This window comes from Rhinoderma darwinii, chromosome 4 (assembly GCF_050947455.1).
Source record: "Rhinoderma darwinii isolate aRhiDar2 chromosome 4, aRhiDar2.hap1, whole genome shotgun sequence".
NCBI classification, from domain to species: Eukaryota; Metazoa; Chordata; class Amphibia; order Anura; family Rhinodermatidae; genus Rhinoderma; species Rhinoderma darwinii.
In genome coordinates, this window is record NC_134690.1 from 404,290,940 (window position 1) to 404,363,028 (window position 72,089).

Consider the following 72,089-nt stretch of genomic DNA (forward strand, 5'->3'; position numbering starts at 1 on the left):
GTCTCAGCCCCAGTGTATAAGGTCTGTAGCCAATTGACAAACCCCCCCGGTAGGCCGTACCTCAGAAGGACCGACCAGAGGTACTCGTGGTCCACCCGGTCAAAAGCCTTGGCCTGGTCCAAGGACAGGATGTACCCCTCCCACCGACCAGAATTTCCCTGCTCCACTGCCTCTCTGACACTGAGGACAGCACTAAATGTGCTGCGGCCTGGAACAGAGCAATGCTGGACCGGCGAAAGGAGCCGGGATGCAAACTTCACCAGCCGATTAAACAGCACCTTTGCGAGAACCTTTCTGTCCGTATTGAGCAGCGCTATGGGACGCCAATTCTCAATACGGGTCGAGTCTTTACCCTTCGATAAAACGATCAAGGCCGACCTCCTCATTGACATTGGCAAAGTACCCGAGGAAAGGCACTCATTAAACACCTCAGTCAAGAGGGGAACTAGGGTTCCTTTAAAAGTCTTATAAAACTCGGATGTTAAGTCATCCGGCCCTGGCGATTTTTTGAGGGCAAGCCCATCAATCGCCAATCCCACTTCCTCTTCCTTGATCGAATCTATCAAAACACCGAGAGAGGGGTCTACCCCTGGCTCAGGGATGGTTTCAGCCAGGAAAGCCGACATCTCGTCTCGGTTTGGATCTTGCTTCCCCAAGAGGTGCGAGTAGAAGGATCTGACGACCTCCAAGATCCCTGATTTGGATCTCTTCAGAGATCCTGTACTATCAATCAGTCCTGTCACAACCTTACGACTCACTGACATCTTACAGTTCCTGTAGGGGTCGGGCGAGCGGTACCTCCCGAAATCCCTCTCAAGAACTAAAGATGTGTGCCTATCATACTGACACCTCCTGAGCAAAGCTTTCACCACGGAGATCTCCTCCCCACTACCCCCGGTTGAGACCAGATGTTCGAGTTTCCTCCTCAGTTCCTGATATAGGCGGTACCTACTCATGGACCTGAGGCTCGAGAGCCTGCGGAAAAATCCTGCCACCCGGACTTTAAACAACTCCCACCACTCAGACTTAGTACCACTGAGATCCAACAAAGGTACCTGGCTCTGAAGAAAATCCTCAAAGGCCTGTCTTATCTCCGCTTCTTCCAAGAGAGTAGAATTCAGCCTCCATATACCTCTTCCCATCTGGAGGGACTCTGCAATGTTCAAAGAGAAAATAATCATACAGTGATCGGAGAACTCCACCTCAACAACGGACACTGGTGAAGAGATGGCTTCCTCCTTCAAAAAAAACCTGTCTATCCTAGACCTACAACTACCTCTACGATAGGTGAAACCCGAGTGGCCTGGGGTATGCCTGATGTGGATATCCACCAGGCGAGCATCGCTAACTATATTTTTTAATGCTACACTATCGTAGGTCAATTTTTTATCTCCGGAACCTCCTCTAACTCGGGGCCTCACGACAGTATTGAAGTCCCCTCCAAAGATAACTTGTCGACCTGAAAAAAGGAAAGGCTTAATCCTCATGAAGAGACTTTTACGGTCCCATTTGCTCTGGGGTCCGTATATATTGATTAGTCTTAATTCCTGTCCCCTCATGAGGACATCTAAGATCAAGCACCTCCCCATTTCTAACTCAATCATCCGTCGGCATGTTACCGGTGCGGTGAAAAGGACCGCCACTCCGCTATAGGGCTCAGCCGCAAGAGACCAGTAGGAGGGCCCGCGTCGCCACTCCCTCCTAGATTTAACGACGTCTGCCAAAAGTGACAGCCTGGTCTCCTGCAAAAACAAAATGTCGGCTTCAACTCGGCCAAGAAAATCAAAGGCTGCAAATCTCGCCCTATCTGACTTAATGCTGGCAACGTTAATTGATGCCAGCGTCAACGGAGTGGGTGCCGCCATCATGGATGTTTGAGTTAGACGGCTTTCTTCTTCCCACCCCCCCCCTCTATCTGATGAGGACCCCCCTTCTTTGCCTCGCTTCTTGCAAACTGAGGAGTCCATATTCACCACCCTATTCCCATCTTCATCCCCAAGTACCGGGTCAACCTCCCCCTCTGGGGGCAACGGCCCCTGCAGCAGGGGAGGCTCAACGACTCTAGGGTGCCCTACCATGCCCTCCCTCTTAGTATGAGAGGCTGGAATGTCCACGAGAGCATGGTATCGATCAGTAGAGCGCACCAGGGGGGTACAGGATTTACCTTCCTGGGCCAGGGCGGGGCCAGATGTATTTGGCCCTTGGGTTTTGCCCGGTGTCCCTTTTGCTGTAGGCTGAGTCCTCTCTTCCTCTCCCACACTTTCATAGTGGGAGGACTGAGAGTCCTCAGCCCTCTGCTCCCTTTGGATCCTCCTCATCTCCCCATTCAATTCGGCCTCCCCAGGGGCATCAGATTCAGGGGGGGCATCCAGATCCGAATCAGAGGTTGTCCCAGTTTCCTGGAGCGCCCTCCAAATCCTCTCCTTCCTTCGCTTCTCCGCCCTTCTCTGGCGAGAAGGGGGACCCTTCTTTGCATTCTTCCCTTGCCCCTGTGCCCCATCGTCCCTGCCCGCACCCTCACCCACGGAGGCCTCCCTCCTTTCATCCTCCGCAGGTTTGGAACAAGCATTGACAACAGAGCGAGGACACCGACTGAACGGGTGACCTAAGTCACCACACAGGTTGCACCGAATACGGTCACACGATGCGGCTAGATGACCAATCCCCCCACAATGAGCACACTTCTGCACCTTGCAGCCTGCACTCAAATGTGAGGGGTCGCCACACCGGTGACACAACTTCGGCTGCCCCTGGTAGAAGACAAGGATCCGATCTCTTCCCAGGAAAGCAGACGATGGTATGTGGGACACCGTCTGTCCCAGACGCTTTAATTTAACCATGAACGTCCAGGCCCCTGACCAGATGCCAAACTCATCCATGTTCTTCCGTGGCATCTCTACTACCTCTCCGTACCTTCCCAACCAGGTCATGATATCAATACAAGAGAGTGACTCATTACGGGTAAGAACGGTCACTCTCTTGGGACCACTTTGGCGAGAAATTGCTTGTGCAGCAAAGTCTCGCCAGCCAGGCTCGTCCTTCATCAGCTCGTAGTTCCCCCAGAAGACCTCAAGGCCCCCTAGGTGAACAAAGCTGATGTCAAACTCGACCGAGCCATGAGGATGTATCAAGGCAAAGATGTCACTCGCCTTGAAGCCCATCCCCAGCAGCAGCTCCACCACCCTCTTTCTGGGAGGGCACGCATCATTGCCACGCCACCGGAGACGGACCACATTCCTCCTGGCTACAGCCTGCCCGGCTGTTGGGAGCGACCACTGATCTCCTCGTTGCTCTCGGAAGGCATTTAGACCATATCTGTCTATCCAGAAAGACAGGTCCTTCTGCACTCCCCCTATGGTTAGGGTTTGCTTTCCCTCTCTTAAAGCGTCCAAGAGACGTTGTTGCAAGTTACCGTCCCCGGACCTTGAGGATGAAGATGGGTGGGCCCGCTGTCCCCCCGCTGCCACACCAGCATAAGACCTGCCGGATGTCACAGCAAGAGGAGCGCCAGGCCCATTGCCCCTGGTTGATACCCCATCCCCACCACCCACCACCTCACCACCTACAGACACAGCACTCAACACCCCATTACCAGCAGACACTCCAGCAACTTTATTTACAGACACCTGCATACCCCCAGCAGTTCCCACATCCACAGCCGCAACTTTTTTATTTAACCCACCAGGTCCCCCTGCAGTCATCCTTCTGGCCAGGCCTGGTCCTATGTTATGTATTTTTCCTGTACATTTTGTGTGGGTAGACACTGCTTCAGTCTCCGCATCATCAGGCACCTTTGCAGGGACGCCACCAGATGTTATAAGCGGTGTCCCCGCTGTGCCCTCCGCCTCATTAACCTCCATCTTTTCTATGTGCGGAACATTTTTGGGAAAGGTGCCACCGCCGCCCCCGACGCCAGCAGCCCCCTTCTCGCCTACACCACTTTTCAGTGATGCGGACGAAGGAGCCACTGATGTCACTGGAGCCGCCTCCGGCGCCGGACCACTCCCCCCTCCCACAGAGGAGTGGCCAACAGAGCCGGAGCCCCCTCTGTGACCGCCCTTGTCCGGAACGTCTGACGGCTTGACACCGACAGACTTCCGGCTTTCAGACACCACATCCGGTTTCTGGTTTACCCGTTCTCCAGACCGCTGACTCGCATCAGAGACCAGTTTCCCGGGCTCGCCATTAACCGGACACGGGGACACACCCCCTGGCGTCACCAGGCCACCAGTACCGCCCCCTTTGCAGGGGTTGGCGTCCGGCGCCATTTTGACCACCACGTGTTCTAATGCCGGACCCGTAACACTCTCCCCGCATTCCCGCTCCAGCCCCACTGCAGAGGCTTGAGCTGGGGGTCTTGCGGGACCTGCGCCCTGATCCTGACTTGCATCTGGCTCAGAGCACAGGAAGGATCTTGCTGTATACACCATTTTAAATGAACCTTCAGCAGATTTTTTTTCCTTTGTCTTTTTTTTCTTCTTAAATTTTTTTTTCTTTTGCTTTTCCTCCTCTGCGGGTAACTCTGCACCGAAACAAAATCCCTGGAAGGATACCGGCGACTCCACGTTACGGATCTGTGTAAGTAATCCTGGAGGCCGCTCACTGTCAGTATCAAAACTCTCCTGATTTCTCCCAGCTGTGAGTCCACCCTCCTCCTCCTCACTGCTCCTGGGTGCCTCAGAATCTGAGCCTTCTCTGGACTTTGCATTCTCATGCTCCATTGTCTCCACCACATTTTCCTTTGCTGTGTCTGGGGCTCTGCTGTCTTCCTCCACACTTTCTATTTTTATAGGTGCTGCCATCTCGGCAAACCTCTCTTCATTTTTTAATTTTTCACCAAACACCCCTCCGCCTGCCAAAATCTCATCACGTCTCTCTTCCACTTCTTTTATTTCCTCCAACAAGGATTTCACATTTAAAAGGTATCGGGACCTCTTACCTCCTGTGGCTTTTGCAGCTCTTCCTCTGGCGACCGCCAAGTCCGCACGGAGCCGTTGCAGCGACTTCCTGAGGTCCCGATACTCCTCCAACCGCATAGCCAGACGGGAGCTGAAGTTCTCCACCGTCTCTCCGGTCCTCAGCTGTCCCCATTCCTCCACACGACCGTCATGCAAATGTCCGGACGGCGCTGGTCCTTCTCCAGATGACAACACCTCGATCACCCTGCCGGACCGCGTCTCCATACCCTTATCCAGGGTTCCAGCGTCAGGGGGAGCCAGGACAGCCTTGCCCCGAGATGATCTCCTCACCCCCGCGACTGTTTGCATATTCCCAGCCAGCTGGGATGACCCTCTACCCCCCGCTGGCATGCTCCGGGAGGTAGAGGTCTGAGGCTCCATCCTAGGATGGAACCCCCCTCAGGGTACTTTCCAAGCCCAGGCAGATGGTATGAGGCCTGGGCAGATAGAATAAGGAAAGTCCCTGGATCCAAGGCCTGCACGGTAGTCTCAGCAGCTCTCTCCACACCTCCTACTCCACCCACTCCAGAGCTGCACTGACTATTCTGCTGGTGGAGTCACTGTGTAAATACATTACATTATCCTGTACTGATCCTGAGTTACATCCTGTATTATACTCCAGAGCTGCACTCACTATTCTGCTGGTGGAGTCACTGTGTACATACATTACATTACTTATCCAGTACTGATCCTGAGTTACATCCTGTATTATACTCCAGAGCTGCACTCACTATTCTGCTGGTGGAGTCACTGTGTACATACATTACTTATCCTGTACTGATCCTGAGTTACATCCTGTATTATACTCCAGAGCTGCACTCACTATTCTGCTGGTGGAGTCACTGTGTACATACATTACATTACTTATGCTGTACTGATCCTGAGTTATATCCTGTATTATACTCCAGAGATGCACTCACTATTCTGCTGGTGGAGTCACTGTGTACATACATTACATTACTTATCCTGTACTGATCCTGAGTTACATCCTGTATTATACTCCAGAGCTGCACTCACTATTCTGCTGGTGGAGTCACTGTGTACATACATTACATTACTTATCCTGTACTGATCCTGAGTTACATCCTGTATTATACTCCAGAGCTGCACTCTCTATTCTGCTGGTGGAGTCACTGTGTACATACATTACATTACTTATCCTGTACTGATCCTGAGTTACATCCTGCATTATACTCCAGAGCTGCACTCTCTATTCTGCTGGTGGAGTCACTGTGTACATACATTACATTACTTATCCTGTACTGATCCTGAGTTATATCCTGTATTATACTCCAGAGCTGCACTCACTATTCTGCTGGTGGAGTCACTGTGTACATACATTACATTACTTATCCTGTACTGATCCTGAGTTACATCCTGTATTATACTCCAGAGCTGCACTCACTATTCTGCTGGTGGAGTCACTGTGTACATACATTACATTACTTATCCTGTACTGATCCTGAGTTACATCCTGTATTATACTCCAGAGCTGCACTCACTATTCTGCTGGTGGAGTCGCTGTGTATATACATTACATTACTTATCCTATACTGATCCTGAGTTATATCCTGTATTATACTCCAGAGCTGCACTCACTATTCTGCTGGTGTAGTCACTGTGTACATACATTACATTACTTATCCTGTACTGATCCTGAGTTACATCCTGCATTATACTCCAGAGCTGCACTCACTATTCTGCTGGTGGAGTCACTGTGTACATACATTACATTACTTATCCTGTACTGATCCTGAGTTACATCCTGTATTATACTCCAGAGCTGCACTCACTATTCTGCTGGTGGAGTCACTGTGTACATACATTACATTACTTATCCTGTACTGATCCTGAGTTACATCCTGTATTATACTCCAGAGCTGCACTCACTATTCTGCTGGTGGAGTCGCTGTGTATATACATTACATTACTTATCCTATACTGATCCTGAGTTATATCCTGTATTATACTCCAGAGCTGCACTCTCTATTCTGCTGGTGGAGTCACTGTGTACATACATTACATTACTTATCCTGTACTGATCCTGAGTTATATCCTGTATTATACTCCAGAGCTGCACTCACTATTCTGCAGGTGGAGTCACTGTGTACATACATTACATTACTTATCCTGTACTGATCCTGAGTTACATCCTGTATTATACTCCAGAGCTGCACTCACTATTCTGCTGGTGGAGTCGCTGTGTATATACATTACATTACTTATCCTATACTGATCCTGAGTTATATCCTGTATTATACTCCAGAGCTGCACTCACTATTCTGCTGGTGTAGTCACTGTGTACATACATGACATTACTTATCCTGTACTGATCCTGAGTTATACTCCAGAGCTGCAATCACTATTCTGATGGTGTAGTCACTGTGTATATACATTACATTACTTATCCTGTACTGATCCTGAGTTATATCCTGTGTTATACTCCAGAGCTGCACTCTCTATTCTGCTGGTGGAGTCACTGCGTACATACATTACATTACTTATCCTGTACTGATCCTGAGTTACATCTTGTATCATACTCCAGAGCTGCACTCACTATTCTGCTGGTGGAGTCACTATGTACATACATTACTTATCCTGTACTGATCCTGAGTTACATCCTGTATTATACTCCAGAGCTGCACTCACTATTCTGCTGGTGGAGTCCCTGTGTACATACATTACATTACTTATCCTGTACTGACCCTGAGTTACATCCTGTATTATACTCCAGAGCTGCACTCACTATTCTACTGGTGGAGTCACTGTGTACATACATTACATTACTTATCCTGTACTGATCCTGAGTTATATCCTGTATTATACTCCAGAGCAGCACTCACTATTCTGCTGGTGGAGTCACTGTGTACATACATTACATTATTTATCCTGTACTGATCCTGAGTTACATCCTGTATTATACTCCAGATCTGCAGTCACTATTCTGCTGGGGGAGTCACTGTGTACATACATTACATTACTGATCCTGTAGTGATCCTGAGTTACATCCTGTATTATACTCCAGAGCTGCACTCACTATTCTACTGGTGGAGTCACTGTGTACATACATTACATTACTTATCCTGTACTGATCCTGAGTTATATCCTGTATTATACTCCAGAGCTGCACTCACTATTCTGCTGGTGGAGTCACTGTGTACATACATTACATTACTTATCCTGTACTGATCCTGAGTTACATCGGAATCCACCAGCCTCCTGCTGACAGACACTACACTCAGAGCTTTGTTAAAGTCTCATAATGTTCTGTATTCCTTTGCATAGCAGTGTCAGATGTGTAGTTTTGGCCTGTAGCATTCCCTAGTGCCTGGTGTAAACTCCATCTCCCACAATGCAGCAAACCAGAGCATACTCTATTCAGACACTGAACCAGTAGAAATAGCAATAAGATGTGAAGTCTTGAAGACTCTAAACTGTAAATGTAAAGCAGCACCACCATGAATGCAGCTTTGGATGTGACTGGAGTATAACATATTATAAGATCTATAGATAAACTATGATAGTGAAAAGACTGAATTGAGATGTAGATGACATGGAGACTTGGAAATGGTTGTGAATCAGGACCCTACATGTCATACGCTGCCCACGCCAAATACAGTGAATACAGAAGGCATTAGAAACCTGGACGACCTTTACACCCTACAAATGGCTGCACAGGGAATATTGAATTGTTTGGTGCAAGAACATGGGATTATTCGTAACTATTCCGTGTTCAGCCCCAGCCTTCCGTTATTCCATAGATACTAAAGTAAAATGCGGAGGATTATTTAGAATAAGATACTCGCCGGCCTTCCGTCTCTACATTAATCCACTTTCTAGATCTCATAAATATTGGGCTTTGGAGGCTGCTGTTTCTGCTGAGGAAAAAAATAAAATGTATAGAAGTGAAATGTCATTTATTAGAACGATGAAAAATCCTACATTTTTGTAGGTAGAGCAAGATCGCCACCTGGTGGAAAAGGACTAGAAATTACATTCTGTCTTATTTTCTGAAGCTCATAGTCAGGTCCTATAAATCTGAAATAAGATAATATCAGGGGGGTTATAATACAATATGGCCAAAAGTATGTGCACATTCCTCCTAATTATCAGTTCTGGTATTATAGCCACAAACAATGCAAACAGCTGCATAAAATAAAGTTCACAGTCATGACATTTCCATAGACAAACATTACTAGTAGTATGGGTCATACAGAAGAATTCAGTGACTTAGGATACCACCATTACCACAAATCAGTTTATGAAATTTCTGATCTGATAGATCTGCCCCAGTCACCTATAAGTGTTATTATCTGCTAGATCTTCCCTGGTCACCTGTAAGTGTTGTTATTATTATCTGATAGATCTGCACTGGTCACCTGTAAGTGTTATTATTATCCTCTAGATCTGCCCTGGTCACCTGTAAGTGTTGTTATTATTATCTGCTAGATCTGCTCCGGTCACCTCTAAGTATTATTATTATCTGCTAGATCTGCCTTGGTCACCTATAAGTGTTATTATTATCTGCTAGATCTGCCCTGGTCACCTATAAGTGTTATTATTATCTGCTAGATCTGCCCCGTCACCTATTAATGTTATTATTATCTGCTAGATCTGCCCTCGTCAACTATAGGTGTTATTATTGTCTGCTAGATCTGCCCTGGTCACCTGTAAGTGTTATTTATTATTATTATCTGCTAGATCTTCCCCGGTCAAGTGTTATTATTATCTACTAGATCTGCCCTGGTCACCTGTAAGTGTTGTTATTATTATATGCTAGATCTTCCCCGGTCATCTGTAAGTGTTAATATTATCTACTAGATCTGCGCTGGTCAACTGTAAATGTTATTATTATCTGCTAGATCTGTCCCCGTCACCTGTAAGTGTTATTACCATCTGCTAGATCTGCCCTGGTCACCTGTAAGTGTTCTTATCTGCTAGACCTGCCCCGGTCTCCTGTAAGTGCTATTATTATCTGCTATATCTGCCCGTTCACCTGTAAGTGTTATTATTATCTGCTAGATCTGCTCCGGTTACATGTATATGTTATTAGTATCTGCTATACCTGCCCCGGTCACCTGTAAGTGTTATCATTATCTTCTAGATTTTCCCTGGTCATCTGTAAGTGTTATTATTATCTGCTAGATCTGCCCCGGTCACCTGTAAGTGTTATTATTATCTTCTAGATCTTCCCTGGTCACCTGTAAGTGTTATTATTATCTGCTAGATCTGCCCCGGTCACCTGTTCTATTATTATCTGCTAGATCTGCCCCGTCATCGGTGTTATTATTATATTCTAGATCTGCCCCAGTCACCTGTAAGTGTTATTATTATCAGCTAGATCTGCCCCGGTTATCTGTAAGTGTTAGGCTGGGTTCACACGTCCTATTTTCAGGCGTAAACTAGGCGTATTACGCCTCGATTTACGCCTGAAAATACAGCTACAATACGTCGGCAAACATCTGCCCATTCATTTCAATGGGTTTGCCGACGTACTGTGCAGACGACCTGTCATTTTACACGTTGCTGTCAAAAGATGACGCGTAAAATTACTGCCTCGTCAAAGAAGTGCAGGACACTTCTTTGGACGTAATTGGAGCCGTTTTTCATTGAATCCAATGAAGAACAGCTCCAAATTACGGCCGTCAAACACGCCTCGCAAAATGCGAGTACGAGCAATTACGTCTGAAATTACGGAGCTGTTTTCTCCTGAAAACAGCTCCATCATTTCAGACGTAATGGTCGTTATCGTGTGCACATACCCTAATTATTATCTTCTAGATCTTCCCTGGTCACCTGTAAGTGTTATTATTATCTGCTAGAACTGCCACGGTCACCTGTGTTATTATCTGCTAGATCTGCCCCATCATCTGTGTTATTATTATATTCTAGATCTGCCCCAGTCACCTATAAGTGTTTTTATTATTTTCTAGATCTGTCCCAGTCACCTATGAGTGCTATTATTATCTTCTAGATCTGCTCCGGTCACCTGTAAGTGTCATAATTAGTTTGGATGGTTAAGGAATAAAGCATCTTTATTGAGTGAGTTGTTTTTGTGTTTATTGTTTTCTCAATGTTCTCAAAACATTTCAGTCCCACTAGGGTACTAGACTTTGTGATCGGCTGATCGCTCATATAATACATTTTTAATACTTCTGTGCGTAAGGCTGACAGGGATCCTCTTGGGCTCTGCCTCCGATGCCTCTGGTGCCCCTGGCATAACATAATAGCTGTAGTGAAACGGACAACACAGCTCTTCATGTGTCAATTGTTCAATATTACAATTAAGTTGAAATCATAGTCACATGGTAAAGAGAAAAAAATGGCGCATGTTACTCAGAGGCGTAGCTAGGTTCTCCTGCACCCGGGGCAAAGATTCAGATTGGCGCCCCCCCCCCCCCCAACTTATTTCCCGACATCTCCTTCCCCCTCGCCATGTTTTCTTTCCCTACCAATCAATGAGATGTAATTTTTTGTTCACAATTTTTTTAATGTAACTTGAGTATAAAAGCATTTCTACATTTTACAAGCGATGTAGTTCTATAATGTAATTAACATAAAAATAAATGAAAATAAATTAAAGAGGCCACACACAGCCCCCTCTAGATAGTGCCACACAGCCCCTCTCTTGTAGATAGTGCCACACACAGCCCCCTCTAGATAGTGCCACACAGCCCCTCTCTTGTAGATAGTGCCACACACAGCCCCCTCTAGATAGTGCCACACAGCCCCTCTCTTGTAGATAGTGCCACACACAGCCCCCTGTAGATAGTGCCACACAGCCCCCTGTAGATAGTGCCACACAGCCCCCCTTGTAAATAGTGCCACACAGCCCCCCTTGTAGATAGTGCCACACACAGCCCGCTGCCCCTTTGTAAATAGCGCCACACTGTGAACAGACCGGTGAGCTGTAGCCTACCGCTACCACTCTCCGCTCTGCCTGGTGTGACTTACCGGAGGAGCCGAGGAGGTCATTCGGCGGAGGCAGCGGCGGAGTTTCTTCTGACTAGGGTCGGTGACAGCCAGGGCCGGCCTTAGGTTAGATGGCGCCCTGTGAGGGACTCTATTGCCGCCCCCTACACAAACCAAAAATGAACCACATATATGGACACGCTGGAACATATATACTGTACACACATAAAGATAGATATTTAGACATACAGGCAAATATACATACACACATCTGGAATATATACATACAGGTAAATATATAGACGTACAGACACATATATATACACACCGGCAGATAAATACACAGACAGGAACATATGCAAATACATAAAAGGCACATATATACAAGCACAAAGACACAATCACAAACAGACCCATATACACCCACACAGGCACATATGTACACAGCACAGATAATGTAGTAGATGTTACCTGCAGTCCTATGTAACACCACAGATAACACAGTGATAACGCTCTGAGTAGAGATAATGTAGTAGATGTTACCTGCAGTCCTATGTAACACCACAGATAACACAGTGATAACTCTCTGAGTACAGATAATGTAGTAGATGTCACCTGCAGTCCTATGTAACACCACAGATAGCACAGTGATAACTCTCTGAGTACAGATAATGTAGTAGATGTTACCCGCAGTCCTATGTAACACCACAGATAACACACAGTGATTACTCTCTGAGTACAGATAATGTAGTAGTGTTACCTGCAGTCCTATATAACACCACAGATAACACAGTGATAACTCTCTGAGTACAGATAATGTAGTAGATGTTACCTGCAGTCCTATGTAACACCACAGATAACATAGTGATTACTCTCTGAGTACAGATAATGTAGTAGTGTTACCTGCAGTCCTATGTAACACCACAGATAACACACAGTGATAACTCTCTGATTACAGATAATGTAGTAGATGTTACCTGCAGTCCTATGTAACACCACAGATAACAGTGATAACTCTCTGAGTACAGATAATGTAGTAGTGTTACCTGCAGTCCTATGTAACACCACAGTGATAACTCTCTGAGTACAGATAATGTAGTAGATGTTACCTGCAGTCCTATGTAACAACACGGATAACACCGTGATATCTCTCTGAGTACAGATAATGTAGTAGATGTTACCTGCAGTCCTATGTAACACCACAGATAACACAGTGATAACTCTCTGAGTACAGATAATGTAGTAGATGTTACCTGCAGTCCTATGTAACACCACAGATAACACAGTGATAGCGCTCTGAGTACAGATAATGTAGTAGATGTTATCTGCAGTCCTATGTAACACCACAGATAACACAGTGATAACTCTCTGATTACAGATAATGTAGTAGATGTTACCTGCAGTCCTATGTAACACCACAGATAACACAGTGATAACTCTCTGAGTACAGATAATGTAGTAGCTGTTGCCTGCAGTCCTATGTAACACCACAGATAACTCATTGTAGCAAAGCTGAGATTGTAATTTAGCACAATGTGTTATCTGTGGTGTTACATAGGACTGCAGGCAACAGCTACTACATTATCTGTAATCAGAGTTAGCACTGTGTAATCTGTGGTGTTACATAGGACTGCAGGTAACACTACTATCTATATTTAGAGAGTTATCACTGTGTTATCTGTGGTGTTACATAGGACTGCCGGTAACACTGTACTCAGAGAGTTATCACTGTGTTATCAGTGGTGTTACATAGGACTGCAGGTAACACTACTACATTATCTGTACTCAGAGAGTTATCACTGTGTTATCTGTGGTGTTACATAGGACTGCAGGTAACATCTACTACATTATCTGTACTCAGAGAGTTATCACTGTGTTATCTGTGGTGTTACACAGGACTGCAGGTAACACTACTACATTATCTGTACTCAGAGAGTTATCACTGTGTAATCTGTGGTGTTACATAGGACTGCAGGTAACATCTACTACATTATCTGTAATCAGGGAGTTATCACTGTATTATCTGTGGTGTTACATAGGACCGCGTGTAACATCTACTACATTATCTGTACTCAGAGAGTTATCACTGTGTTATCTGTGGTGTTACATAGGACTGCAGGTAACACTACTACATTATCTGTAATCAGAGAGTTATCACTGTTATCTGTGGTGTTACATGGGACTGCAGGTAACATCTACTATAACATCTGTTACACGCAGTCCTATGGAACACCACAGATAACACAGTGATATCTCTCTGAGTACAGATAATGTAGTAGATGTAACCTGCAGTCCTATGTAACACCACAGATAACACAGTGATAACTCTCTGAGTACAGATAATGTAGTAGATGTTACCTGCAGTCCTATGTAACACCACAGATAACACAGTGATAACTCTCTGAGTACAGATAATGTAGTAGATGTAAGAGACAAACACATGCAGAGACATACACACATACACACACACACACACACACACACACACACTGTAACATATACACATACAAACACAGAGACACACACTACACACAAAAACACTCACCATGTCTCCTTGCTGACAGGTCAGGACGGGCTTTGTGTGGGCGGAGCTTCCTCTCTGCTTCTTGGCAGAGCACAGAGCACAGGCAGATGCAGGGAGGCTGCAGCACGGGAGTGGACCTGTCCCCTTACCTGAGTCATCTGACCTCATGTCACTGACGTGAAGTCAGGTGACTGGACTGGTCCACTCCCTGGCCGTCACAGACCCCAGTCAGAACGCCGTAATGTCCCGGCTCTTCCTAAGCTGCTGCAGGTGTCCCACATACGGGCGCCTATCAGCAGCGATCATTCATTTCCCCCAAAAACGTATAAAAGTGAAATCATTTATAAGTGCTCTAAAATGGTTTGTTTAAAAAATATGACTCATCCCGCAATACAAAGAGCTGACATACGGCTACAATGACGTAAAAATAAAAAAATGAGGGATCCTGGGCTGCGGCGCTGAAAATACTTTCCATGTAAAACATAAAAAAAACGATAGATATTTTGAATCGCCATAATTGTGCCAATCCGTAGAAAACAGACAACTCGTCATTTATGCTGCAGGGTGAATGGCGTAAAAAAAAAAAAACATGACAAAAAAACAATGGTGGAATTGCTGTTTCTTTCTATCCCCCCCCCCCCCCCCCCCAAAAAAGCTAATAAACGTTCATCAATAATCTAACGATCGCTGTTTCAAGTCCCTAGAGGGACTAATAGAATGTGTAAAAAGAAGTGAAATAAAGTTTTTAGTAGTGAAAAAAAATTAAAAAAATGTAAAAGTTCAAAAAAAAAAACTTTTCCCGTTTTTTTCTCTAAAGTAATGTAAAAATAAAAAAGTAAGCAAAATTGGTATCGCTGCGTCCGTAAAAGTCTGAACTATTACAATATAGCGTTATTTAACGCGCACGGTGAACGCCGTAAAAAAGAAAACATGTAAAACGCCAAAATCGCTGTTTTTTGGTCAACTTAGATCTCCAAAAAATGTAATAAAATGTGATCAAAAAGTTGCATGTACCAAAAAATGGTACCGATAAAACCTACAGCTCGTCCCGCAAAAGATAAGCCCTCCCACCGCTCAATCCACGGAAAAATCTGAACGTTCTTCCTCTCAGAATGCGGTGAAGCAAAACAATTTTTTTTAACAAAATGTCGTTTTTTTTTAAAAGTTGTAAAATATAAAAAAAACTATATAAATTGGATATCACCGTAATCGTATTGGGCCGCAGAATAAAGTTAAGTTACCATTTTTACCACACGGGTAAAAATATAGGAGCTATGACTCTGGGAATGCGGGGAGTGAAAAACGAAAATCAAAAAATGGCTTGGACCATAAGGGGTTAAAAAAATAGGACTCGTTCAGCAAGAAACGAGCCCTCGTAGAGTCACGGCAACGGGAAAAAAAAAAGTTGCGGCTCTCGGAATGCGACGATGAAAAAGTAAAATGGTTGGAACGGCAGCCTGGGGGCCCAGCGAAGACCCCCAGTTCTGCAATCGTTACCTCGGGCAGCGCATCATAGGACACTGCCTGTATAATGATATATAGTGTAGACGATCCGACGATCGCTGGTTCAATTCCCCTAGGGGGACTTCTAAAAAGAGTAAAACAACAACAAAAATTATCAAAATAAAAAAGCTATTTTGTCCATAAAGCAATGAAAAAAAAATATTACAATACTAAATTATTTAAAGCGCACGGAGAACGTCATAAAAGAAAATAAATTAGAACGCCAGAATCTCCGTTTTTTGACACCTTATCACCCACAAATAAAATGGAATAAAAAGTGATCAAAGACTCGCATGTGCCCTAAAATTGTACCAATAAAAGCCACAGCTCGTCCATAAGTCCTCACATCGCTCAATCCACGGAAAAATAAACAAGTTACGTCCCTCAGAATGCGGTGAAACAAAATATATTGGAATTTTTATATATTTGTTAGTAGTAAAATCTAAAAAAAAAAAAATCGTTTCTTCCGGAATCGTATTGACCCGCAGAATAAAGTTAACATGTCATTTTAAATGCACGGTGAACCTTGTAAAACGAAGCGCTAAAAACAATGGCGGAATCGCTGTTTATTTCATATTCAGCCCCACAAATATTTTTTTCCTGTTTCCTGGTGCTCGTCCTTCTCAGTGAATTAGAAGATCATCAAAAAGTTAATTTATTTCAGTAATTCAATTCAGAAAGTGTCTCCTATATATTCTATAGATTCATCACACACAGGGGGATCTATTTCCAGCAGTTTTTTCTGTTAATGTTGATGATTATGGGAACAGTTACTGAAAACCCAAAATTTAGTCTCTCAGAAAATGAGAATATTATAGAAGCCAAATATCAAAAATGATTTTCAATACGGAAATGTCGTCCTACTGAAAAGTCTGTCCAGTATCTGCCCTCAATACTTAGTCGCGGCTCCGACTCTGCATGAATTACTGCATCAATGCGGCGTGGCATGGAGGTGATCAGCCTGTGGCACTGCTGAGGTGTTATCAATGCAGCGTGGCATGGAGGAGATCAGCCTGTGGCACTGCTGAGGTGTTATCAATGCGGCGTGGCATGGAGACTATCAGCTTGTGGCACTGCTGAGGTGTTATGGAGGCCCAGGTTGCTTTGATATTGGCCTTCAGCTCGTCTGCATTGTTGGGTCTGGGGTCTCTCATCTGCCTCTTGACAATACCCTATAGATTCTCTATGGGGTTTAGGTCGGCGAGTTTTCTGGCCAATCAGGCGCAGTGATCCTGTGATTATTACACCAGGTGTTGGTACTTTTGGCAGTGCGGGCAGGTGCCGAGTCCTGCTAGACAATGAAATCAGCGTCTCCATAAAGCTGTCAGCAGAGGAAGCATGAAGTGCCGGGAAATGTCCTGCTAGACGCTGCGCTGACTCTGGACCTGATATAACACAGTGACCGGCACCAGCAGATGACACGGCCCCCAAACCATCACTGACTGCGGACACTTCACACTGGACCGCAGGACACTTGGATTGACGCCTCTCCACTCTTCCTCCAGACTCTGGGACCGAGATTTCCAAATAAAATGCAAAATTTACTTTCCTCTGGACACAGGACTGTGGACACTGAGCAGCAGACCCGTCATTGTAAAGACTTAGGAAACCTTTGCGGGTGTTTTGTGTTGATTCGCTGATTAGAGCGTCACCAGGAGGCGACAATCTGCAACTAACACCCAATATTCTCATTTTCTGAGAGTCTAAATTTTGGGTTTTCAGTAACTGTTCCAATAATCATCAACATTAAAAGAAAAATAATGCTGGAAATAGACCCGTCTGTGTGTAATGAACCTATAGAATATATAGGAGACACGTTTTGATGATATTCTAATTCATTGAGAAGGACCAATATATAATATAATTAAAAAAAATGGTGCCATGAAAAACTACAACTCGTCCCGCATAAATCAGGCCCTTATACAAATGGCTGCAGCGGGAAGGGGTTAAAGCAGCTCCGTCCACTCCCCGCGCCTCTGACTTGCTTTCCTTTGTTTACGCAGCGTTATTTGTCTAGAGAAAAAAAATCTGCTTCCAAATTTCCCTCAGGATTTTGGGGGCATTTATAAAATGCAGGCGATTGTTGAAACGGTTTTGAAACAATTTTCAAGACTTTTTTTTATGGCAGTATTATATGAGCCCTCCATGGCAGTATTATATGAACACTCTTTGGCAGTATTATATGAGCACTCTATGGCAGTGTTATATGAGCACTCTATGGCAGTATTATATGAGCACTCTATGGCAGTATTATATGAGCACTCTATGGCAGTATTATATGAACGCTCTATGGCAGTATTATATGAGCACTCTATGGCAGCATTATATGAGCACTCTATGGCAGTATTATATGAACACTCTATGGCAGCATTATATGAGCACTCTATGGCAGTATTATATGAGCACTCTATGGCAGTATTATATGAGCGCTCTGTGGCAGTATTATATGAGCTCTCTGTGGCAGTATTATATGAGCACTCTATGGCAGTATTATATGAGCACTCTGTGGCAGTATTATGTGAACACTCTATGGCAGTATTATATGAGCACTCTATGGCAGCATTATATGAGCACTCTATGGCAGTATTATATGAACACTCTATGGCAGCATTATATGAGCACTCTATGGCAGTATTATATGAGCACTCTATGGCAGTATTATATGAGCGCTCTGTGGCAGTATTATATGAGCTCTCTGTGGCAGTATTATATGAGCACTCTATGGCAGTATTATATGAGCACTCTGTGGCAGTATTATATGAACACTCTATGGCAGTATTATATGAGCACTCTATGGCAGCATTATTTGAGCACTCTATGGCAGTATTATATGAGCACTCTATGGCAGTATTATATGAACGCTCTATGGCAGTATTATATGAGCACTCTATGCCAGCATTATATGAGCACTCTATGGCAGTATTATATGAACACTCTATGGCAGCATTATATGAGCACTCTATGGCAGTATTATATGAGCACTCTATGGCAGTATTATATGAGCGCTCTGTGGCAGTATTATATGAGCTCTCTGTGGCAGTATTATATGAGCACTCTATGGCAGTATTATATGAGCACTCTGTGGCAGTATTATATGAGCTCTCTGTGGCAGTATTATATGAGCACTCTATGGCAGTATTATATGAGCACTCTATGGCAGCATTATATGAGCACTCTATGGCAGTATTATATGAGCACTCTATGGCAGTATTATATGAGCGCTCTGTGGCAGTATTATATGAGCTCTCTGTGGCAGTATTATATGAGAACTCTATGGCAGTATTATATGAGCACTCTGTGGCAGTATTATATGACCACTCTATGGCAGTATTATATGAGCTATGGCAGTATTATATGAGCACTCTATGGCAGTATTATATGAGCACTCTATGGCAGTATTATATGAGCGCTCTGTGGCAGTATTATATGAGCAATCTATGGCAGTATTATATGAGCACTCTATGGCAGTATTATATGAGCACTCTATGGCAGTATTATATGAGCACTCTATGGCAGTATTATATGAGCACTCTATGGCAGTATTATATGAGCACTCTATGGCAGTATTATATGAGCACTGTATGGCAGTATTATATGAACACTGTATGGCAGTATTATATGAACACTCTATGACAGTATTATATGAGCACTCTATGGCAGTATTATATGAGCACTCTATGGCAGTATTATATGAGCACTCTATGGCAGTATTATAGGAGCACTCTATGGCAGTATTATATGAGCACTCTATGGCAGTATTATATGAGCACTCTATGGCAGTATTATATGAACAATCTATGGCTGTATTATATGAACACTCTATGACAGTATTATATGAGCACTCTATGGCAGTATTATATGAGCACTCTGTGGCAGTATTATATGAGCACTCTATGGCAGTATTATATGAACACTCTATGGCAGTATTATATGAACACTCTGGCAGTATTATATGAGCACTCTGTGGCAGTATTATATGAGCACTCTATGACAGTATTATATCAACACTCTGTGGCAGTATTACATGAGCACTCTATGGCAGTATTATAGGAGCACTCTATGGCAGTATTATATGAGCACTCTATGGCAGTATTATATGAGCACTCTATGGCAGTATTATATGAACACTCTATGGCTGTATTATATGAACACTCTATGACAGTATTATATGAGCACTCTATGGCAGTATTAGATGAGCACTCTGTGGCAGTATTATATGAGCACTCTATGGCAGTATTATATGAACACTCTATGGCAGTATTATATGAACACTCTATGACAGTATTATATGAGCCCTCTATGGCAGTATTATATGAGCACTCTATGACAGTATTATATGAACTCTCTGTGGCAGTATTATATGAGCACTTTATGGTAGTATTATATGAGACCTTTATGGCAGTATTATATGAGCACTCTATGGCAGTGTTATATGAGCACTCTATGGCAGTATTATATGAACACTCTATGGCAGTATTATATGAGCACTCTATGGCAGTATTATATGAACACTCTATGGCAGTATTATATGACACCTTTATGGCAGTATTATATGAGCACTCTATGGCAGTATTATATGAGCCCTCTATGGCAGTATTATATGAACACTCTTTGGCAGTATTATATGAACACTCTACGCAGTATTATATGAACACTCTATGGCAGTATTATATGACACCTTTATGGCAGTATTATATGAGCACTCTATGGCAGTATTATATGAACCCTCTATGGCAGTATTATATGAACACTCTATGGCAGTATTATATGAGCACTCTATGGCAGTATTATATGAGCACTCTATGGCAGTATTATATGAGCACTCTATGAGAGTATTATATGAACACTCTATGGCAGTATTATATGAGCACTCTATGGCAGTATTATGTGAGCACTCTATGGCAATATTATATGAACACTCTTTGGCAGTATTATATGAGCACCCTATGCAGTATTATGTGAACACTCTATGGCAGTATTATATGAGCACTCTATCGCAGTATTATGTGAACACACTATGGCAGTATTATATGAGCACACTATGGCAGTATTATATGAGCAATATATTGCAGTATTATATGAACGCTCTGTGGCAGTATTATATGAGCACTCTATGACAGTATTATATCAACACTCTGTGGCAGTATTACATGAGCACTCTATGGCAGTATTATATGAGCACTCTATGGCAGTATTATATGAACGCTCTATGGCAGTATTATATGAGCACTCTATGACAGTATTATATTAACACTCTATGGCAATATTATATGAACACTCTATGGCAGTATTATGTGAACACTCTATAGCAGTATTAAATGGACACTCTATGGTAGTATTATATGAACACTCTATGGCAGTATTATATAAACACTTTATGGCAGTATTATATGAGCACTCTGTGGCAGTATTATATGAACGCTCTATGGCAGTATTATATGAGCACTCTATGGCAGTATTATATGAGCACTCTATGGCAGTATTATATGAGCACTCTATGGCAGTATTATATGAGCACTCTGTGGCAATATTATATGAACGCTCTATGGCAGTATTATATGAGCACTCTATGGCAGTATTATATCAGCACTCTATGGCAGTATTATATGAGCACTCTATGGCAGTATTATATGAGCTATGTCAGTATTATATGAGCACTCTATGGCATTATTATATGAGCCCTCTATGGCAGTATTATATGAGCCCCTATGGCAGTATTATATGAGCACTCTATGGCAGTATTATATGACCACTCTATGGCAGTATTATATGACCACTCTATGGCAGCATGATATGAACACTATGGCAGTATTATATGAGCACTCTATGGCAGTATTATATGACCACTCTATGGCAGCATGATATGAACACTATGGCAGTATTATATGAACACTTTATGGCAGTATTATATGAGCACTCTGTGGCAGTATTATATGAACGCTCTATGGCAGTATTATATGAGCACTCTATGGCAGTATTATATGAGCACTCTATGGCAGTATTATATCAGCACTCTATGGCATTATTATATGAACGCTCTATGGCAGTATTATATGAGCACTCTATGGCAGTATTATATGAGCTATCGCAGTATTATATGAGCACTCTATGGCATTATTATATGAGCCCTCCATGGCAGTATTATATGAGCCCCTATGGCAGTATTATATGAGCACTCTATGGCAGTATTATATGACCACTCTATGGCAGCATGATATGAACACTATGGCAGTATTATATGAGCACTCTATGGCAGTATTATATGAGCTCTCGTGGCAGTATTATATGAACACTCTACGCAGTATTATGTGAACACTCTATGGCAGTATTATATGAGCACTCTATGACAGTATTATATGAGCACTCTATGGCAGTATTATATGAGAACTCTATGGCAGTATTATATTAGCCCTCTATGGCAGTATTATATGAGCTCTCTGTGGCAGTATTATATGACCACTCTATGGCAGTATTATATGACCACTCTATGGCAGTATTTTATGAGCTATGGCAGTATTATATGAGCACTCTATGGCATTATTATATGAGCCCTCCATGGCAGTATTATATGAGCCCCTATGGCAGTATTATATGAGCACTTTATGGCAGTATTATATGAGCACTCTATGGCAGTATTATATGACCACTCTATGGCAGCATGATATGAACACTATGGCAGTATTATATGAGCACTCTATGGCAGTATTATATGAGCTCTCTGTGGCAGTATTATATGAACACTCTACGCTGTATTATGTGAACACTCTATGGCAGTATTATATGAGCACTCTATGACAGTATTATATGAGCACTCTATGGCAGTATTATATGAGCACTCTATGGCAGTATTATATTAGCCCTCTATGGCAGTAATATATGAGCTCTCTGTGGCAGTATTATATGACCACTCTATGGCAGTATTATATGAACACTATATGGTAGTATTATATGAGCCCTCTATGGCAGTATTATTTGAACACTCTTTGGCAGTATTATATGTGCACTCTTTGGCAGTATTATATGAACACTCTATGGCAGTATTTTATGAACACTCTATGGCAGTGTTATATGAGCACTCTATGGCAGTATTATATGAACACTCTATGAAAGTTTTATATGCGCACTCTATGGCAGCATTATATTAGCACTCTATGGCAGTATTATATGAACCCTCTATGGCAGTATTATTTGAACACTTGTGGGTATTGTATAGCAGAGTAATGTGGGTATTGTATGGCAGAGTAAATGTGGGTATTGTATGGCAGAGTAATGTGGGTATTGTATAGCAGAGTAACGTGGGTATTGTACAGCAGAGTGATGTGGGTATTGTAAGGCAGAGTAATGTGGGTCCTGTGCGGCAGAGTAATGTGGGTACTGTGCGGCAGAGTAATGTGGGTATTGTATGGCAGAGTAATGTGGGTATTGTATAGCAGAGTAACGTGGGTATTGTACGGCAGAGTAATGTGGGTATTGTAAGGCAGAGTAATGTGGGTACTGTGCGACAAAGTAATGTGGGTATTGTATGGCAGACTAATGTGGGTATTGTATGGCAGAGTAAGGTGGGTATTGTATAGCAGAGTAAGGTGGGTATTATATGAGAGAGTAATGTGGGTATTGTATGGCAGAGAAATGAGGGTATTGTATAGCAGAGTAATGTGGGTATTGTATAGCAGAGTAATGTGATTATTGTATAGCAGAGTAATGTGGGTATTGTACGGCAGAGTAATGTTGGTATTGTGTAGCAGAGTAAAGTGGGTATTGTATGGCAGAGTAATGTGGGTATTGTATAGCAGAGTAATGTGGGTATTGTATAGCAGAGTAATGTGGGTATTGTGTAGCAGAGTAATGTGGGTATTGTATAGCAGAGTAATGTGGGTATTGTATGGAAGAGTAATGTGGGTATTGTGTAGCAGAGTAATGTGGGTATTGTGTAGCAGAGTAATGTGGGTATAGTATGGCAGAGTAATGTGGGTATTGTATAGAAGAATAATGTGGGTATTGTGTAGCAGAGTAATGTGGGTATTGTATAGCAGAGTAATGTGGGTATTGTATGGCAGAGTAATGTGGTTATTGTATAGCAGAGTAATGTGGGTATGTGGGTATTGTGTAGCAGAGTATTGTGGGTATTCTACGGCAGAGTAATGTGGGTATTGTGTAGCAGAGTAATGTGGGTATTGTGTAGCAGAGTAATGTGGGTATTGTGTAGCAGAGTAATGTGGGTATTGTGTAGCACTTCTCCTGAGGCATTTTCATCTAAATACTAAAAAGGAATACTGATGATAATAGTAATAATAATAATAATTATAATAATAATAATGATGATAGTAACAATATAATGCATACAGGAGGAGAGGTGGGGTGTCATCCTTATTTTGAGCTAATAATTAGGATTGCTGAGTTGCCCCTAGTTTCATGCTATAAGGGGCAAATTAACTAAATTCGTTTTTCTTAGCTCCGCTGCCTCATTGCAACACAGCTGTCTAGTGCAGTGAGTCCAGCAGCCAACAGGGGGAGCCCACCCTCACTTTCCAAGCAAAACCAAACATGCGTCCGAAGATAATCTCGACACAGGGTAAACTACAACTCCCAAAAAGCACCGCAACCCGGAAGTGCATGCTGCCGCTCATTGGCTGTTGGTGTGACAGGCGAGACTTTCATTGGGTGTTGATGTGACAGGTGAGACTTGCATTGGCTGTTAGAGTGACAGGCGGAAATTTGCGATTAGGTTATGGTTTGACGGGAGGGAAAGTGATTGGCTGTTGGTGTGACAGAACGGACGATGATTGGTTGTAAGTAACAGTGTGGACTGTGATTGGCTGTCTTTAGGAGTTGGTAGTGGAGAGTGAGGGCTGAAGATCGGCCGCTCAGCTCCAGCACAGCCCGGGACATGGCAGCGAGCGGAGGACGGGTGTGCGGGCTGCTGCGGGGCAAGTATCTCCAGATCAGACCCTGGGGAGTCTGCAGGAGAAGCTGCGTGTCCGGAGCGCCAGCGGTGGAGGTGCCCAACAATGTGCAGGTGAGATCCCCGCGATCCTCTGCTCCTGCGGCTTCTCTCTTCTCTGCTCCTGCGGCTTCTCTCTTCTCTGCTCCTGCGGCTTCTCTCTTCTCTGCTCCTGCGGCTTCTCTGTCTCCTCTTCTCTGCGGGTTCTCTCTTCACTGCTCCTGCGGCTTCTCTCTCTTTTCTCTTCACTGCTCCTGCGGCTTCTCTCTCTCTCTCTCCTTCACTGCTCCTGCGGCTTCTCTCTCTCTCCTCTCCACTGCTCCTGCGGCTTCTCTCTCTCTCCTCTCCACTGCTCCTGCGGCTTCTCTCTCTCTCCTCTCCACTGCTCCTGCGGCTTCTCTCTCTCTCTCTCTCCTCTCCACTGCTCCTGCGGCTTCTCTCTCTCTCTCTCCTCTCCACTGCTCCTGCGGCTTCTCTCTCTCTCTCTCTCTCCTCTCCACTGCTCCTGCGTCTTCTCTCTCTCTCTCTCTCTCCTCTCCACTGCTCCTGCGTCTTCTCTCTCTCTCTCTCCTCTCCACTGCTCCTGCGGCTTCTCTCTCTCTCTCTCCTCTCCACTGCTCCTGCGGCTTCTCTCTCTCTCTCTCCTCTCCACTGCTCCTGCGGCTTCTCTCTCTCTCTCTCCTCTCCACTGCTCCTGCGGCTTCTCTCTCTCTCTCCTCTCCACTGCTCCTGCGGCTTCTCTCTCTCTCTCTCTCCTCTCCACTGCTCCTGCGGCTTCTCTCTCTCTCTCTCCTCTCCACTGCTCCTGCGGCTTCTCTCTCTCTCTTTCCTCTCCACTGCTTCTGCGGCTTCTCTCTCTCCTCTCCACTGCTCCTGCGGCTTCTCTCTCTCTCTCTCCTCTCCACTGCTCCTGCGGCTTCTCTCTCTCTCTCTCTCTCTCCTCTCCACTTTTCCTGCGGCTTCTCTCTCTCTCTCTCTCTCCTCTCCACTGCTCCTGCGGCTTCTCTCTCTCTCTCTCTCTCTCTCCTCTCCACTGCTCCTGCGGCTTCTCTCTCTCTCTCTCTCTCTCCTCTCCACTGCTCCTGCGGCTTCTCTCTCTCTCTCTCTCCTCTCCACTGCTCCTGCGGCTTCTCTCTCTCTCTCTCTCTCCTCTCCACTGCTCCTGCGGCTTCTCTCTCTCTCTCCTCTCCTCGTGCGGCTTCTCTCTCTCTCCTCTCCACTGCTCGTGCGGCTTCTCTCTCTCTCTCCTCTCCACTGCTCGTGCGGCTTCTCTCTCTCTCTCCTTCACTGCTCCTGCGGCTTCTCTCTTCTCTGCTCCTCTCTCTTCTCTGGTCCTGCAGCTGATTTTTTTAATCATGGAGTGTCACAGACTTGTATCATTGCAGTTTTCCATTTGCGATCGTCACATTTTCACTGGGAAGGTAAAGCTTCTGTGGCTGAGATGAGACTGTGGATACAAGTGTCGCCGCAGCTTTACATTTGACAGTGTCGTTCAGTTAAACTTATAAAAATACAGAGACCCCCCCCCCCCCCCCCCCCCCCCGGCACTGAAGTTTGTATTGAAAGCGACAGTCGTGCGCCAACAGAAGTGAATGGAAATCGTTTAACTTGAATTCTGCGACTGCGGGGGGTAAATCCGCTCTGTAGACCTGTGACACTTCTATCTGTGAGGCGCAGCTAATCCCGCCCTCGTACATTATATAATTACTCTGGTTTTGCTGCTTTATTTGCCAATTGCGAGAGCTTTGTTTATTTCGTTCTTGTATGTGGGTCATGTGACCGTTGTGTAATCCGACCAGGGGCAAAACCCGCCTGGAGTTTATATGTTCTCTGGTTTCTGCCTACAGTGCAAATAAATATTAATAGACCCGTTCTAAATCAGAGTGTCAGTTCCACAGCGCAGGGAGTGAATAGCATTTATCTGTTTTAAGGGTAGGACCCCAGGTGACCCTGAGGCATCAACACTTCCTATGGGTGAGACATGTACCAGTAATATCACCCTAATGGAGGTGATTACTGTGAACTCCGCCTAATCTCAATTATAATACTTCAACGCCAACGCCCGATCCCCATTATATATAACTTTATATCATTAATCTCCAAAAAAAGTTGAGTCACTGTGTACATACATTACATTACTTATCCTGTACTGATCCTGAGTTATATCCTGTATTATACTCCAGAGCTGCACTCACTATTCTGCTGGTGGAGTCACTGTGTACATACATTACATTACTTATCCTGTACTGATCCTGAGTTATATCCTGTATTATACTCCAGAGCTGCACTCACTATTCTGCTGGTGGAGTCACTGTGTACATACATTACATTACTTATCCTGTACTGATCCTGAGTTACATCCTGTATTATACTCCAGAGCTGCACTCACTATTCTGCTGGTGGAGTCACTGTGTACATACATTACATTACTTATCCTGTACTGATCCTGAGTTACATCCTGTATTATACTCCAGAGCTGCACTCACTATTCTGCTGGTGGAGTCACTGTGTACATACATGACATTACTTATCCTGTACTGATCCTGAGTTACATCCTGTATTATACTCCAGAACTGCACTCACTATTCTGCTGGTGGAGTCACTGTGTACATACATGACATTACTTATCCTGTACTGATCCTGAGTTACATCCTGTATTATACTCCAGAGCTGCACTCACTATTCTGCTGTGGAGTCACTGTGTACATACATTACATTACTTATCCTGTACTGATCCTGAGTTATATCCTGTATTATACTCCAGAGCTGCACTCACTATTCTGCTGGTGGAGTCATTGTGTACATACATTACTTATCCTGTACTGATCCTGAGTTACATCCTGTGTTATACTCCAGAGCTGCACTCACTATTCTGCTGGTGGAGTCACTGTGTACATACATTACTTATCCTGTACTGATCCTGAGTTACATCCTGTGTTATACTCCAGAGCTGCACTCACTATTCTGCTGGTGGAGTCACTATGTACATACATTACATTACTTATCCTGTACTGATCCTGAGTTATATCCTGTGTTATACTCCAGAGCTGCACTCACTATTCTGCTGTGGAGTCACTGTGTACATACATTACATTACTTATCCTGTACTGATCCTGAGTTATATCCTGTATTATACTCCAGAGCTGCACTCACTATTCTGCTGGTGGAGTCATTGTGTACATACATTACTTATCCTGTACTGATCCTGAGTTACATCCTGTGTTATACTCCAGAGCTGCACTCACTATTCTGCTGGTGGAGTCACTGTGTACATACATTACTTATCCTGTACTGATCCTGAGTTACATCCTGTGTTATACTCCAGAGCTGCACTCACTATTCTGCTGGTGGAGTCACTATGTACATACATTACATTACTTATCCTGTACTGATCCTGAGTTATATCCTGTGTTATACTCCAGAGCTGCACTCACTATTCTGCTGGTAGAGTCACTGTGTACATACATTACATTACTTATCCTGTACTGATCCTGAGTTATATCCTGTGTTATACTCCAGAGCTGCACTCACTATTCTGCTGGTGGAGTCACTGTGTACATACATTACTTATCCTGTACTGATCCTGAGTTACATCCTGTATTATACTCCAGAGCTGCACTCACTATTCTGCTGGTGGAGTCATTGTGTACATACATTACTTATCCTGTACTGATCCTGAGTTATATCCAGTATTATACTCCAGAGCTGCACTCACTGTTCTGTAACCTATTAATCCATAACTAGAAATTAGCATTCAGGAGTCTAGGGAAGATGTGTCTATCCCCCCGCAGGAGCTTCTTATTGGTGGTCACACAACTTTCCCAGAAACAGATATAACTAGGCGACAGTGGAATCTCGTTCTTACATCTTGTCAGTTCTTCTCTTCTGCGTTTCTCCGGTTGGATCTGGATATTTCCTCGTAGATTATTTTCCCGCGTGACCGTCAGGGGTCTCCCCTAATGCGATGATTGAACCCCAGGAGTTCTGTGACGTCTCCTGTTCATGGTCCCCAGGTCAAAGTGTAAAATAATAATCATCCTGTAGACCAGTGACTTAAAGGGCCGGTGACCCCACAGACAGCAGCGTCCGTCACAAATACTGCACTGTCACTCATCTAATGGAAGAACTCTGCTGTCAGCCGCTCTCCAGCCTGAAATGGCTGATAACAGGGAGCAACAGAGTAAAATTGACAGTAATGCACCCTGCTTCTTCCATTTAACTCTCTGTGACCTGCACCCTACTCTCCTGATATGCTCTGTGCTGCTGTGGACATCTTTCACACTGAGAAATATTAGTAGCCGCTTTTCCCCATTACTCTGTGTGACCAGTAAAAGTTACAGACGAGACCTTTGGATTACAGATCTGGTAACTTTTACTTGCGGCTGTTAAATATTATCTCTCCGCAGCCGCACTTCTTATTGGCGGTTCTTTCTCCACCTGTGGACACATGATAAGGGGCCGTGCAGCCAGAGATAAGCGTGAACTGCCAGCCCTGTCCCCATTCATAACCCAAACTATGACCGTGGACTCCAACCTGTGGCTCTCCAGCTGTTGCTGTCAGTACATGCTGGGAGTTGTAGTTATGCGACAGGTTGGGGACCAGTGATCAGTTTATCCCCTCTAATCCGGCAGAAAAATCCCAAAATACGGAAGCTCTCCAGTAAATAAAAGCCCTAGAGTCATTATCTTGGGTTCAGTTGTTTCTTTGTTACATTTGTTTCTGGGAAAGCTGGGTGATCGCCCATACGGCCGCCATTGCAGCTCCAACTGGGATGATCACCCAACTTTCCCAGACTCCTGAATGGCAGATATATTCAGTGACATTAGAGTGCTGAGGGATTGACAGGGCATTACTAGCCTGGAATCTGACACCCAGCTTTCTCAAAGACTTAATTGACAAATCTGCCTAGGTGACGCACCCCCTTCAGATTTGCCATTCAGAAGTCTAGGAAAGCTGGGTGACAACCACTGATGAGTTACAGCTGCGCCCATATTAGTTGTCACCCAGCTTTTCTAGAAAATGATATAATTCTGAGTTTTGCACTGCTACTGTAACAGGTTTGGGGTTGATCATTTGATACAATGTAACAATCCGCCGTCGTCTGTCACTCGTAATCCGCTGTAATCCCGCCGCGGTATAACCTGAAGCGTCACATGTGGCGTCTATACAAGTGACTGGATTATCTCCGGATTTGTCGTGAATTTATCAGAAGATTCCGGCTGAGAACTGATTACAACAAGTGACTAGTAGCCTCGTTCACACAGCGCAGATTTGCTGCAGATTTCACCAGTTTGTTTTTTTTAAACCAAAACCAGGAACGGAACCTGAACAGAAGAAATCTATAAAGGAAGGTTTTCCAGCTCTGCTCTACTTGATCCAACTCTGTTATGGCCTAAAAAATGCAGCAAATCGGCAGCGTGTGAACGAGGCCGCAGAATGGAAGAATCCTCTGATCTCCTGTGTGGAGGACTGCTCCATTGGCCGCAACATTTAAAGGGGTTTTCCAATCCCTATGAATTGATGGCCTAACCTCCGACTGCCGGGACCCCCCTACCAATCAGCTGTTTTGAAGGGGCTGCAGCGCTCCAATGGGAGAAGGTTGTAACACTGAATCGCTGCTACATCTTTGTCGGCCATTCACAATACGACCAATGACCGGATTAAAGGGGAAGCGTTGATCGTACGAGCGCTGCGGCCCCGATCAAAACCGCTAATCAGGGGCGGTCCTGGCAGTCGGACCCCAACTGATCAGATATTGAAGGCCTATCCTGAGGATGGGGACTGGAAAACCCCTTTAAGGATTTGACCAAATAAATTTAGATTAATCCCTGTTCTGTTTTATTATTTTCGACTATTTGTTTTTGTTACTTTTTTTATTTTTATTACTTTACCTGCATCTTTTTCTTTTTTTTTTTTTCTGCCATGTTCTAATCTTCCCTGTGAGAATTGTGTTCCGTCACTTTAAAAAATATATATTTATTCTACCTTTTTTGTTTTTTTTTGTATGTAATTCTTTTAATTTTCTATTTATTATTATTATTATTATTATTATTATTATTCCTGAGTTTTTTTGTTTTTTTTTTTGTTTGTTTTTTTTAAATGTATTACGACCTTCCCGGTTGGTTGTGTTTCTGGTGCGGTAATTCTCAGTAGATTCTGATGACTGTTACGTTTCCTGGTGACGGCGCTTCTTTTCTCGTATGGATGATAAAGCGCAATAGTTTGTATTCATTTCTACAGCTTGTCATATTTGTCATTATTCCAATCACCTGGAAACCCGGCTAATCCATCCAAAATATTCCCCTGCTGGATTATGGGAGAAATGACCTGGTAATCCAGCGCTGGCATCTCCGGCCTGATTTATGGGGGGTGCACGCCTCCGGAACCCGATCACGGTCCCCAAATGTTCCAATATATGTCCAAGAACAGGCAGCGCTCCAATCAAAGTGAAAAAATGGATTTTTGTTTGCCCTCGTGCAACGTTTCGGCTCCACCGCAGGAGCCGTTATCAAGCACGTGATTCGTGTACAAAACAGTGGTATAAATGGGGACTGCGCAAATAGTCCAAAAACAGTGGTGTGTATATGGGGACTGCACAAATAGTCCCAAAACAGTGGTGTAAATGGGGACTGCGCAAATAGTCCCAAAACAGTGGTGTATATGGGGACTGCGCAAATAGTCCCAAAACAGTGGTGTATATATGGGGACTGCACAAATAGTCCCAAAACAGTGGTGTATATATGGGGACTGCACAAATAGTCCCAAAACAGTGGTGTGTATATGGGGACTGCACAAATAGTCCCAAAACAGTGGTGTGTATATGGGGACTGCACAAATAGTCCCAAAACAGTGGTGTGTATATGGGGACTGCACAAATAGTCCCAAAACAGTGGTGTATATGGGGACTGCACAAATAGTCCCAAAACAGTGGTGTGTATATGGGGACTGCACAAATAGTCCCAAAACAGTGGTGTAAATGGGGACTGCACAAATAGTCCAAAAACAGTGGTGTGTATATGGGGACTGCACAAATAGTCCCAAAACAGTGGTGTGTATATGGGGACTGCACAAATAGTCCCAAAACAGTGGTGTGTATATGGGGACTGCACAAATAGTCCCAAAACAGTGGTGTATATGGGGACTGCACAAATAGTCCCAAAACAGTGGTGTGTATATGGGGACTGCACAAATAGTCCCAAAACAGTGGTGTAAATGGGGACTGCACAAATAGTCCAAAAACAGTGGTGTATATGGGGACTGCACAAATAGTCCAAAAACAGTGGTGTAAATGGGGACTGCGCAAATAGTCCCAAAACAGTGGTGTATATGGGGACTGCGCAAATAGTCCCAAAACAGTGGTGTATATGGGGACTGCACAAATAGTCCCAAAACAGTGGTGTGTATATGGGGACTGCACAAATAGTCCCAAAACAGTGGTGTGTATATGGGGACTGCACAAATAGTCCCAAAACAGTGGTGTATATGGGGACTGCACAAATAGTCCCATTAATACGTGATTAATACAAAAGAGTAAAAACTGCAACCGTATCATCAAATGACAATGTATATAAAAAATACTTCCAGTATCTTCACCTCACGCTCAAACTTCATATATTTGTAAACCTTTCCAATAATCCGGCTCATCAGAAGTACCAAGGCTGCCGAATTATCCGAATTTTTCAGAGGTGTTTTTTTTTTTTTCCCTTTAATGTTTAGTAAAGTAAATACCATGAATTTCCTATAATCCGGGGCCCGATAGCCTGGAAATTGTAATCTGGCGCGGTCCGGCGTGGTCTGATGATGGATTATGTGTCTTCCTGTTGTGGATGACATGTGACGATGGCTGTAACATTGCTCGGGATGTCCGGTCATGTGACTGTCTGGTGGTCCGGACGCAGCGTCTTCATGGTCGGTGACCGTTACAATGTACTAACCGCGGTCGTTACGCTGTTTATTACGCAGTCATGTGACCTCCTTATCTATGGGGCCATTATTTTACAGGAATATGACAAATTTTATATTTATTTTTTTTTAAATCTAATTTAGAGAATTTCCCATAATCCCGCTTGATTTCACATTTTCAGACTCTTGGTTGTACATTAATAATCCAATACCGTGCAGTGCCGGACTCGTCTCCATCTCTCAAAGAAGAATTCCAATAATCTGGAAATGCAGCTAATCCTACAATCCATCAGGAGGTTCCACTTTTTCAGGACTTTTTTTTAATATCTTGAAAATGGTGAGGAGTTGAAATGCCAAATATATCTGCTTGCTGTCAGTGAATGAGAACACTTGTTTACATTCAGAAGCCGGTAGACACCTAGCCCTGCTCTCCGCTGAGAAGTAAATCCAATCATTCCCAGTCTAGACAATGCTCTGTGAGCTAAACAACCTGAACTCCAGACTGATACATTGTAGCAAACTACCAGAGCAATGTGTGCAGCAGCTGTGTCCAGACTGATACATTGTATCCACTTCTCAGCTGAGAGCAGAACTAGGTATGTACGGGGAATGCGGTCTCTGTATGTAAACAAGTGTTCTCGTTCACTGACAGCAATCGAATATCTTGAAAATGGTGAAGAATTGAAACACAAAGTATATTAGAAAGTTCTAGAACTTTTCCTTTATACAGAGATTATAATTTATCTACAATGAACCGTAAGATCCCTTTAAATAAAGTTGTGTTACCGTTCATGGTCGTCCGGTATTCCTGACGTTATTTCTATATATTTGGGACTTTGTTTCAAAACTCTTAAAGGGGACCTCACGTTATTATTTTCTTTTTAAAGGGAATCTTCAGGGTTTCCCGATACACTTGATAAGACATTGGCGCGCTGTGTTTCTTTAGTACAGGGAACTGATTTTCCATGAAACCAATCACATAACTGCAGGATATCTTCAGACGCTTAGCAAAAAAATCGGAAAATACAGAGCTTTTTTCAAGGGAAAACCTCTCCCAATTTTCAGACGTTTCTTTAAGGCACTCACAATTTTCGTGGCGTTTTTTTATGGCCGTTTTTGGAGCTGTTTTACTATAGTCTATGAAAAACTGCTCCCAAAACGTCTCCAGAAGTGACATGCACTTCTATTTCACAGACTTTTTTTTTTACGCGGCTGATTTTCAAAACGGCCGCGTAAAAAAACGGCCCGTCGGAACAGAACGCTGTTTTTACCATTGAAATCAATGGGCAGATGTTTGGAGGCGTTCTGCTTCTGATTTTTCAGCCGTTTACAGCCCAAAAATAAGCCGTGTGCACATACCCTGTCTCCGCTGCTCCCACTAGGGGGCGATCTGTGTACACTCAGGTGAATAGCAGCTGTGCACAGTTGTATATGGATTAAGCCCTCTAGTGGTGACATCAGGCAGTTTTTGCCACATTTTTGCAGTGATCAGTGACGGTTTTTGTTTTATTTGAAGACCGAGTTGCAGTGTAAAGCATGGGGGAGCAGAGTTGCAGCCTGCGTCGTTATTATTTATCGCATGAAGTTGTGTTGTTGCCATTTAGAATAAGGAAAAAAAAAGTTCTAAAATATAATTTATTTTCCAGAATTAGTAACTCTTTCATAACCTGAATGACAACTTGATTACCCGATCTTTTATGTCGCAGTGACAAAAAAAAAATAGAATAGTTGAAACGCTTGTTCCCCTTAACTTACCTGCCCTCCCCTCCCCCGACAGGTGCTCGCTGTTCTGCAACAAACATGTAAAACATTGCACAATACATACAAGTAAAGTTGTTCTCATTTGAAGCTGCTCCCCAGGCTCCTCCCCTTTGTTGAGGCTCCTCCCCTTGGTCTATTTGCCGCAGTTTCCTGATCACCTTCTCTTCCTTACTGGAGATTTATTTGCTTGTAGTTTATAATGATTCTGTCTGGACTGTAATATAAATCATCTCTTCATTTACGGACTTCCTGCTGAGCAATCCGAACAAGCAGAGCTGCAGTGTAAAACATGGGGAATAGGGTAACCGGCCTGAGCCTCTGATTAAACAGCAGGTTAATTTCAGACTCTCAGATGCAAATAGACAATGTGGCTAAACTGGAGGCATTTATCATAACTGGAGCAAACCTGTAGTGTAAAGCATGGTGAGGGGATAAAGCAGTGGTTTGTGCCTCTATTGAGATAGTGTTTGGTTTTCTGACCACCTCAGTTACACAGATTGATCTATTTTCTCCAAACAGGGTGAGGCCTATAAGACGACGTGTTTATCCACAATATTTTGATCTGCATTTTTTTTAATTTTATTTTTTAGGGCCTGTCCCCAAGCGCAGACAGAAAAAGCTTCATCCGAGATCACGCGCTGCCCTTCTCCGCCTTCCTCACAGACGGCTTTGGCCGCCAGCACAGTTACCTGAGGATCTCGCTGACTGAGAAGTGTAACCTGCGATGTGAGTACAGTCGTGCTGGACCGGCGGGATTCATGGGCCCCCTAATAAGTCATTGTGACTGTTCTGTTATCTCCCAACTCACAAACAGCAGAGCAAAACTGAACTTTGAGAGCACTCAGGGCAAGGTGTCCCCGCAGTGGTGGTGGTGGTGCTGCGCCGGTGTCCCCGCAGTGGTGGTGCTGCGCCGGTGCCCCCGTAGTGGTGCTGGTGCCCCCACAGTGGTGCCCTTTTCTGAGTGTCTATTTTGCAGGTCATTATTGGGTTGAGCATCTTGACGCTTTTGCTGGTGATATTGGCGCTAATGTTTGGGCGTGAATACTTTTGCAGGTCAGTATTGTATGCCAGAAGACGGCGTGAAGCTGACGCCAAAGAGTGAACTTCTCACCGCTCAGGAGATCCTCACCGTGGCCAGACTGTTTGTACAGGAAGGAGTGGACAAAATCCGTCTGACCGGTGGGGAGCCGCTCATCCGACCAGACGTGGTGGATATCATAGGTGAGGATCTGCTCCTCGTGTTCTCCTGCAGGACACAGATCTACAGAAGGAGTCAGACACCAAAACATCGTAATCATTAACCATTTCCAAAACTTCTTCCAGACGCTGAAAACCCGTCCTGTTGCTAGTTGGAAACCATCAACAAGCAGGCCAGCTGCTGGTGATAGATCTTGTTAGGGCTTTACTTTATTCTCCTTATGGTTTATGTGAATAACAAGGGTAGCGCAACTTATTGAACGGTGCTCCGTGGCGGGGGGAATTGAGGGGGAAAAAGAACCAATCAGACCTAAAGTCCAAACACAGCAGGACATCATTATGCACTCAAAGACACATAATAAGCATAAAAGATCAATCAACAGCAGCTTGCTGACAGTTTCCACGCAGCATCTATAGATTCTTTTTGCATCTGCAGGGGGAAGGGGGTTTCTCCTGACTTTTTTCCATCTCAAGTCTATAGTCCACTTAAGAGACCGGATTCGTGCTTTACAGTACAAGATCCTAAATGGCCCTCAAAGTGCCATCGAGGGACCTAAAAAAACGGGACCCCTCCCCCTCTGTTTAGTAAGAGAGCCCCAGCTTCTTGGCAGTCGGGTCACTGCAGGGGTGGGTGTATATGACTAGACATTTGTGTGTTTGGAGCCCCCTATGTTCAGCTTTTGGAATTACTCATCCATTCTGCAAACTGCACTCAATTTAAAGGGACCTCACCCAGTGCCTGGTACCATTTAATAATGGGGGGGGGGGGATTTGCCCTCCCACATTTTTTATATATTTTATTTTTGTTTGTTTTCCACCCTATTGTAGCACAACTGAGGAAGCTGGAAGGGTTAAAAACAATCGCGCTGACGACAAATGGCATTAACCTGGCGCGGCTGTTACCCAAACTGAAGGAGGGCGGACTGGACGTGCTGAACATCAGCCTGGATACGCTGGTGCCCGCCAAGTTCGAGTTCATCGTGCGCAGGAAAGGTGGGTGCGGCTTCTGAATACGGGAGCGGCGGTTAGAAAATCGGTAGAAAATCTGATGCCTGGGCTGTGGTGTTGGTGCAGAGTCTTGCGTCACTTTGGCGCGGTGTAGGTGCAGAATCGGTCATCACTTCGGCGCGGTGTTGGAGGGTCGGCTCCCGGTCTCTTCTGTTATAACGGTCTACCAATATATCCTCCGCTATTCCTTGATTGCTAATATCCGGTTCTATAGGTCAATGCTGCTGTTATACGGAATGGCGGAGGTAATAAATGGCGCAATGACATCCGACAACTGGTTCCTGTTGTCTCTACGGCGTGATATGACCTGAGCGCAGCAGCATCCGCGATCATTATGGTGCAGGGACCTGGCGGTGATGTTCAGGCTGCTCCTGCGGGCTCTGTGTAGGGCAGGTGGAGGAGGTCACGGTGCAGCATAAGAGAAGATCTAGATGTTAAATTCTGCTGCGCAATTCTACTTATCAGGAACAGCCGCGCGGCCCCCGGATTCGCACCGACACCGTAATCTCCGGTCCGCAAAATCAAAGGAAATGTCCCCGTCCATAAAACCTTCTATAGGGAGAGAAAGAAAGTGATTGACAAGAACCGCATAGTCTGATCCGAGTCACGTGACTATGCAGGACGCACTGCGCGGATCAAGTAGCATTGTAGCTGTGGGCGATATGATGTCACTGACAGTACTGCTCCTGGCCACTAGATGGCAGCAGGAGACTGTAGTTGCAGAATGTGTCTCTGCATGAAGTTCCTTCACATCTTGTGATCTTCCTCATTGGATGTTTTACCAGGTGCCTTATAGATGTAGCAGAGCTGAGTCCTTGATGATAATGAATATTTGTTATTTTAATAATAATAATGATTATTTTTTTGTTTATTATTAGTTATTTTTTTATGTATTCTTTTTTTATTTGTTGTTTTATTAATAATAATTATTGTTATTTGTTTTTTTAATTTGTTTTATTTATTGTTTATTATTTATTTGTTTATATTTGTTTTATTATTATTTATCTTCTATTTTCATCTGTTTCTCCAGGTTTTCATAAAGTCCTGGAGGGCATTCACCGTGCGGTGGAGCTGGGTTACAATCCTGTGAAGGTGAGATTCCTGCAAACCTCAACACTAGTAAATTGTGATCGCCTGCCAGTGCGGCGCGCCATTGTGTCCCCCTGTGTGCGGCGCGAAGACCAAACACGACACGCAAAGTGTATGGCGCAATCAGGCACAAGTCAGGACCCTGACAGCCGGGGACCCGGAGGACAAGACAGGGGGGGTTTATTATCGCTTCTGTCTTATTTAACCCCATGCCGCTGCCTCTATTAGACCCGGTGATTGCTGGGCGCCATCCGGCATGGGCAGAGCTGCTGGGCCTCAGATCAGCTCTGCCAGTGTCGGATGTCCCCAGAGGGGCTTTTTCCCCATCTATCTGGAGCTTCTATAGAGGCCTCGGCTACAGTGAAAAACGACGTAATAAACAAATATAAAAATCTATAAAAGAATAAGGAAAAAAAACACACTGCGCCAAATTGTTTCCGCCATATTGAAACAAAATAGGGAAGCCGTTTTAATACTGTATTTGTGTGAATTTGCAAATAGAAAAAGTTAAAACTAGAAAAAAAAAGAATTTTTGTACAATTTACTCCTAATAAGACAAAAATAATTACTATAAACAAATGATACACGCACGTCCTAAACGAAAAACGTCCCTTTAATGTCAATTTGCATAAGCCCCGCCTCCTTCCAGCGCTCTTCACAACCTGTTGAGAGTTCGGCCTGAAAGGACTTTTCTACAGCCGTTTCCCTAAAGCAGAAAATCCCTTTACATTTCCGCCAGATTATTGTTCATTTCCAGCGTATGTTTAACACGGTGACGTCTCATCTCATCCGGGACGTGTAATAGATTGTACTCCTCTATAGATCTGTACACCCAGTGCTGCCTGTTTCATGAATAGAATGCAAGAGGGGCAGTGAAGACTGACACACAGGGAGGAGTCAGGAATCGGCAGAGCAATAAAAATAACTACAGAACACTGATTTGTAGGCCATTCAGGGTCTCTAAAGTTGGGTGACTATCACTATTGGGACTGTAATGGACAATATAAGTGATTCTTACCGTTCATTAGACAGATCGAGATATTTTGGGTTTTTTTTTTTTTTTTTATATTGCTAGGAGTTGTAATTCTTTTTTGTAGACTGCAGCATCAGAAATTCTTTCTATCACCTGTAGGTGGCGCCAGAAGCCACAGCAATGATTTTTTTTTTTTTTAAATTTTAATTTCATATATAATATATTTATTTTTTTATTACTTTCCTAGCTTTTTGTATTTTTATCGTGGTTTTTTTTTTTTTTTTTTTTAATGGTTTTTCTTGCTTATTCTCTGTAGAAAACACGAGTCGATCTCTGGAAATGACATTATTTTCGGTCAATACGATGTGATAAAATGCAAAATCTGTTCCCCCGCCAAGAATCCCCGTGCGGTGTGCGTGTCTGGAGCCTCGGCGCTTGGCTCGGACCCATCGCAGGGAGCGGGGCGGGGGCCTCTCTACAACCTCCTTACACCTCTGCATTAATGAGGATTTTTACTACGTGCTAAGATAAATAATCCGAGAGCGTCGCTTGTAAACCGGCTGGTCGCAGGCGCCCGTCTCCACTCTCTGCGCCCGTCCGTTTTCTTTCTTTTAATTTGTTTAACATGTTTGCTTACAATGTATACACCTCTATCTCCCAAATGTTGCTTCTTAAAGGGGAACTCCAGTCACACCCAGAGCTGCGTAGAGCGCAGTGCATTGTGGGAGCTTAACAAAGCATTTACGCCCCAGTCTGCCATCTCATTGCTTGTGAATGCCGTAAGCAACCAGTAGGATTACAAACGCAGCTTTGGATGTGACTAGAGTATAACCTGTCGTACAAGGCAAAGGGCTTACAAAGTGGAGAATAAAAATACGCTCTGCACACCCCCAAAGCTTGTCACATTGCAGTGGGGCTCAGTTTGGGGACACTGGGGTTCATCCATTCTTCTCTATTGAGACCCCCTCCATCTTTGTATTGGCGCAGGTCAACTGTGTGGTCATGAGAGGGTTAAATGAAGATGAGCTCACGGACTTTGTTGCGCTGACGGAGAAGCAGCCGCTGGAGGTGCGGTTCATTGAGTACATGCCGTTTGATGGTGAGTGGGTAACAATAGGGTCACTGCCACTGCTAAATAGGGAACTGGAGAAATTTTGGTGTGGAAACTGTCAGCAAGTAGGATAGCTGCTGTTGATAGATCTTACTATGGCTTTCAAAAAAATATATCTCTATATATAATTTGTCCCGTTAAATACATGATACTTATTAAGATAAACATCCAATAAGTGTTATTAGCAGAGTAATAGGGTATTCATGGGGTAATGAGGCGACTGCGGGAAGTATTAGGGGAGAATTTTGCAAAATCACAGCAAAACTGCAGCACTTTGTTACGTTTTCGTAGCAAATCTGGTGAACGTGACTTGACCGCACCGTCTGAATATACCATTAAGGTGTTAATGAACTGATCAGACCCACAGCCCATTCACAGCAGGATACTCTTCCTAGAGAGACACAAGAATATTAGATCAGTCAACGGCATGTTGTTGATGGTTTCCGGTTAGATAAATCATTTTTTGCTGATTACGAAGCCGTGTTATTCACACATGCAGCTTCACTTTGGAGATCGAGAATTTGGGACCTGAATCTGCACTGCGTTTTCCTTCTCTTGTATCTCTAAGTAGCCACCGACACACAATTTAAGCCCAAAATGGTTGCAGCACATTCTGAACTTTTCTTCTGGGAAGTTTGGACTATACACCAGGAACCGTACAGTCATCTGATGTAGGAAAAACTCACCCCCTGCATTATTGGAGCTTGGCTAAGTTGTTAGAGGTGTGTCTGTCCACAAGCTTGCTAACTGTTTCTAATAACAACCAGCAGAATAGTGAGTGCAGCTCTGGAGTATAATACAGGATGCAACTCAGGATCAGTACAGGATAAGTAATGTAATGTATGTACACAGTGACTCCACCAGCAGAATAGTGAGTGCAGCTCTGGAGTATAATACAGGATGTAACTCAGGATAAGTAATGTAATGTATGTACACAGTGACACCACCAGCAGAATAGTGAGTGCAGCTCTGGAGTATAATACAGGATGCAACTCAGGATCAGTACAGGATAAGTAATGTAATGTATGTACACAGTGACTCCACCAGCAGAATAGTGAGTGCAGCTCTGGAGTATAATACAGGATGTAACTCCGGATAAGTAATGTAATGTATGTACACAGTGACACCACCAGCAGAATAGTGAGTGCAGCTCTGGAGTATAATACAGGATGCAACTCAGGATCAGTACAGGATAAGTAATGTAATGTATGTACACAGTGACTCCACCAGCAGAATAGTGAGTGCAGCTCTGGAGTATAATACAGGATGTAACTCCGGATAAGTAATGTATGTACACAGTGACACCACCAGCAGAATAGTGAGTGCAGCTCTGGAGTATAATACAGGATGCAACTCAGGATCAGTACAGGATAAGTAATGTAATGTATGTACACAGTGACTCCACCAGCAGAATAGGGAGTGCAGCTCTGGAGTGTAATACAGGATGTAACTCAGGATCAGTACAGGATAAGTAATGTAATGTATGTACACAGTGACACCACCAGCAGAATAGTGAGTGCAGCTCTGGAGTATAATACAGGATGTAACTCAGGATCCGTACAGGATAAGTAATGTCATGTATGTACACAGTGGTCAGGACATGGAGGTACTACATCACCAGAGCAGTAATGTGGGGTACACACTGTTCGTCTTTTGTTCTGTAATTGGAAGACGCTGCTGTCTTTTATAATAGGCAACAAATGGAACTTCAAGAAGATGGTGAGTTACCAGGAAATGCTGGACACTATCCGACAGAAGTGGCCGGAGTTAGAGCAAGTCCCTACTGAGATAACCAGCACCTCCAAGGTACAGGGGACCCTTTTACTTCTAGCTGTAATTATTTTGTTTATCTACTGTGCCTTTAATTAAAGGTATAGTAACCCCTTTCTGCTTGTACTAAATAAGAGCTTTATGAATAATGATATTTTTGGGTGGCTGGATATCTAGTAATACAAGTAAAGCTCATCTGGGGGCTCCTGGTTCATGAATATAATGATAGAGCTACAGTGAAGACTGACACACATGCAGACTGGGGGGAAGGTTATTGCATGGCATATGTTTATACTATATATATATATATAATATAAAAATTCACCTAAAAATGACTTTTTTTGGGGGGGGCTGGGATTCTTTAAAACCCATGTTAACGGTACGTTGCACGCTGTTTTTAGGCCTACAAAGTGCCGGGCTTCCAGGGCCAGATCGGGTTCATCACGTCCATGTCTGATCACTTCTGCGGGTCCTGTAATCGGCTGCGGATCACGGCTGATGGCAATCTCAAGGTGCGGTCACCATCTAATGCCAGTGTTGGCTGGTAATTTAAGGACTTTAACACTAAGGATACAAGGTGGTTCTGTTTTTAGTGGAGTTTTTTTTGTATATGAATGCAGCTCTGGATCTAACTAGAGCATAACAATTTTTAGGCTTTAGATGTGACTGGAACATATGAATTGTTAATGCAGCTCTAGATGTGACTAGACAATATGAATTATTAATGTAGCTCTAACTGGGGCATAAAAATTGTAAATGCAGCTCTGGATGTGAATAGAGCATAAGACTTGTGAGTGAGGCTCTTGATGTTACTGCAGAGTAAGAATAAAACATGCAGCAGTAAGTATCACTATAATGACTGGATATAAATTGGTAATTTGATGTGGATATGACTGGATTATAAGAAGTATGAATGCAGCTCTGGCTGTGACTGGAGCATAAGATATGATCTACCTTAATGTAAGTGATTGATAATTTACAGAGCATTTCTCTGATTTCATCTTTATTTCCATGCACAGGTTTGTCTCTTCGGGAACGCTGAAGTGTCTCTCCGGGACTGGCTGCGTACGGGGGCGAGCGAGGAGGAGCTGGTACAAGTTATTGGGGCGGCTGTCGGGCGTAAGAAGAAGCAGCATGCGGGTAACTTAACTGTCCTGTACATTAAAAAAAAAAAATTGTTCATAGTTTACATCCCCGTACAGACCTTCTCACAGAGCTGATGGGTTTGTTACAATGTATCAGAGTATGAATTCTATGACTGATAATAGGTCTCCGTTTTCTGTACGCAGGTATGTTCAGCATCTCCCAGATGAAGAATCGTCCCATGATCCTGATTGGTGGGTGACAAAACCTGTACGTAAGGGGGCCGCATGGGCATTACTACTAGTCATTGTGTTCGAGGCAGTGAAGCCACAACTTTATATTCTCTGACCACAGAGTCCACGTGAATGAAAGTCCCGCATTGTTGTCATTAATTCTCATTACTTTTTTGCTGTTTCCACTTCTGGTGTTACATAGGACTGCAGGTAACACTACTACATTATCTGTAGTCAGAGAGTTATCACTGTGTTATCTGTGGTGTTACATAGGACTGCAGGTAACATCTACTACATTATCTGTACCCTGAAAGTTATCACTGTGTTATCTGTGGTGTTACATAGGACTGCAGGTAACATCTACTACATTATCTGTACTCAGAGAGTTATCACTGTATTATCTGTGGTATTACATAGGACTGCAGGTAACACTACTACATTATCTGTAATCAGAGAGTTATCACTGTGTTATCTGTGGTGTTACATAGGACTGCAGGTAACACTACTACATTATCTGTACTCAGAGAGTTATCACTGTGTTACCTGTGGTGTTACATAGGACTGCGGGTAACATCTACTACATTATCTGTACTCAGAGACTTATCACTGTGTTATCTGTGGTGTTACATAGGACTGCAGGTGACACTACTACATTATCTGTACTCAGAGAGTTATCACTGTGTGTTATCTGTGGTGTTACATAGGACTGCAGGTAACATCTACTACATTATCTGTACTCAGAGAGTTATCACTGTGTGTTATCTGTGGTGTTACATAGGACTGCAGGTAACATCTACTACATTATCTGTACTCAGAGAGTTATCACTGTGTTATCTGTGGTGTTACATAGGACTGCGGGTAACATCTACTACATTATCTGTACTCAGAGTTATCACTGTGTTATCTGTGGTGTTACATAGGACTGCAGGTGACACTATGACACTGTTTGTGCTCCTTGTCCTCCCGTGTGTTGTGGCGCTGGGTCTTCTCACGTACACGCACAGATTACAGATCTGCTCATCCTGGATCGGCTCAGTCAGGTTTTGGCTTCTTTATAACAGCGATGGTTTTTCTCGTGTCGCTGCGTGGTATAATACGCCGCCGCGCTCCGGTACTGGGGAGTCTCCAGACGCTCAGCATCCGATATTGGCTGTAAAGTTGTTGTTTGTTTTTCTTTATAACGTTTTTGGAAAGGCGCTGAACTCCCGACCGCAAATTATCTTAATGATATCTCGGCGCTGACACTAAAAATAACTTGTGGTCGCAGAGAATGAAAAACACGTCCTGGGATTTATTATCATGCGGAGGAATGATAGCGGCAGAGCGCGCTGCAAATTGTGGAGAACGGGCGGCCGGGGCAGAGGGCTTAGTCTGGGGGGGGTGAAGATGGTCCGCGGCGCTCCGCAACCTATTGCTCCAGGAAGGGGATGGGGTAATGCCCGGACTCCACATGGCTTGATGTTGGGCGCAAATCTCGCCAAATTCGTGTCATTACTGCGACCTCCACGCGACCTTAATGTTTCCTTTGACGAGAAATGTCACGTGACGAGCGCTGGAATTCCAATATGGATGACAATTTTTAAATTGTCGCGATTTGCCTGTAATGGTTTCCCTCAAAAATATCAAAATATTGAGCTCGCCCGTGAATTGCGGTAATTCTGAGATTTTAACGTAAATCACGGGCGCCACTGAGGCGTCCTAAACATAAGATAATAAATAGGAAGTCCTGGGATGTCCACGTGATCGCGATTATCTGAGCGTTACATCATTCCCGCAATATATTTACATTTTTCCCTGCATTGTATCCCTTCATGTCTAGCATATAAAACGTAAAGCAAAACTCCAAGATGGAGAACGCGTCCAAACCGGCATTTTTTTTTTCTCAGCCGCCATTTTTTTTTTCCCGCCGGGTTGCCACCTTTCCCTCCTTGACCTCCATCTTTCTTTCGATGCTATTCCTTTTTTCTCTCTTCGGCCGCCATCTATTTTTTTTTTTTTTTTTTTCGCTGCTAGTGATTTTTTTCCCCTCAGTCATCAACTTCTCTCCCTGCTCTTATACATCTAAAATAAAATGTAAATCCACCTTCCAAATCGTCCTTATTAAAAAAAAAAAAAAAACTCCCGTTTCCTGTATACAGCTCCTAGGTGGACCAATGTGTCGCCATGGTAACAGGTGGCAAACCAGCCCTGTGTAGACTGATCTTGCATTTCTATTCCGTTCCGCCTGACCCCTACTTTTTGCTAATAAACATTCAGTAGGATATGAAGAAGGACGAGACTCCATAGGCTATAACTGTAACCATAACTACACAGATCTGCACAGGAGCTGCGGACACAAAACGGTAGGAGATTTTTAATCGAGGCTTTTTACAAAGTTGGTCCATTTTTTTACTTTCGATATCCTGGAGGAATCTTGTAAACGCAGAATTCCCAGGTGTAGAGCGATTCAGATAATGGGAATATTTGAGGGAATTGTTATTTATGGGATTGTCCGCTCTGTTTTTGGAGGTTTACCTCTTACCCTCATTCCTGGGGCGACCACTTCTCCCCCTCCCAATGTTTGCATTGGACTCCATAATGCAGAGGAATTCTTGTCTTGTCTTACCCCGAGCAGAGGGCACAGAGGACGCTCGTAAATCTGCCGCCCTCCTCTCCAGACCCCTCGTTTTTAGGAATTTTATTCTTCAGAACATCAATGTGTCCTCCGAGGCCTGTAATTAGATTAGTAGCAGCGAATGGGTCAGAAAGGGAGTTTAAAGGTTAAATGTCACGCTTTTTGCTTTAATCGTCGGGTGCTGATCTTGAGTAACATCCTCTGTTCTATACCAGTGACAGCCGGAGCTGTAGTCACACCCAAAGCTGCATTTACAATTCCATCAGTTTGGCGCAGTATCTCCACCGAGTGTGCACTACTGCAATTCATGGTGGAAAATGTAGGGTTTGCAGAAAGCGCTACACAGTAGTCAAATCCTGATCTCCAAGCTGCTACTATCCAGAACGCAACGCAGCGCCAAATGGGATCTTGGTTTTGCTGCTAAAGGTCTGCAAATAAGTTACAAGTGACAAAATTGTGAACATAGCTTTGGATTTGATTGCAGTAAAGAACATGTTGTGGATCAGTACAGAGTGGTCAAATATGCAGCTGATTCTCTAATGTTTTGTAGGTTTTAGCTTTGGTTACAAAACATTAAAGTGTACAACATAAACTAATACTGCCCCCTATGGACAAGAATATAACTACTATAATACTGCCCCCTATGGACAAGAATATAACTACTATAATACTACCCCCTATATACAAGAATATAACTACTATAATACTGCCCCTATATACAAGAATATATCTACTATAATACTGCCCCCTATATACAAGAATATAACTACTATAATACTGCTCCTATATACAAGAATATAACTACTATAATACTGCCCCTATATACAAGAATATAACGACTATAATACTGCCTCCTATATACAAGAATATATCTACTATAATACTGCTCCTATATACAAGAATATAACTACTATAATACTGCTCCTATATACAAGAATATAGCTACTATAATACTGCCCTCTATATACAAGAATATAACTACTATAATACTGCCCCCTATGGACAAGAATATAACTACTATAATACTACCCCCTATATACAAGAATATAACTACTATAATACTACCCCCTATATACAAGAATATAACTACTATAATACTGCTCCTATATACAAGAATATAACTACTATAATACTGCCCCTATATACAAGAATATAACGACTATAATACTGCCTCCTATATACAAGAATATATCTACTATAATACTGCTCCTATATACAAGAATATAACTACTATAATACTGCTCCTATATACAAGAATATAGCTACTATAATACTGCCCTCTATATACAAGAATATAACTACTATAATACTGCCCCCTATATACAAGAATATAACTACTATAATATTGCCCCCTATATACAAGAATATAACTACTATAATGCTGCTCCTATATACAAGAATATAACTACTATAATACTGCCCTCTATATACAAGAATATAACTACTATAATACTGCCCCTATATACAAGAATATAACTACTATAATACTGCCCTCTATACAAGAATATAACTACTATAATACTGCCCCCTATATACAAGAATATAACTACTATAATACTGCTTCTATATACAAGAATATAACTACTATAATACTGCCCCAATATACAAGAATATATCTACTATAATACTGCTCCTTATATACAAGAATATAACTACTATAATACTGCCCCCTATATACAAGAATATAACTACTATAATACTGCCCCCTATATACAAGAATATAACTACTATAATACTACTCCTATATACAAGAATATAACTACTATAATACTGCCCCTATATACAAGAATATAACTACTATAATACTGCCCCTATATACAAGAATATAACTACTATAATACTACTCCTATATACAAGAATATAACTACTATAATACTGCTTCTATATACAAGAATATAACTACTATAATACTGCCCCCTATATACAAGAATATAACTACTATAATACTACTCCTATATACAAGAATATAACTACTATAATACTGCCCCTATATACAAGAATATAACTACTATAATACTGCCCCTATATACAAGAATATAACTACTATAATACTACTCCTATATACAAGAATATAACTACTATAATACTGCTTCTATATACAAGAATATAACTACTATAATACTGCCCCTATATACAAGAATATAACTACTATAATACTACCCCTATATACAAGAATATAACTACTATAATACTGCCCCTATATACAAGAATATAACTACTATAATACTGCTCCTATATACAAGAATATAGCTACTATAATACTGCCCCCTTTTTACAAGAATATAACTACTATAATACTGCATCCTATATACAAGAATATAACTACTATAATACTGCCTCCTATATACAAGAATATAACTACTATAATACTGCATCCTATATACAAGAATATAACTACTATAATACTGCCTTCTATATACAAGAATATAACTACTATAATACTGCCACCTATATACAAGAATATAACTACTATAATACTGCCTCCTATATACAAGAATATAACGACTATAATACTGCTCCTATATACAAGAATATAACTACTATAATACTGCCCCCTATATACAGGAATATAACTACTATAATACTGCCCCCTATATACAAGAATATAACTACTATAATACTGCCCCCTATATACAAGAATATAACTACTATAATACTGTCCCCTATATACAAGAATATAACTACTATAATACTGCCCCCTATATACAAGAATATAACTACTATAATACTGCCCCTATATACAAGAATATAACTACTATAATACTGCCTCTATATACAAGAATATAACTACTATAATACTGCCCCCTATATACAAGAATATAACTACTATAATACTGTCCCCTATATACAGGAATATAACTACTATAATACTGCCCCCTATATACAAGAATATAACTACTATAATACTGCCCCTATATACAAGAATATAACTACTATAATACTGCCCCTATATACAAGAATATAACTACTATAATACTGCCCCCTATATACAAGAATGTAACTACTATAATACTGCTCCTATATACAAGAATATAACTACTATAATACTGCCCCCTATATACAAGAATATAACTACTATAATACTGTCCCCTATATACAAGAATATAACTACTATAATACTGCCCCCTATGGACATGAGATATAGAGCTGCTCTTGTAATCTGTTGTTGTTGATTATTACATTATAGATCCACTCTCTTACCCTGGACTATAACTCCCATTTTCTCTATTTTCCAGGTCCGCCTCCTGCGTCGCTTTTGTTTCGGAGAATTCCTCGGGGCTTTTACTATTTAATGGAACAAATCAGAACATTTGCGGCCGCTGATAGACTGAGTTCAGGATTGCGCTGTCACTCCGCGCTGACGGTGTGGCGTACGAGGGGTGGAGATGAGGATTTCTTACCGTCTGATTTTAGGAAAATTCTAGCGAATACTTTGGTGCTTCCGCTGCGCCATTTCTGCAGTGGCCCTGATTATCCCGCCCCCCAGTCTCAGTGCCTTAATACTCCACGATCTTCCACTGACAATTTATCGGAAACGCACAATAATTCCCGTTTACAGGAAGCGTCTGAACACTTGACGCACGTTGACCAAGCCGGGAAGGTTCACATGGTCGATGTTGGAGAGAAGTCTAGCACCAGCCGCACCGCCGTCGCTACAGCCGTCATCCGCCTGGGGCCAAAAGTCTTCCGTCTTGTCCAGTCCAACCAACTCAAGAAGGGTGACGTCCTCACCGTGGCGCAAATCGCCGGAATCCTGGGCGCCAAACTGACCAGTCAGCTGATTCCTCTGTGCCATAACATTTCCTTGAGCCGGGTCAAGGTTTGCCTGGAACTCGACGCCACGCGTTTCGCAGCCGTGGTAACGGCCGAGTGTCGCACTCATGGTAAAACCGGAGTGGAGATGGAGGCGCTGACCGCGGCAAGCGTGGCCGCCTTAACGATCTACGACATGTGCAAGGCTGTCACTCACGACATGGTGATCGAAGAGGTAAAACTCGTCAGCAAGACCGGAGGGCAGAGAGGAGATTTCCAGCGAGGAGACGGAACCTGAGAGACGCGTTGGGGGCTCCGAGCGAGATCCTGCGCTTTCTTTATTGTGGTGCGGTCTTAAAGCGGTAGCTCCACTTCTGAACATATGTTTTTTACAGCTAAATCTAATCTACGTAAAACACTAAATTCTTTTTTTTTTTTTTTTTTTAAGCATACTTTCGTTTACTGATACTGTGTCATCTACTCCAGTTACATCCAGAGCTGCAGTAAAAATTCTGCCTGTCAAAATTCATCAGCGCTGTGATAACAGACCCCACCCCGACATCTTGACTGAGCTCCTTTAGCACATTGCATCCTTGGTGGTTTACATCAGACCTCAACATGGTGGATGGGTAGGAACACTACATTTCCCAGAATGCACTACAGTAGAAAATGCTCTTTACAGACACTAAACCGGCAGTTTTATACCTCCTGCTGTGAGCCCTACAGCTTGTGATTCTCCCATCTCTGGGTCCTATGAGCGTGTGATAATTGTGAATGCAGCTTTGGATGTGACTGTAGTATAAGACTATGTAAAGCAAAGTATTTGTAATGTCTTTTTTTTCAGCATGATATTTAGAATGCAAAATGATGTTCGAAAGTGAAGCTACACTTCTGGGCTAGAGCTTTACCTTATGGTGTGATGATACTAAAACGCACAATGCAGCAGCGGAAAATGTGAAAGAATGGAATAATCTTGTTACACGACTACATTTCTACCTTCGGGAGGACACGGCGTCTCGTGCCAGTTTCTTACTTCACTGGTGACAGTATTCTTATTTTTGTTGCGATACTGTTGCGTTTTCTATTATAGATCTGATACATTGTTGCTATATACAATATATGATCCCGTAATCGCTGCTGTGTACAGAGTCACGTTTTATATCAAGTGTTTGGCTGAGCTTCACTATAACGCGTGGTCAGGGCTGGATCCAGCGGGCCCCTGGGTAGATACTGGGGCCCTTTGACAGCTGATTTGCAGCACTTGACTTCCTCGCCGCTGCTCTATAAAGCATACAGGGGGCAAATCTGATCAGAAAAAGCGCCCCTAAAACAACTGCAGAAGACCGTAACCGCCACAGTTGGGGGAACTGTGGCGGTTACGGTCTACTGCAGTTGTTTTAGGGGCGCTTTTTATTATCACACCAGAGCTAGCCACAGTACCCCCATAACAGTAACTGCTCATGCCGCCCCATAACAGAACGAGGCAGGGTGCGCCCATAACACTCACAACCATAGCTACCCTGTATAAAAACCACAATCCTCCTCCATACCAGATACAACCAGTGCCCCCATAAGAGTGACCGCTACAATCCACCTCTATAACAATGATAGCCACAGTGGCCCCATAACAGTGGTATCTCCCCCAATAACTGTGGCCCCATAACAGTAACCGCTACAGTTCTCTCTTAACATAGTCTTGCCCCCTTTGAGCCACAGTGCCCACATAACATTTACAATCATTGCTCCCCCTGTAACTCTAGCAGCCGCAGTCGTCCCCCTGTAACATTTCCATCCATAGTCCCCGTCCCCCCCCCATAATACCGGCAGTCCTTGTAACATATTGTATGCGGTCCTACACTTGAATGGGAGAACACGGTCTAATGAGAATCCTAAACGCGTTAATTACTCATCCTTTTCAAGATGTCTGCTTGCTGTCAGTGACTGGGACCATGCTTGTTTATGTTCAGAAACCAACAACCTGTCTTGACTGAGTTCTGCTCACACAGCTGTGGATTTGTCACATTTGTATGCAATCTAGACTATCATCTGAACTCCAGGATGATACATTTTATCAGCACTGATACATTGTAACAAACAGGAGAGATCTCTGCTGCAGTTGTCTAGGTTTGACCTCCCCCAGTGAGAGAAGTGTTAGGCTTTGTTCACATCTGCGTCAGTGCCATTACTTTGTACTGCTCCTTCAGAGGAGCAGAACAAGAGAACGCCGGACGCAACGGGTCCGTTCCAACATGGACACCACCGGCGGCTGACGGAACCCATTGACTTTAATGGGTTCTGTCGGGGTTTCCATGGTTTTACTGAGAACAATAGTGCAGCATTCTGCAGGATCGGCCACGGAGCCCCTAACGCAGATGTGAGCAGCCTCTTAGGCCTGTTTGGGTTTTAAACTCTGAAAACAAAAATTTGTTCCATTCGCTGACAGCAATCATTGATCTTGGTAATTGAAACAAAGTATATTATAAAGTGAATAAGCGTATCGCCACCGCCCTTACGTCTTCCGTACTGATCGCCTGCAGTGACTGGAAATGTTTTGCCTCCTCTGTGTTTTCTTCGGATTCTGCCCCTTGAAGTTATGAGACGTCCTGTGACATTGGGAGTGATGTGTGGCCCGGCTGCCCCTCGTGTCGGCGGGGGTGGGCGCGGTGTCGATTTTATGGATATTGATCCAGATACGGAGGCTTTACCTTGACTGTGAAGTGTCAGCCTTTTGCTCCAGACAGTGGAGATGTTCCCCGGCGATGGCTCCCCTATACCTGCAGGGCTGTGGTGTAAGGGGGTGATTCTCGCTGCTTGTCCGATTGCAGGACCTCTAAAGACAAGATGATTCCGGGGTGTCCGACCGCGACGATTCCCCCTGATCCGCAGCGATGGCCCGCTGCCATGACGGATTCAGCACTAGATACAGCTGCTCTATACACCGGATACAAAGCAGCTGTATCTCAAAAAGTACAAATAATGTTTTCAAAGGTGTAGATAGCGTTTAAAGACGGCTCCACAGCATATCCTCTAAATGTCTGATAGGTACAGAACCCCCATCTGGACCCCCTGCCCGATCCTGCCAGGTGAGGGGGCTGCTGCGTGAATGGAGAAGCTGCTAATCTATTCATCACCTCACGAGGTGGGAGCCGCATCTGTCACATAGTGATCCACAGAACATGCCATAAACATTATATACAGGAAATCTAATATACACCGATCCCTATACAAAGCCGCACTGACACCTCGCACCTCCCCGCCGCACTGACACCTCGCACCTCCCCGCCACACTGACACCTCGCACCTCCCCGCCACACTGACACCTCGCACCTCCCCGCCACACTGACACCTCGCACCTCCCCGCCACACTGGCACCTCGCACCTCCCCGCCGCACTGACACCTCGCACCTCCCCGCCGCACTGACACCTCGCACCTCCCCGCCACACTGACACCTCGCACCTCCCCGCCGCACTGACACCTCGCACCTCCCCGCCGCACTGACACCTCGCACCTCCCCGCCGCACTGACACCTCGCACCTCCCCGCCGCACTGACACCTCGCACTTCCCCGCCGCACTGACACCTCGCACTTCCCCGCCGCACTGACACCTCGCACTTCCCCGCCGCACTGACACCTCCCCGCCACACTGACACCTCCCCGCCTCACTGACACCTCCCCGCCGCACTGACACCTCGCACTTCCCCGCCGCACTGACACCTCGCACCTCCCCGCCGCACTGACACCTCGCACTTCCCCGCCGCACTGACACCTCCCCGCCACACTGACACCTCCCCGCCTCACTGACACCTCCCCGCCGCACTGACACCTCGCACTTCCCCGCCGCACTGACACCTCGCACTTCCCCGCCGCACTGACACCTCGCACTTCCCCGCCGCACTGACACCTCGCACCTCCCCGCCGCACTGACACCTCGCACTTCCCCGCCGCACTGACACCTCGCCGCCTCACCGCCACACTCGCACCTCCCCGCCGCACTGACACCTCGCACCTCCCCGCCGCACTGACACCTCGCACTTCCCCGCCGCACTGACACCTCCCCGCCACACTGACACCTCCCCGCCTCACTGACACCTCCCCGCCGCACTGACACCTCGCACTTCCCCGCTGCACTGACACCTCGCACCTCCCCGCCGCACTGACACCTCGCACTTCCCCGCCGCACTGACACCTCCCCGCCACACTGACACCTCCCCGCCACACTGACACCTCCCCGCCTCACTGACACCTCCCCGCCGCACTGACACCTCGCACTTCCCCGCCGCACTGACACCTCGCACTTCCCCGCCGCACTGACACCTCGCACTTCCTCGCCGCACTGACACCTCGCACCTCCCCGCCGCACTGACACCTCGCACTTCCCCGCCGCACTGACACCTCGCCGCCTCCCCGCCACACTCACACCTCGCACCTCCCCGCCGCACTGACACCTCGCACCTCCCCGCCGCACTGACACCTCGCACTTCCCCGCCGCACTGACACCTCGCACTTCCCCGCCGCACTGACACCTCCCCGCCACACTGACACCTCCCCGCCTCACTGACACCTCCCCGCCTCACTGACACCTCGCACCTCCGCGGCGCACTGACACCTCGCACTTCCCCGCCGCACTGACACCTCGCCGCCTCCCTGCCGCACTGACACCTCGCCGCCTCACTGACACCTTGCACCTCCCCGCCTCACTGACAAGTCACACCTCCCCGCCACTGATTTTGTGTAATACAATCAGGGGCAGATGTACCATAGTTGCAAGAAAAAGTAAGTGAACCCTTCGGAATGACCTGGATTTCTGCATTGATTACTAAAATGTGGTCTGGTTTTTATCTAAGTCACAATTATAGACAGAAACAATGTAACTAAACTAGTTGTACTGTTCACGTCTTCTATTCAACATATCAAGTGAACATCCACAGTGCATGGAGAAAAAGTAAGTGAACCTCTGTGTCAATGACTTCTCCAAAATCTTATTGGCAAAAGGTGTTTTAAGATAAGGTTGGAAGTGTGGGTTTCACAGGTGCTTTTCCCTTTAAATAAAGGCACACAAAGCCTGGTTACTGACAAATCTATTCTTCTCAAGAAAGGTTGGTTAATGTGAAGCATGTCCTGAGGTCATCAACTTTCAGCAGACGTATAAGGGTATGTGCACACGACCTCTTTTCAGGCGTAATGGCGGCGTTTTACGCCTCGAATTACGCCTGAAAAGACGGCTCCAATACGTCGGGAAAAATCTGCCCATTGCCTGCAATGGGTCTTACGATGTTCTGTGCAGACGAGCTGTCATTTTACGCGTCGCTGTCAAAAGACGGCGCGTAAAATGTCGGCTCGTCAACAGACGTGCAGGACACTTCTTGGAGTTTTTGGAGCCGTTTTCTCATAGACTCTATTGAAAACAGCTCCAAAAACGGCCGTAAAAAATGCTGCGAAAATGGAGCGAAAACGCTGTGAAAAACGAGAGTTGCTCAAAAAACATCTGAAAATCAGGAGCTGTTTTCCCTTGAAAACAGCTCCGTATTTTCAGACATATTTTGTTAATCGTGTGCACAGAGCCTTATAGGGATGAATTAAGCTGGATAAGGCTACAGACCTGGGTGTACATCAATCCACGTCTGACAAATGAGACATTACATTTGGAGGAAAAAGAAAAGTAATACCAAAACTTTGTCCCAACTGTGAAGCATGGTGGAGGGTACGTGGTGGGGGCATGGTGGCGGGAAAATGGTGGAGGGGGCATGGTGGAGATAACATGGTGGAGGGGGCACGATGAAGGGAACATGGGGGAGGGAACATGGTGGAGGGGGCATGATGGAGGGAAAATGGTGGACGGAAATAGAGGAGGGAACATTGTGGAAGGACCACGGAGGAGGGGGCATAGTGGAGGGAGCATGATGGAAGGAACATGGTGGAGGGGCATGGTGGAAGGAACACAGTGGAGGGAACACGGTGGAGGGAACACGGTGGAGGGGGCATGGTGGAAGGAACACGGTGGAGGGAACACGGTGGAGGGGGCATGGTGGAAGGAACACGGTGGAGGGGGCATGGTGGAAGGAACACGGTGGAGGGGGCATGGTGGAAGGAACACGGTGGAGGGGGCATGGTGGAAGGAACACGGTGGAGGGAACACGGTGGAGGGAACATGGTGCAAGGAACACGAAGGAGGGGCCATAGTGGAGGGTGCATGGTGGAAGGAACATGGTGGAGGGGACATGGTGGAGGGGACATGGTGGAGGGGACATGGTGGAGGGGGTATGGTGGAGGGGGTATGGTGGAGGGAACACGGTGGACGGGGCATCATGGTTTGGGGCTGCTTTGCTGCTGACCTCAAGCTGGGGACACCCCCCTCCATACATACTAGATAGTCGGCCGGTCCTGGCGGGTTAGCTCGTCTTCCCTTTAGTGTGTATGGGCACCCTAAGTTTAACCCTTACCTAAATTTTGTATTTTTATGTAAGTGAAGCCTCATCACTGTGAAATCTGAAATTCGCCATTTTTCTACTCGTGTTTCAATTGCTCATGATCTTTGCATCCAACAATTCTGCAGCTTCAGAGCTGAAATCTCCCATCATTCCCTGCTGGTTCAGTGTCTGCATAGAGCTTGTTCTGGTGAATTGCATTCTGGGAAGTGTGGTCTCTACCCCGGGCTCTGTACAGTCATCTGATGTCTGAATATGTGATGGATCTGCATTATAGATGACAATTCCCAAATAAAATGTGATTATCGGAGAGAGATTCGTTATAAAATGTTTTAGGGAATTGACATCTGAGCGATTTCTTTCACTGGATCTTCTTATTTGTTGTTTCTTTCCATCACCACTGGCACATGCAGAGTTAAATATATCTCGTTTACATTTGGCTGGACTTCCCCTTTAAATCCGTTTGCTCGCGCCGCTCGTCCATTTATGGTAAATCTACAATATGTGAGCGTGTCGGGGGAGGTCAAACCTCAGCCGGGAAGAGTATGAAGGACTTTGGCCACTTCTACTTCTAGTTAATTGGTTTTATTCGCAACCGTTCCAAGAAACTCCGACCACAGGAGCGCAGCGCGGCTCGATAATGACTGCGGCTTCCACGCGTGACCCGAAAATCCCAGGCTGCTCCCCCAATCTGGTGACCGCATCTAACCGCAGTCATTACGAGTCACCCAGCTTTCCACAGACCCTGAATGGCCATAGATGATTATTGCTATATAGCATTACATATGTCTCTGTCTATTCGTGAAGCAGGAGGCTCAGGATGAACAACGCCACTGGTTCCCTCTAGAGCGGCCGGTGGTGCCGTGGCGCACAGAATAGTAGGTGGACGCAAGGACGTGCTTAAACTTTGGCGTAGTGTGCTACTTTTTCGAGATCAAGGGCCCAACGTAGGGGCCCCCACACAGCAAAAAGTCACACATTCCCCTGTAAGATTGAGGCGGCACGTAGCAAGACTCCGCCGCAAAGCAGACGAAAAACACACCGCCATCCGGTTTCACGACTAATCAGCACAACCATACCGCGCCGATTTGCAATAAAACCGCATGTAATCGCGGTTTTTGGCCGCATCGTGACCTTACTCTTATTACACGCCCTTGAAAGGGTGACAACCAATATGGCCACCATTACGGCTCCAGGAGCGGTCTTTGTCACCCAGCTTTCCCATGGTTTTCATATATTGCTGAATAACTACATAGATCGTTTTGTTCATCCTGCTCTTCCTGATTCATGAGTAGAATCCAACAGAATAGACTGACAGAAGTAAGAAAAAGAACTCTATAAAGCAATGTAGATTTATCCACCATTCAGGGTCTGTGGAAAGCTGGGTGGTTACCCTCAGGGTATGTTCAAACGCTTACTAAAAAAAACTCTGATTTCAGCCGTTTTTTTAGGAACTGGCATTTTTCACTGCGTTTTTTACGGTCGTTTTTGGAGCGGTCTGATCTGCCTGCACACTACTTACTGCACAATGCAAGACATCCGGCGCGGTGAATAGACTCGTCCCTATAATCTGTACATTTCTGTTTATTCCACCATTTATATGTATATTTTATGGCGTTTAAATTAACTCTTTCCCTACAGCAGTCCTCTATCTGAGAAGGTCTGAGCCTCCGGGTTAATGAATACAATTCCAGAGCTACAGTAAAGACTGACACTTAACCTGGTAAAGTATTGGAAGAGAGGGAGCAACAGAACAATACAGATTTATACGACATTCAGGATCCATGAAAAGCTGGAAGTTAACCCTAAGAGAAATGATTAGAAATCGTAATGAATTCTCTTCTCACGCCAGAAGCCGCAGGCACATGATCGTGTGTTAACCTGGCGGACGCGGACGTGATGATGGCGCTGCTTAATATCAATCTATGTTCAATGCAGCGCAGTCCGGGCAGCGAAACGTCACATAAAACCCAAAGTATCGCTATACAAAATATGAAATATGGGAATTTACTGGGAGCAAATCCAGGATCCTGTCCAATCAACAAGACAAGGAAACATAAGAAAATATGATGGGAGTTGTGGTTAATAACAATGTGGGTGGCGGGCGGGGGGGTCATTCACTAAAGCAAAACATTAGAAAAGAGCAAAACTGGAGAAAGCATCCAAAATATTAGAATAATAATTCTGGTTTCCGGAGCTCTCTGCTGCCCCCTGCTGGTTCAGAGTCTGTACAGCGTCTGATCTGCTGTAATGTATTGTGGGAGAAGTAGTGTTTACTAACAGGATCTGATCGCTCGGAGAGCAGTGCATTGTGGGAGCACAGCTGTTAGTGGTTTGTTTATATGGGTGAATTCCAAGTGGCAGCCAACAGAAATGTGTATGCAGCTCTGGAGGTGACTGGAGTATAAAAAGAGATAAACATTTATTGGAGATGGGATTAGTGGATAAGACAGGAGTTATCCTGCCAAAAATGTTGAGGGTTATTTTTAAACTTTGTGCAGACAATGTTTTGAGAAAAAAATGGCAGAAAAAATGTAGAACACGCGTCCGCCATATTTATATTACATTTTATATTTATTAATTTATATTTTATATTTTATATTTTATATATTTATATTACATTTGAACATCATGTGTTTCCTTATAGTGTGTAATTTTCTTATCATTTTCAAGATCTCTACTTGCTGTCAGTGAATGCGACCATTCTTTTTGTGCATCTAGGGGTTGAAAACCCATCCTGACCTAATAGTTTTCACAGCTGAAGGTTTGGCACAATTATATCGGTCTATACAATCCTTTGTGAGGTAAACAGCGAGGACTCCCGACTGATACATTTTACCTGCAATGATACAATGTAACAACTCAGGAGAGGGATTTGTGTTGCTGATGCGATAAAGGGGTCATATGCGCTATTTGTGTTTTACGTGCAGTCATTTGGGGGTGGGGCCTATATAAATGGGCGGGGCATAAGGAGCCATTTTCAGCGGCGCGCTGCTTCAGCTAAAACTTTCCAGACTCTTCCTGACGTTTCCTCTCAAAAGTTTGCAAGTTTGTAATATACCCAGGTCTGCCCTGGCACAGTCTGGCCTAGAAAATGGCACAGAAAATTCCGCAGAAGCTTCATAGATTTAGCTGATATTTGCAACAAATGAGACGTCAGTGAATAGGAAAACGTGCAAAACATGGCGGCACGTGCAGGTTGTCTAGAACCTACTTGTCCTTCTCTCTGCGTGACCACCATTGACGTACATGTAGCGGTAATTACATAAGTGACCTCAGGAATTTCCATCTGCTATACAGTAAACTGCCTCTCCGGGCTGCACAGACTTGTTCTAGGTTTCAAAAAGATTGCAAATGAGCCCAAAATAAACAAGCAAGACAAGAGGAAAAAGGGACAGGAACAGGAAAGGTTGTAAGTTTGAAAGATGCGGGGAGACAAGCGGCAAATATAGATGAGACGTGGAACACGCTGCTCGCCCACTGCCTGATGGGAATCCTCCTGTTACTGTGGGTCTGGGATGTTGGATTTCCCCTCTTACGTTGCTCTTGTCAGTGGGTAGAACAGGTTTCCTCACGTAGCAAAATCGTTATGTGTGATAATGTCCATAAAAGTCAGAACGTCGACTGGAGATTTACATTCGGGTTTTGTGGCAAAGGATAAATGTCTGGAGTTTGGCGCTGGCCCCGTAAGAACCACATGATATATGGATCCTTTATAGAACTCGATCCATCATGGTTTTAAGAAGACCACAAATCATATATCTACTCAATACAGAGGGTCAGACGTGCGGCACGCGCAAACCAGGGAGTAATCAGACATGCAGCTACTCATCCGCTCACCCCTATAGGAGGAGAACAATCATCCTAAATGTTACAATTAGAGAGCACATATCATCTCTCATTGGCAATAGGGGGATATCATGAAGAATAGTTCCTGCACCACTTCCCCCGGGGTCACTGGAGGTTGTGCAGGGGGAGAGATGGCGGTAACTGGCTGGGATTTCTCTTCCTGCTCTCACTTGCAGCTCCCCCTCCACCTCCTCTACGCAGACACAGCACCAGGAAGTAAAACGTTCCCTGCGGTTTCCCGACTTCAAACAAACACTGCGCCCCGAATATTTCACCTAGAGCTTCAAGACTGACATTTGAAAGCTACGATATAATATCGAGATCTCAGACCCTATAATCACGGCAAGTCATGACATGAGACATACGTCCCCGGCACTGAAAGGGTTAAGGGGATATTCGCAGGACACTGAAAACCACATCAGAAATTGTTGTGACGGTTTTCGGGGGCAGGTTTCCGGCACAAAGTTCCTTTTGGCTAATTTTGCACTTTATTTCCATTTTTGGACCAGGATAAAACCGGCTGCTGCTTTATGTCAGGACACAAGTCGAGCTTTGTCTGACCCTGTTATTTTGGTCTCATTGCCCATTGGATAATGACATCCGGTCAGGTAATTATACGGGACTAAAAGCATCGCAATGTGAAATCTTCATGAATGATGGTCCTTATTCTTCTTCTCCTCCTCCTCCTTCTTTTCCTTTCTTCTTTTTCCATCTTTCTTCTCCTTCTTCCTTCTTCTTTTCTCCTTTCCCTTCTTTCTTCTTCTCTTTATTTCTTTCTTTTTTCTTTCTTTCTACGTTCCTCTTCTTTCTTCTTTTTATTCTTCTTCTTTCTTTCTTTCTTTCTTTTTCTACTTTCCTCTTCTTTCTTTCTTCTTTCTTTCTTCTTTCTTGTTTCCTCTTCTTCTTTCTTCTTCATACCAGGAAGCTCTGCATTCCCTTCATTATATGTAGTGAGCTCCCTTCATACATTTGGTAGTGACTGTGCTTGTAAGGGACTGACCTGCCATTCCATCGGCAGGGGTGCCAGAAGATGGACCCCCACCATCTAATATTGTTGGTCTATCGTAAGAATAGGCCATCAATATTATAGTTCGAAAAAAAACTTCAATAAAAGGAAAACCCCCTCTCCCTTTTTCTTAAAGGTTTTGTACACTTTGGACAACCCCTACTTGTTAGAATGGTTCCTCGACAATAAGCTGATCACAAAGTGTCCTCTGATGGGACCTCCAGCGATCATCTGTAATCGGTAGTGAAACCTGGCAGTAAGTGTTCAGTATTCCTGCAGCGCCACCACAGGAGAAATTAAGCACTACACAGTGTCCAGTCATATCAATGTGTTGTGTGTAATACAGGACAGGACGGGTCCTCCATTGACGCTCCATGTAACCGCTCTCCACTCCGACCAAGAGATGAGGATCCAGAACAGAGGACCCCCCCCCCCCCCACGATATTAACTCCGAATTCACTAATAGGGGATATGAAAATGGGTTTTCTAAACTGGACAATGCCTTTACATTGTCCAACGATGTTACCCACCACCTCAGATACAGGGAGGATTAATGTGGCAACCTGAGATGTTGAATTTAACATAATAGACTCAACAGCAACAATTCTAATAATCGAGGCATGAGGTGTTTGGTGCCTCACGTCTCACGGCTATCAGTATATCCTACGTTTCCATTCTGGCAACCACTAATTCAGCTGACAGCATTGTCTGCAGGGAGAACGGTCTCTGGTCCCTGCGTCTTCTGCGTGCGGCGCTGATAATAAGCAGAGCCGTCATTGGGCCTGTTTTGCTGTGTGGTTTTTGGAGTTCTCCAGCTTAGAAAATGTTCTGTTTATTTGTCTTTTCGAGTCACATTCCAGTGGAAAAAGATGTCCTGAGATAGGGCCAGGCTTAGGAAAATTAGGCCCAGCTGGCCAGAGGTGCCTGGCAGCAAGAATGAGGTTTTAATCAGGGAGGGCAGCCGGGGGACTGGAGAGGTAGAAGGTGCAGGGATCAGGGCTACATGATGGGAGGGAACAGGTGTATTATAAGTTATTATATATAGGAATATATGTATGTGACATATAGGAGGAAGGCCTGCACGGCCATACTATGCACCGAGGCGTATAATGGACATCTGAATGCAACCTAAGAGCTTCTGTGTATTAGACTATGCAATAAATGTGTTAGTGTTGTGGATGTAAATAGACAAGTCAATCAACCACATTCAACTACATTCATTTTGTTTGCACTAATTCCTCACAGCCACCACTAGGGGGAGCTTACCGTATACGTATCTATACATCTTAGGGTATGTGCACACGATGAGAGGCTTTTACGGCTGAAATGACAGACTGTTTTCAGGAGAAAACAGCTGCCTCGTTTCAGCCGTAATTCCTCCTCCTCGCATTTTGCGAGGCTTCTCTGACAGCCATAAATTTTGAGCTGAGTTCAATGAAGTACGGCTCAAATTACGTCTGAAAGAAGTGTCCTGCATATAATGTATATAAGTGTCCCGCATATAATGTATATAAGTGTCCCGCATATAATGTATATAAGTGTCCCGCATATAATGTATATAAGTGTCCCGCATATAATGTATATAAGTGTCCCGCATATAATGTATAGAAGTGTCCTGCATATAATGTATAGAAGTGTCCCGCATATAATGTATATAAGTGTCCCGCATATAATGTATATAAGAGTCCCGCATATAATGTATATAAGTGTCCTGCATATAATGTATATAAGTGTCCCGCATATAATGTATATAAGTGTCCCGCATATAATGTATATAAGTGTCCCGCATATAATGTATATAAGTGTCCCGCATATAATGTATATAAGTGCCCCGCATATAATGTATATAAGTGTCCCGCATATAATGTATATAAGTGTCCTGCATATAATGTATATAAGTGTCCCGCATATAATGTATATAAGTGTCCCGCATATAATGTATATAAGTGTCCCGCATATAATGTATATAAGTGTCCCGCATATAATGTATATAAGTGTCCCGCATATAATGTATATAAGTGTCCCGCATATAATGTATATAAGTGTCCCGCATATAATGTATATAAGTGTCCCGCATATAATGTATATAAGTGTCCCGCATATAATGTATATAAGTGTCCCGCATATAATGTATATAAGTGTCCCGCATATAATGTATATAAGTGTCCCGCATATAATGTATATAAGCGTCCCGCATATAATGTATATAAGCGTCCGGCATATAATGTATATAAGTGTCCGGCATATAATGTATATAAGTGTCCGGCATATAATGTATATAAGTGTCCCGCATATAATGTATATAAGTGTCCGGCATATAATGTATATAAGTGTCCCGCATATAATGTATATAAGTGTCCCGCATATAATGTATATAAGTGTCCCGCATATAATGTATATAAGTGTCCCGCATATAATGTATATAAGTGTCCCGCATATAATGTATATAAGTGTCCCGCATATAATGTATATAAGTGTCCCGCATATAATGTATATAAGTGTCCCGCATATAATGTATATAAGTGTCCCGCATATAATGTATATGAGTGTCCCGCATATAATGTATATAAGTGTCCCGCATATAATGTATATAAGTGTCCCGCATATAATGTATATAAGTGTCCCGCATATAATGTATAGAAGTGTCCCGCATATAATGTATAGAAGTGTCCCGCATATAATGTATGTAAGTGTCCCGCATATAATGTATGTAAGTGTCCCGCATATAATGTATATAAGTGCCCCGCATGTAATGTATATAAGTGTCCCGCATGTAATGTATATAAGTGCCCCGCATATAATGTATATAAGTGCCCCGCATATAATGTATATAAGTGCCCCGCATATAATGTATATAAGTGTCCCGCATGTAATGTATATAAGTGTCCCGCATATAATGTATATAAGTGTCCCGCATATAATGTATATAAGTGTCATGCATATAATGTATATAAGTGTCCCGCATATAATGTATATAAGTGTCCCGCATATAATGTATATAAGTGTCCCGCATATAATGTATATAAGTGTCCCGCATATAATGTATATAAGTGCCCTGCATATAATGTATATAAGTGTCCCGCATATAATGTATATAAGTGTCCCGCATATAATGTATATAAGTGTCCTGCATATAATGTATATAAGTGTCCCGCATATAATGTATATAAGTGTCCTGCATATAATGTATATAAGTGTCCCGCATATAATGTATATAAGTGTCCTGCATATAATGTATATAAGTGTCCCGCATATAATGTATATAAGTGCCCTGCATATAATGTATATAAGTGCCCTGCATATAATGTATATAAGTGTCCCGCATATAATGTATATAAGTGTCCCGCATATAATGTATATAAGTGTCCCGCATATAATGTATATAAGTGCCCTGCATATAATGTATATAAGTGTCCCGCATATAATGTATATAAGAGTCCCGCATATAATGTATATAAGTGTCCTGCATATAATGTATATAAGTGCCCCGCATATAATGTATATAAGTGTCCCGCATATAATGTATATAAGTGTCCCGCATATAATGTATATAAGTGTCCCGCATATAATGTATATAAGTGTCCCGCATATAATGTATATAAGTGTCATGCATATAATGTATATAAGTGTCATGCATATAATGTATATAAGTGTCCCGCATATAATGTATAGAAGTGTCCCGCATATAATGTATATAAGCGTCCCGCATATAATGTATATAAGCGTCCCGCATATAATGTATATAAGCGTCCCGCATATAATGTATATAAGCGTCCCGCATATAATGTATATAAGCGTCCCGCATATAATGTATATAAGTGTCCTGCATATAATGTATATAAGTGTCCTGCATATAATGTATATAAGTGTCCCGCATATAATGTATATAAGTGTCCCGCATATAATGTATATAAGTGTCCTGCATATAATGTATATAAGTGTCCCGCATATAATGTATATAAGTGTCCCGCATACAATGTATATAAGTGTCCTGCATATAATGTATATAAGTGTCCCGCATATAATGTATATAAGTGTCCCGCATATAATGTATATAAGTGTCCCGCATATAATGTATATAAGTGTCCCGCATATAATGTATAGAAGTGTCCCGCATATAATGTATAGAAGTGTCCCGCATATAATGTATAGAAGTGTCCCGCATATAATGTATAGAAGTGTCCTGCACTTCTTTTGACGAGGCTGTATTTTACAGGTCGTCTGCACAGTACGTCGGCAAACCCATTCGAATGAATGGGCAGATGTTTGCCGACGTATTGTAGCCCTATTTTCAGACGTAAAACGAGGCATAATACGCCTCGTTTACGCCTGAAAATAGGTCGTGTGAACCCAGCCTTACATTGACTTCAAAAGGAGCTGTATAAATCTATATGTAGTTAGCTCCCCCTAGTGGTGGCTGCAGGCAGCAGAATGTTATCCTGTAACTCTGGGAGCTGTATATATCTGTATGTAGTGAGCTCCCCCTAGTGGTGGCTGCAGGCAGCAGAATGCTATCATGTAACTCTGGGAGCTGTATATATCTGTATGTAGTGAGCTCCCCTTAGTGGTGGCTGCAGGTAGCAGAATGTTATCCTGTAACTCAGACTATGTGAAGAGAAGCAAAGGATTTGGTGTAATTGGGAGAAATCTGCTGGCACTAGTGTAATTGGAGGAACCTTTGCTGACACTATTTTGTATAGAGGCCACTCTGCTGGCACTATAGTATATGAAGGGTGCTCTGCTGGCACTATAGTATATGAAGGGAGCTCTGCTGGTACTATAGTATATGAAGGGTGCTCTGCTGGCACTATAGTATATGAAGGGTGCTCTGCTGGCACTATAGTATATGAAGGGTGCTCTGCTGGCACTAGTGTATTTGGGGAGCCCTGCTGGCACTATAGTATATGAAGGGTGCTCTGCTGGCACTATAGTATATGAAGGGAGCTCTGCTGGTACTATAGTATATGAAGGGTGCTCTGCTGGTACTATAGTATATGAAGGGTGCTCTGCTGGCACTAGTGTATTTGGGGAGCCCTGCTGGCACTATAGTATATGAAGGGTGCTCTGCTGGCACTATAGTATATGAAGGGTGCTCTGCTGGCACTATAGTATATGAAGGGAGCTCTGCTAGCACTATAGTATATGAAGGGTGCTCTGCTGGCACTATAGTATATGAAGGGTGCTCTGCTGGCACTATAGTATATGAAGGGTGCTCTGCTGGCACTATAGTATATGAAGGGTGCTCTGCTGGTACTATAGTATATGAAGGGTGCTCTGCTGGCACTAGTGTATTTGGGGAGCCCTGCTGGCACTATAGTATATGAAGGGTGCTCTGCTGGCACTATAGTATATGAAGGGTGCTCTGCTGGCATTAAAGTAATCGGGGGAGCTCTGCTGGCACTATGGTATATGGAGGGTGCTCTGCTGGTACTAATATAATTGGGGGAGCTCTGCTGGCACTATAGTATACGAAGGGTGCTCTGCTGGCACTATTGTGTTTCGGGGGAGCTCTGCTGGCACTAGTGTAATTGGGGGAGCTCTGCTGGCACTAGTGTAATCGGGGGAGCTCTGCTGGCACTATAGTATATGGAGGGTGCTCTGCTGGTACTAATATAATTGGGGGAGCTCTGCTGGCACTATAGTATACGAAGGGTGCTCTGCTGGCACTAGTGTAATTGGGGAGCTCTGCTGGCACTAGTGTAATTGGGGGAGAACTGCTGAAACTATTGTGTATTAGTTGGGGCTCTCCGATTATAATTAGGGACATGTAAAGGGACCACATCCCCTTTTCATCCATATAAACATGGTCAGGATTTATTAACTCTAATATTGCCATAAACCAATAATATTCTCCCAGCCGGGAAATGTTACTGTTGACTGACGTGACATGAAGCAGTTCTATGTCACCTGCACCCCAGTAAAAGAAGAAAACCGAACCCTCAGACTAATCTAATAATTAAACTTATAAAGCTCTTTAGTTGATACAATTTTCTTTCTTTCCTTCTTTTTTTTTTCTCTTGACGTTGAAATAACAGAATAAATTTCCTTCTGCAGAAAAACAATGTTAAAAATAAGTTAATTTGCAGCCGGAGCCAAGACCGGGGGTGGAGTGATATGAACATACGCAGGCAGCGGTCCCCGCGCTCTCATTAATCTAATTAAAAATGAAGATATCATTTAACTGACTATTAACCTTCAGACGATACTCAGTTTATTCCCTGATTTAGTGCGCTTACCCATTGAACCACCTTAGAAATCTTGCCCTTTGAGCCCAAGTTGTAATTAGTCTTTGTGCAATAAATGTGTCCATAAAGTTTACTTATTCAGTTGACCGGTTCGGTATGTGTGTGCATTCTGCTTAACTACTGAGCCAGCATAGAGTTCTTGATCACTGAGCCAACAAACTTCCTAATCTTGCACAATCACACTGTACATACTCAATAACTCATCCAACATGCTTGCTCAGTGGTCAAGCACAAGCTAATGACTTATTGAAGTAATTTAATTGTGTTTGTTGATCGGTGTACTTACTCACTGTTCCAGTTAGCCGTACTTGATAGTGAACCCAGAAATGAACATTTTCATACTCATTTAATCATTGTACCAAAATAGTAAATGAAAACATCTAGCTAGCACATTGTGTTTGCTCATTGAATATTGCCAAATTGTTGACGCTCTGAATCACAAGTGTACTTACCCACTAAACCAGCATAGTATATTTAGTTATAATAGCTACTGTCTACATATACTTGCTGGATCATAATATAATATTCTCAACCACAATTAATAATAATAATGTATTCAATTAGTGTGTCTCTGCGTTGAACTATTATAGTACTTACTCACTGAACCAGTAATATGATAGAGTTATCAAAACTAAGATAAAGTGGGAATTACCCATAGCAACCAATAAAGTTGCTGACTCTGATAAATCAGAGCTGGATTCTGATTGGTTGCTATGGTCAACTCTCTATTTTACACTTGCACAGTTTTGCTCACTGAGCCAGTGCACAACATTGTATAATTATCCAGTGTATTAGAACAACAAACATACACCTGGAACCAGTATTGTATGTTAACTCACTAATGAACATACCCTGTTTATTTACTCACTGAGTGTACGTACTCACTGAGCCAGCTCAGTATTCCAGCAGACACAGACAGGGTATGTACTAGTTACTGTAACGGCCGCGTTTGTGGTCCGCCGCCTCACCTTACCTGCTCACGGACGCGACCGAAGAACCTCTCTCCTGTGGCCGACGTCTCCTAGCACATCGGGCTGCTCTCTCCTGTCGTTTTTGCTAGGGGGCACGCGTGCGCTCATTTCCGGCCTTAAAGGGCCAACGCGCACATATGTAATTTATTAATGAATTATTTCCAGATCACCCTGGACTATAAAAAGGGTCCTGCCTTCACTCCTTGCCTGAGCGTTGTTGCGTATTCCCATGTTAGTCTTGCAAATGGTCCCTAAAGGCCCCATTACACCAGCGAGCGCCGATCAACGAGACATCGTTTGCTCCGGTCAGAAGGAGCTATGGATGACGGATCCGGTGCCAATGGTTTCAGTTGGTCTCCGTTGTGTAAGGGTTCTGTAGTTTTGATCGGATCAAGACCGTAGTCGACTGCGCTATTCATCCCGTCAAAATGACGGAAACCTTACGCAACGGAGACAAACGGAAACCATTGGCACCGGATCCGTCACCATTGAAGTCAATGGCGATGGAAACGGAAACCTATGGTTTCAGTTTGTCAGTCAGGGCTCCGTTCCGACGCAGATGTGAACGAAGCCTTACAAAAACTTAGAGGGAATATGAACTCTGACCCCTATAAGGATATATTAGGACAGTAATCAGACACGGAGACATAAGTGAAGGGAAATTATATATTCATGGTTTATTTTTCTCTAGTAAGACAGTATATTCTAATAAAAGGTGCAGTTAAAGGGACACTACAAATTAATTTAAGTCATTTTATATTTTTAACTGACCCAACAAACATTGTTCCCACAAAAATAAAAAAAATGAAAGCATCTCCTGGCCGGAGATAAGATGGCGTGGTTTGTAATGTACAGGTGAATGGATAGTACAGGATCGGTGCCGCACCACAGCGCCCCCTATAGTTAATAACGTATATTAAGAAATACAATGTTACAAAAATATACAGGATATTAACACAATTCCCTTTATATTAATACTGACGGGTTCTGATGTGTAACTTCTCCTAAAAGCCATAAAAAGTGCAAACTCGTTACAACTTCTGCAGCTTTCTCTTCTGGTCATTGGGATATTAGACGCTGGTTCGGACCGCAGGGTCGAGTCTGAAATTACCCAGAAATTAGAACCCCCCCCCCCCTTCCTTAAGGATTTTGCAGCGGTTACAGTCAAAAGTTTTAATATGCGAGTGGAATCTTGGGAAAATCATGAACAGAATAATCAGGGTGATCGAATGTGAAATGTATGAAAATGAGGAGTTGTTACCCCAGAGGCGACGGTCAGGGGTGAAGTGTAACAAGGCATTACATTCTAGACATGAGTGTAGACGTCCTCGGGATTCTGGATACGTCTGTATATATATGTGAGTGAGTGTATGTATACTGTATGTAGGAGTCTGTGTATATATATGTGTGAGTGTATGTATATAAGTGTATAGTCAGTGTCTGTATATGAATCAGTCTGTATATATGTGTCTGTATATAGAAGTGTATAGTCAGTGTATGTATATAGAAGTGTATAGTCAGTGTCTGTATATGTAGGAGTCTGTATATATGTGTCTGTATATAGTCAGTGTATAGTCAGTGTATGTATATGTAGGAGTCTGTATATATGTGTATATAGAAGTGTATAGTCAGTGTCTGTGTATATGTATGTAACTTTTATGTGAATTTGTGACCATGACCCCCCAATACGACAACTAATGTAAATAGGATTCATTTTGATTACTTAGTTGTAGTCCCCGATCTCTTCCCGGGATAGAAGATTGTAGTCCCCGATCTCTGCCCGGGATAGAAGATTGTACAGATGTCACCTGCAACTTTGGCGCCTCCTGCAATAATAATAAGTCACTTTCCACCCATTCTGTAGAAGTGTAAGGAACCTGAATTCATGGGATTATTGTGCTGGTAAAGGGGTACTCTACCTGTTACCATATACTATATATACTGTATATTGTGAACACCAGATTATAGAAAGATGGTTCCCACAATCAGCCCACTGACATACTCTGTGCTTCTGGGAACCAGGCCCTTTCTACTGGGTAACTCTCAGTCTATGTCCTCCCAGAAGTACAGCACTGACATACTCTGTGCTGCTGGGGACCCTTCCACTATGTAACTCTCAGTCTGTGACCTCCCACAAAATCTCCTGACATACTCTGTGCTGCTGGGGACCCTGCTTCTCCCACTATGTAACGCAATCTGTGACCTCCCACTGGTCTCCATTCTCTTCCTCATATCACATCATGTCACGACACTGCCCCCATTACATGTTCTATCTTCACTCCTCAAATACTCTGTGCTGCAGAACAGATGTTTATTCCGTTAGATAAAGTTAATTGCAGTTAGAATAAGTTACAAAAAACACCTCAAGTACCTTGTTAGTCTATTACACACGTTCTCGGTGCCTCAATAATTAGAATCTGGTAACAGGAGCAATGAGCAGCGGGTCATATATATATATATATACATACATACTATAACATCTCATCGCCATGGGAACTCGAGGCTCCACCTCCCAGCCGTCACACAGATCGACATACGTATCCCGCACAGTCTACACCTACGTACATATAAGACCAGCACAACCCTAGAGAGGAGCGCAGAAAACAATGGAGAATCCAATCATGTTACTGTGTTCCATTCACTGATTATTGATTTGCCACGTGTACCCCAATAACAGGCAGATTTTTTTTTAATCAAAGGTGGCAGAAAAATCACTCATCTCTACAAGGAACTCTCCAACAGCTTTCCTGATCATCTCCAGGGGAAAGTTCTGCAACTTTCTAATAAAGTTTGGGTTTCGATTTCTTACCAAGATCTCTGCTTGCTGTCAGTGAATGGGAATTTTCTTGTTTACAGAGGGTGAATACCTGTACACATCTAACACTTCTCAGGCCAGGGCTACATGCAGAACACAATGGGGGAGATTTATCAATAATGTGGCGCATGTCATTTTCTAAAACATATTTAAAAATGTGGCGTGCGACCTGTACAGATGTAGCCATCTTTATCTGGACTCTTAATGCATTAAATACAGTGGCAAGAAACTTTAGCTTGACTTTTTCAATGGCTTTTGTTGTGTGAGATCGCGCTGCAGCGTTATCAGAGACAAGATAAACTTGGCTACATCTGTACTGTGCTTTTTTGGCATCATTTTTGCAGGAGTTCTGGCGCATGCTACTCCCCCATTGAGTTGCATGCAGCTCAGAACAGCTGCCTCTATAGTTAGTACTGGAAAATCTCATTACCAGAAGGCTGTGTATAGCCCTGGCCTCACAGCTGAGGGTTTGTTACAATTGTATCTAGTCTAGACAACCCTAAACAGGCAGCAGTACAAATCTCTCTCTTGTCCTGAGTTTGCTACAATGTATCAGTGCAGGTAAAACGTATCAATCTGGAGTCCAGACTGTTTAGCTCACAGATTGCCTAGACTGGATACAATTGTAACAAACCCCCAGCTGTGAGAAGTATTAGATCTGTACCTGAATGTTAACAAGAATATTCCTATTCACTGACAGCATGCAGACATCTTAAAAATGGTAAAGAATTGAAAGACAAAGTATATCAGAAAGTTGCAGAATCATCTGGTCATATTTCTTACTGCACTTTGTGTAACAATTTGTGTAATGAATTTATTCATTTATGTTGCTTATATAGCGCCAACATATTCTGCAGCGCTGTACAGAGATTGCCACCATTCACATCAGTCCCTGTCCCGAATGTGGCTCAGTAACCAAGCTGCAAGATAACAGCGCTAACCACTGAGCCACCCTGCTGAATGATAACAGCGCTAACCACTGAGCCACCCTGCTGCATGATAACAGCGCTAACCACTGAGCCACCCTGCTGCATGATAACAGCGCTAACCACTGAGCCACCCTGCTGCATGATAACAGCGCTAACCACTGGTTGATTCTTGATCCCGCAGCACTCCGTGTTTCAAGGGTGCGTGAGTCGGCTTCCACGCCAACGTATAAAAAATGGGAACTCAGCTCTCCAAGGTATTATGCAATAAGTGCTATTTTATTTCACATATAGCGAAAAGTAGTAATCCAAAAATAGGTTTAACGTTTCGGTCTATGCATTCAACCTTCTTCAGACACGGATTACGTCCGTGAATAAGGATATGCGGCGCTTGCGACCTCGGACACTGGTAGGTAATGGCGCTCTTACCTAACAGCGACCGAGGTCGCAAGTGCTGCATATCCTTATTCACGGACGTTATCCGTGTCTGAAGAAGGTTGAATGTATAGACCGAAACG

General features: G+C 43.8%; 1 protein-coding gene across 4 annotated transcripts; it reads left to right on the forward strand.

Annotated features, from left to right (window-relative positions):
* The first annotated feature begins 24,719 nt into the window (after positions 1 to 24,719).
* On the forward strand, positions 24,720 to 50,469 carry MOCS1 (molybdenum cofactor synthesis 1). 4 transcript variants are annotated; one of them, XM_075863482.1, is made up of 11 exons: positions 24,720 to 24,913; positions 35,093 to 35,228; positions 35,556 to 35,723; positions 36,528 to 36,692; positions 37,738 to 37,799; positions 39,757 to 39,868; positions 41,574 to 41,686; positions 42,052 to 42,162; positions 42,670 to 42,790; positions 42,940 to 42,987; positions 48,817 to 50,469. In XM_075863482.1, exons 1-11 carry the CDS (start codon positions 24,785 to 24,787, stop codon positions 49,629 to 49,631), a joined length of 1,980 nt encoding a protein of 659 aa, XP_075719597.1. In that variant the 5' UTR covers positions 24,720 to 24,784; the 3' UTR covers positions 49,632 to 50,469. The 4 variants fall into 4 exon arrangements, with proteins under 4 accessions (XP_075719597.1, XP_075719600.1, XP_075719598.1 ...); XM_075863485.1 differs by having other exon boundaries at positions 42,940 to 43,003; positions 48,817 to 48,906; XM_075863484.1 differs by lacking the exon at positions 24,720 to 24,913 and adding an exon at positions 34,728 to 34,835.
* Positions 50,470 to 72,089: the final 21,620 nt, after the last annotated feature.

Excerpts from the sequence above, each read along its gene's own strand:
- MOCS1 (XM_075863482.1), top strand. The coding sequence starts at position 24,785 with ATGGCAGCGAGCGGAGGACGGGTGTGCGGGCTGCTGCGGGGCAAGTAT. Across the intron at positions 35,229-35,555 it reads TGAGAAGTGTAACCTGCGAT|GTCAGTATTGTATGCCAGAA; the intron begins GTGAGTACAGTC and ends ATACTTTTGCAG. Across the intron at positions 36,693-37,737 it reads GTTCATCGTGCGCAGGAAAG|GTTTTCATAAAGTCCTGGAG; the intron begins GTGGGTGCGGCT and ends CTGTTTCTCCAG.